Raw genomic sequence first — 72,089 nt, forward strand, 5'->3', positions numbered from 1 at the left:
GTATGCCTCCCTTTCATAATGTGGAAATGTTGCTTTAAAAAATTTCATGCTTTTGTTGATATACCTGATCTTATGTGATTGTTTAAAATTGTAATCACTTTGAATGTATTCTGAAAAGTTAGGAGAAAAAAAGGATCTCCAATGCTTCTTATATATATATATATATATATATATATATACATTTAAATAATAATTATATGGTAACTAATTGCTTTTACTTCTTAGGTCTGTGATATGCTTGAGGAGAATGCCTTGAGGTCGAAGAGCATGGATGGGGGAGGTGAATCATGGGTTGTTGCTTCATGGTTGCGAGATCATCTCCTTTTGCCTAGGGAAAGAAAGGATCCTCAGTTATGGAAAAAGTATGTTTTGCATGCCTATGCTCTTTGATCCGATAAGCTGTTGCCTTTTCTTTCATAATTGGTTAGAAAGTTAGACGTAAACCATGATTCGGTTTTATGTTCATAGATTGAAGTTTGAATTGCAAAGAGATTTTAGTCGAGTAATCTGTAAGGTTCTAAGAGATAACCCGCATCCTCTAAGTTGATATCAACAGATTCAACCCTCAACTGCTTTTCAGGTTGAGGAATTGCTACAAGATGATTCACGAGTAGATCGCTACCCCAAGCTTGTTAAGGGTGAATCAAAAGTTGTGTGTGAATGGCAAGGTTTGAAATCTTATTTGTGTGTTTTACTTCAACTAGGGAGCTTGAATTTTTCCAAAACTCGGTCGTACTGTCATTTTTAGTATTTAACTATTAAGGAGCTTCTTGAGAACCATTATCCTATGTTTTGATGTTCAACTTGATGCTAGCGTGGTGTTAGAGAGAATTGTACTAGCATCTAGTGTGACTTTTCCAATCTTGATGAGTCCCGCTTAATTGCTTTGCAGTTGAAGGTTCTTTGAGCTCTGTAGGGAAGAGAAAGAGGGAGGAGGGAGTCGAAATGAAATCAGGTCAAACATTGAAGGCTGGTACGCTTTGTACATATTATCTATGCATCATTGATGTATGCTTCAATGTTGTCTTTTCAGTTTTGATTTCATACTTGTCTAATATGCACACACAACCAAAATCTTGATGCAGAACCTAAAGCCCTGATCTTTTGACATGGGGATTTTCTTGGAAATGGTTATATATAACAGCCTCGTCTTAATGTCTTATGTCCCAAAACAAGCTTAGAGCCTAGCAGAGCAGATGACTTTTATGAGGTTCACTGTAGCTTAAGTAAAGGTTTTATCAGAATAATCGAAGATCCAAAGAGCAAGTTTCCACCTTTTGATTGTTGATCTACAGCCATTGGAGATTGTTTTGGAGGTTAAGCCTTAATAGATAACCCCTTGTCCGCACCATACATTATACAGCATAGAATAGAACAGCTATATGCTCATCTGTTGCATTAACAAATAGGCATCCAAATTAAGGGATGGTAGGAGTAGTCGTTTCCCCTGAAAATATTAAATCATCATATATTTTAGATATTTTCTTTGTACTTTAAATTGATAATCAGTTTTCTGTCTCCTTAGAATTTTAGAAGAAGTTCATCTCCTCTAACATAAATTCCTATATCCGCCACGGATTGAATGGCTACTTTATGATCTACCTTTATCAATTTTACATATTCGAATAGGTAGATAAGAACATGTGAAAGTTGCAGTATATTTTATTTTAATTTGTATATGAACTGATATTAAAATTATCACATCTTTCTATTAGAATGATTTGTAGAAATGTGTTGTTTGTAAGGTCATTGAAGGCTTGAGAAACATTGAATTTCTCTCCAATTCAACATAAAAAAGCAACCATATGATGCTGCAATTATTAGAGCAATTAGGTTTATTACTAATGTTGTTTTTATTCTACCATATTAAGTGTCGAATACTTTTGGTGCAAGTTAGTTTTAAATTTCTTAATTTAAATTATTTTAAGTTCGAGTCAATTAAATCACTCGAGAACAAGACTTAACTATTTTAGAGAAAATCATTAAAGTTTTGATTTTAAAGATTTGAACCATTTGAAAAGTTATAACTTTTGATCGAATCTAGTAGAATTAAATTTATATTTTGATTGATGAGTTAAATTTTCAGATTTCTTTTTATTAATCTTGGATGATTATAAGATAGTATATGTTCGAAAGATTTTAAAATATTTAACAATGAACGCTCAAACACTCTTATAAACGTCGTGTTTAAACCTGAGACCTCTAGGGATAATAACTATATTTTTTTTCAGAATTAAAACTTTCAAATAAAATTTAACCATTTTTTAGATTAGCTTAAATGCACCATTACCCCCATAAATACTATTTTTACCGAGTTGTCTCCTAAAATATTTTTTGAGATGTTCTATCCCATGAAATTTAAATCATTACTTCGTTTACTCAAAAATGTTAACTCCGTTCAATTTTTTTTATGATCAATTAAAGCATGAAACATCACCTCTTAATCTTTATTTTCTTTATCTGAATAAATAAAAATTAATAAAATAAAATAAAAAATAATATACCACCTCTCTTCCCACCTCCATCGTAACATCACCATTTCTTTCCCCCCCCCCAGCACCTCTGTTTTCCCTTTCTGTATTTTCATCCATCTATCTCCAGTTTCCTTTACCTTCTTCATCACTCTTTCGACTCCATTAATGTAATATGTCTTATAAATCTCTCTGTTTTTTTTTTTAAAATTTCAAAGCTAAGTTTTTGAGATGAGATCAATGATTATGAATGCAAAAATAGTGGCGAATCCAAGCAGGGGTTGGTGATGAAACATAGAAGATGGGGAGTGGGCATGATTGGGAGATTGATAAGGGTAACGAGCTTGATTTTGGGTTCCAAAAACAGCAATGGAAGCCATTTCTGGTGAAGCTTCCATATCACAAAGACCTCACAATAAGATTCCTAGTCCTCAACGACGTTAAGAACATGTTCGATCATTTGCTTCAATGGCAGACCAATCATCTTCTAGTTAACCTTCTCTAACGTTTTTTTACTGTCTCATTCTCCTTCTTTGATGAACGCTTCTTTGACATCTTGAGACTGGTTTTCCCTTTTCCTTTCCCACACTTTTGTGGACGACATCAAAGTCATCCAATCAAAGAATTCAAAGAAACGAATAGCGTTTTTTTATTATCTAAATACCTCTTTTTTTCGACATCAATGCCGCTTCAGTTATTTTCCAAATCTTCAGATGAAACTTTGAGTATTTGGTGAATGGAAAGATTGTAGCAATAACCAGTGGCTGGAAAGAAAGGTGTTAGGGTTAGGGAAACGAAGACGGAGGGGTGGAGAAAGAGGGCATTTTGACATTGATTATTTATTTTTTAATTGATTTTTGTTTATTCTAAAAAAATTAGTTAACTCTTGTTTTCATATGTAATGAAATAAGGGGAGGTACGACAGTAGGTTACCCCAACATCAGGTTTGAGAGCAGCTTTCGTGGGAGACCTCCGAATTATGAAATGTCCTCCGTGGAACTCGATCCTACGACCTCCGAATTTTGTATATTCTTATATAATTAAATAAAAATTAAATGGTTACGTGGCATGTTTTAATTGGTTATCGATTAGTTTTTTTTCTATCAAAATTAACGTTTTAATTTAAATGAGATAACGATTTAAATTTTAAAAAATAAAATATTTCGAAAAATATTTTAAGAACAAACTCTAAACAAATGATATATTTTTAAAGACAATGGTGCATTTAGGCAGTTTTAGATTATTATTGATTAAATCCATATGCTCATTTTCAACTTTTGATCTAACAAATGTAAAACAAGCAGTTCTACGAAAACACACTTTATTCACTGTGAAGCCGACGTCTTTATATTCTCTCCGTGAAATACTTTCCCACTAAATTTGCATTCCAGATCTACACACCCATATTCTACCAAAAGAGCTTTGCTTCAGCTCTTTCTTCTTCTGGGTATTTTCTTTTTCGTACATCAAAGTTCTTAGCTTCTTATGTTGCTCATGTTACTACTTTTAGCTGCCCTTTCTTCTATATTGTTTGTCATCATGAGATCTATTCAATGTCGTTTTGTACTTATTGGGGCTTCAAGATGTGACATTTCTACTTCAGTTTAGTGTTGATGGATCTCTCTTTTTCAGTTTGTTTTTATGTTTAATTTGCTGAGACATGTCATATAAAATTCAACTTTTAGTTGATATCACAGGTTTGTAGTGTACACATCACCGAACTTTTTGTAAGCTTTTGATGTTCTAAATCTTGATTGTTCCCAGTAGAACAGTTGGTGTAAGAACAGACCAGAGCAATGGTTTAGTCTAAGAGTATTGAAAAAAAAAACCTATTAATTTGAATCGACAAGTTTTTGATAATAATCGATTAATTCTATTTACACAAGTTAAATTTTATAAACAGTTTCTCAAACATTTTGATACTTAGCTCTAACTATACGTGTATATGTATATGTAGGGAAAATCATTATGTTTTAACTTCTCCCCATCTGTGTGCTTTAAGGAATTTGTCACTGCAATCATGGTATCAAAGAACAATCCATCAGGCAGCCGAACACGAGGTCCGCTATCTATTTTTTTGTTATTAGTTTGTGCTATTTCTTTTACATTCTGGGAGAGGTCATAGAAGTGGTTTCGACAAAGGAGATATCATAGCGTTGGAGGTGACCAAGCCGACGGACTGCAATATTGTCACACCCTAAAATTAGGTTTAAAATTCTCTTAAAAATTTCTCGAGAACTAAATTGAATTTTGATTAAACTTAGGGACCAAAGTGAAATTTTGATTAAATTTTGGATCCAAATTCAGAAAGCAATTAAAGATGGAGGACCTATGACATGATTTTCCATTTTCTTTTTTAGGTATATATAACCCAAAATAAGGAAAAATTAATTAATTTTTTTCTCTCTTTAATATTTTCCTCTTTTAGAAAAAAATATTTGATCGCCGTTTGGTCACATATCGTTGCTCTATTTTTGACACCTCTTACACCATCGTGTTCCTTGCGCCGTCCCGAGTCCACTAGTGTCATTCTTATCTCTATTGTCGCTGGTGTATGAGGGGGTGAGGAGTATCAAGTTTCTGACATTTCAAAATCGAGTTCTCCTCCGTTCACTGTTGTTAACCTAGTTTGGTAAGTGTCTCAAAACCCTTAAAGCACACTTAGGAATTTTTTTGGATTTTGTTCGACCTTGTAAAGCCCTGCATATGCCCCCACGCGCTGCCCCTGCGCTGGGGAAAGTCCACCGCCTGGTGGACTGCTTGGAAATGGGCTGACCCGATCCGTTAACTCGTGTCCGACTCGACCTAGACTAACCGTTGACTATTGACCGTTGATCGTTGACTTTGACCAAAAAGTTAAAATTTTTGAAAAGTCATATTTTATGTTTTTTCGACGTCCTGAGTCCGATTCCGAAGTCCGTTTTACCAAGTTTTGACCTGAAAGCCCCAAACCGAGCTCGTTAACCCCAAAAATGCTTAGTATTTTTATCATTTTTGGTTATTTATTTGAGATTTGGTTATGGAATTGATCCAAGTTTCCCATTCGTCAGACCCGCTCGATCCACATTCTATGAGAGTTACCCGTAAGTTTTCGTAAATTATTTAAATAAAGGTTAATATTATTCATATTAGGATTCCGATATGGATTTTTCATTCGTAGAATCTAGCGCTGCCACCGAAAAACTCGAGAGGCTTCCTATCAGACTACTCAGATCAATACAGGTGTGTTTCCTGTTGGTGTTACAATACTGTTTTCAATTATTTGTCTAAACTGTTTGAGATTTCTGATAATACCGAATATTTTTACGACACAATACATGATTTTCTTAACACAATTTATTTGATATCTAATTTACTGTATATTTCTGATATGATCTTGGATTACTGTATTTCGTATCTGATTTTTTGAAAATGAAATATTTTCATGTTTTAATGGATTACACTACTATTTTTATTCAACTACATACATGTTATTTCTGTCATTGGGGGTTTTATTGGAGGAAGTATCTCAGGTTTAGTCTATGACTTGTAAGACCTTACCGCTTTCTGCAGACTCATTGGCTTTGTGCTCAGGGTAAGTCCTTACCGCAAGTTCCTCGGCTTTGTGCTCAGGGTAAGTCCTTACTACAGGCTCCTCTGCTTTGTGCACATGATAAGACCTTACTACAGACTCCTCTTCTTTATGCACAGGGTAAGTCCTTACTAGGTGTACAGGTGGGTGTAAGATTCCGGGGAACCTATACATTCTGGTGATCGAACGGGGTAGTGTTCATGTTTTTAAAACATGTTTGATAAATCTATTTTATTGAAATATTTTATATGTATGTTTTTATACACCGTAAACAGCACACCGAGCTTTTTAGCTCATTCTGTAAATTTTAACATTTTCATATAATAGCAGACTTGGTATTAGAAGGACCGACTTCTCCTAATTTTGTACCACTATATATTTCTATATATCTTTCTGTTATATTTTGGTGACATGTGTTTTGCAACCGTCTTGATATATCTGTATTATCAGTATTTTGCTCCGCAAATGTTTTATACAATTTTCTGACATATGTATACATATATGTTTATCATATGAATCTTTTTTATGGATTTTAACGTTGTTTTAAATATAAAAACATTATGAATACGATATGTGACCGCCTAGATTTGGGCCTAACGTCTAGGCCGGGTCTAAGGGGTTATACTTGGTGGTATCAGAGCTTTCGGTTTTAAACACTCAGACTGTGGATGAGTCCAAAAATCTGGATTTTCAAGATATTTTTCAAAAGTCATGTCACTTTATTTTATGAGTTTTAAATATATTCAAAATACCTGATGCTAGTCTGATTTATGTTCAAAATCTTTTTGTAGAGCCTTATAGATTTACTCGATGAGTGCAACTAGAGGTCGTATGCCAAGCCATGATCGTGGTCAATGGCGAGTGACTCGACCTTCTATTAAGATAAATGATCCCATGTCACCTCGAGATCTTTTTGTCTCGCATATAGATCCGTATATTTCTAGAGATGACTCGGTTACTCCAGCGAAAGACCCTCCCGTCACTGAGGACGAGGACACTGATATGGATGAGGATGTCATTAATAGAGTTGTCTTTCGCATGTTCAGGAGAGCTGCTAGAGTCTCTGGTAATATGTTTGCGGTCGATAATTCAAAGTTTTTTGTAGCTACTGGAGTAGTTCCCTTTCTGAGGGTCTTATTATCCCTGTTGAGAATACTGAGGATTCGGTGATAGTTCAAATCTCTTATCAGTCCATAGAGTAGATCATATTTTTAGAGAGTTTCTTATAGAGATCCATAGGGAGATCTTTCTGGCCGACCTGATGGAGTTATATTTGGAGGAGTTTGAATTGATTCTTGGCATTGATTCGTTGAGAAAGCATCACGTTAATCTCGATTGTGAGACCAAGAGAGATGTTCTGAAGACCGGATAATCGAAGATTGGGATCGGGGAATGTCGTGGATTCCTGACGAATGTTGTTTCGACATTGGTAGCTGAGGATAATCAGAAGGGTTCCGATGCGTTTCTTGCTTATATTCTGGACACTAAGAGTTCTCGATCTGATATTGAAGGCATCTGGATTGTTAAGGAATTTCCTGATGTTTTTCCTGAAGAGTTGCCTGGATTTCTGCTGGATAGAGAAGTTGAGTTTGAGATTGAAGTCTATTCCGGTTCTACCCCGGTTTCGATGGCTCCTTAACGGATGGTCCCAAAGGAGCTTAAGGAACTGAAAATCCAACTCTAGGAGTTGTTGGATAGAGGATTTATTCGACCTAGTGTATCACCGTGAGGAGCCCCAATTCTCTTTGTCAAGAAGAAAGATGGGGCATTGAGACTCTGTATTGATTATAGAAATTTGAACAAGCTCACGGTTAAAAAAAAATATCCTCTACCCATGATCGATGATCTATTTGACCAATTTCAAAGGGCTTCTATCTTTTCGAAGATAGACTTGAGGTCTGGTTATTACCAACTCAAGGTGAAAGATTCTGATGTCCCAAAAACTACTTTCTATACTTGATATGGGCATTGCAAGTTTTTAGTGATGTCATTTGGGTTAACTAATGCCCCTGCTGCTTTTATGGATCTGATGGATCGGGTGTTTTGACCTTACTTGGACCAGTTTGTAGTTGTGTTCATCGATGACATACTAATGTATTCTCGAACTGAAGCAGAACATGATGAGCATTTAAGGATTGTTCTGCAGACTCTAAGGGAAAAAAATTTATACGCCAAGTTGAGCAAGTGTGAATTCTGGCTCAACGAAGTGACTTTTCTTGGACATATCGTTTCTGCTGAGGGTATCTGGGTGGATCCGAGTAAAGTGGAGGCTATTCTGAACTGGAAGCAACCTAAGAACGTCTCTGAGATCTATAGTTTCTTGTGCTTAGCTGGTTACTATCATCGTTTCATTGAGGGGTTCTTCATTATTGCAGTTTCTCTAACGAAACTATTGAGGAAAGATGTTCCATTTGTCTGGTCTGAGAACCAACAAGCTAGCTTTGAGAAACTAAAGACTGTTCTGAATCAAGCCCTAATACTGATTCAACTTGAGTCTGGGAAATTTTTTTCTATCTACAGTGATGCTTCTCACTCTGGATTAGGATATGTTTTAATGCAAGATGGGAATATTGTCGCTTATACGTCACGTCAGTTAAAGCCGCATGACCGCAACTATCCCACTCATGATCTAGAGTTAGCTGCTATAGTTTTTTCTTTGAAGATCTGGAGACACAATCTCTACGGAGAAAAGTCTTATATCTATACCAATCATAAGAGTCTAAAGTATCTGTTTACTCAGAAAGAATTGAATTTGAGACAACATCACTGGTTGAGCTTCTAAAGGACTATGATTGTGAGATAGAGTATCATCCAAGGAAGGCTAATGTTGTGGCCAACGCCTTGAGCCGTAAGTCGATATCTGATCTGAGAGCCTTGTTCGCAGCTTGAGTTTATTTGATGACGAAAGTCTGTTAGTAGAGTTGTAAGTTAAACCCACTTTGGCCGAATAGATTAATGAAACATCCTCAATACCGGGTTAGTGACTAAATTATAAAGTTTTGAAATTTGGTGATTAAAGTAGAATAATTAGATAGTTCAAGGACTCATATGAAAAATGTTGTGTAGGATCAAATTGAAAAGAATGAGGAATATAAGGATAAAATGGTCATATGCAATGAAATTTAAGTTTGGTTATATATATTAGCCACACGTGGAAGTGAAGGAAGAAAAACACAAGGTTTCTAGAGTTCTCTTCTCCTCTCTTCTTCTTTGTACGTGAAGGTTCGAAACAAAGGTGAGATTTCTCATGAGCTGATTATTTACTGAAATTTAAGTTTGGTTTTGATCATTAGATGCTAATTAAGCTTAAGGAAAACTTAATTTGTTTTAAAGCAATAAGATGAAGGGTATAAGAATAATTAAAGATTAGGAGTTCTTGAATGGTATTTTGAAATAGAGATCATAGTTACAATTGGAAGTTGAATTTGACTTGTCACCAACTTGATTAAGAAATATGAAGTGTTAGAATTAGTTTTAAAACATGTTGATATTTGAGTATGATTTTTGAAGGCCATATAAAGGATATGATTTTGAGTTTATAAAAGTGATTATTGAGTAGTAAGGAGTGTAGGTATATGTATGCAAGTTAGGGATGTTAAAGGAGGTGAAAAATGAAGTGTTGAGCTGAAAAAGAAGTGATTTTCATGCTCAAAATGTAATTTCTAGGTTGTGTGCATCGGTACACATTCAATGGGTACCGATGCACTCTCAACGAAATAAAAACATCGAATGCAATAAGTGCATTGATGCATAGGGAGTACATCGATAAACCCCCTTAAGATGAAAACATTGAATGCAATTTGTGTACCGATGCATAGGTAGTGCATCGATACACACGTTAAGGGATGCATCGATACACTATAGAGTGCATCGATACCTACCTTCATTAAGAGATAAAAATAGCCTTTCTTTTAGTCTAAGAAGTGATAGATTAGAATATATCAATTAATATATTGATATGTATCAATGTATTACTGTGTAGATATAGAACATAATTCTGTTCCGAAATAATTGAAGGATTAGGATCGAGTCAAAGCAAGCAAGGCTAAGGTGAGTGCATATCCTAGATGGAATTGTATTGAGATAAGACTTGCGCTAAGTCTATCTCTTATAGTTGAACTTATGATTTCATATTCATGTACATGCATACTTATATAGGTATTAATGTTATAGCGATTCCATGCATGCTATTATAAGAGAATCAATCCATGTATGTGAAATAATGAAAGCGATCATATGTGTGCATATGAATTGACTTATGTGTTTACATGGACAGTGATAGAAGAGATAAGTATGAGAAATATATTTATAATTAAGCCCATGTTATTTAATATGAGAGTTGTAGGTATAATTGGTATGCCAAGAGTCGAGGGATTATCAGTGGTCCTTCGGGATATAGTGGTCCTTCGAGACATAGTGGTCCTTCGAGACATAGTGGTCCTTCTGGACATAGTGGTCCTTTGGGACAAATATTCAGTGCCCCTAATGGGAATTATTCAAGTTGTGGTGACAACATTCGTGCACAACCTCAATGTACTCACGTACCTCCTGTTCTCAATAATGTACATGGGCATCCAAAGATATATTGAATGAAAACTCTTATAATACGTAAATGTTTATTTGTGCATATCATGTTTATATATGTCAAAATGTGGTATTTACATGTGCATTGCAAGTGTATAATAGATTGAGAGTAGTACATGTTCATGATATTATTAGTATGTGTTCATATTATACCTCACTAAGTCTTTGACTTAACGTGTAAGTGATTTACACGTAGGTACCAAGAATCAAGAAGAGCAGAAATAGGAGTGACAAGGACAACATTACTACTAGAAGATCATAACAGAAGTAACTGATAAAGTATGTAAAAATCATGTTGGAGGGACTTCATTATTCCAATGCTGAAAAGCTCGATGGAGTGATTTCCTTGCTTAGAGGGCAAGAAAGGATTTGGTGGACCAACGTTACATTGAGAATGTCTGGTGATCAAGTAACTTGGTCCTTGTTCTTAGAAGAGTTCAAGCATAAATACATCAGAGATTAGTTTATCCGACAGATGAAGCAAGAGTTCATGAATTTGAAGCAATGGAACCGTACAGTGTATGAGTACGAATGTGAATTCAACAAGTATAGTCGCTTTACTGCCGATCTTATTCCTACAGAGAAGGATGCTTGCGAGTAGTTTGTAGAGGGATTGCATCCTCGGCTGAAAGAGATGCTAATTGTGTTGAACTTATCTTCATTTCAAGAAGTGGTGAATCATGCTAAAGCTTTGGAAAGAGCTCAGAATGAGAGGTTCGGAGATTCTCGAGCTTAGACATCGAACAGATCGGGTGCATCATCGAGTGTTGCACCAACAAAAAAGGGCAGAGATGTTGGTTCTCGACCCCAAGCGAGATCAGAGTCAGTAGCATTCTTCGCGAGGGGATCAAATCCGATGAGGGACGACAAAAACAATCAGTGGGATCCAGAGCTGGGAGATCTAATCCAAGTCAAGTCAGACAATGTTCACATTGTGGAAAGAATCACTCAGGAATATACAGAATGGTTTTGAGAGCCTGCTTTAAATGTAGGGACACCGAGCATTTTGTTTAGGATTGTCCCATGATAGCTGGTGAATTTGCTCAGCCAGAGAGATCTGCTTCTGCTACTCAGAGGGGAAGAGGTAGAGGCAAAGGAAGAAGTCAGTCAGAGTCCTCGGCTCCACAAGAGATATGCTCCACAGCTCGTGTGTATAATCTCAAAACTAGCAAGAATCGAGATGACCCAGAGATTATAACATGTATTTTTCAGTTATATGACAAGAATGATTTTGTATTGATTGATTCAGGGTCTATGTATTCTTACATTTACAATAAGTTAGTGAGAGAATTAAATATTCAGTTAGAAGCTACTAGTAGTGAGGTGATATTGACTAATCCGTTAGGGCACAATGCTCGGGTCAATATGATGTGTCAAGGGTTTCCCATACGGATTCAGAGAATTGAATTCCCTGCTAATATGATAGAACTACCTTTTGACAAATTCGAGGTAATACTGGGAATAGACTGGTTATATCGTTACTACTCTAATATCGATTATAGATTGAAAAGAGTAACGTTGAAAAGTTCAGAAGGTGTAGAAGTCATTGTATTTAGTGAAGGGTGAAATCCACTGGCAAGTGTAATCTCAGTGATGTCGGCAAAGAAGTTACTGCTACAGGGATGTCAAGGGTTCATTGCTAATGTGCTGGATGTTAGAGTTAAAGAGAAGGGGATTGAAGAAATTCCTATAGTTAGAGAGTTTCCCGATGTATTTCCTGTAGAGTTGCAAGAGTTACCTCCAGATAGAGAGGTAGAATTTCAGATTGAAGTGCCAGGAACTGCACCTATTGCCATGGCACCATACAGAATGGCTCCAAAAAAATTACAAGAATTAATGATTCAATTACAAGAATTATTGGACAAAGGGTTTGTCAGACCAAGTATTTCACCTTGGGGAGCTCCAGTTTTGTTTGTTAAGAAGAAAGATGGATCAATATGTCTTTGCATCGATTATAGGCAACTCAATAAAGTGACCATCAAGAACAAGTATCCCCTCCTTCGAATTGATTATTTGTTTGATCAATTAAAAGGAGCTACAGTGTTCTCGAAGATTGATTTACGTTCTGGTTACCATCAACTAAAGATTCAAGAGAAAGATATTCCGAAGATAGCTTTTCGAACGATATATGGACATTATGAGTTCATTGTAATGCCATTCGGAGTAACCAATGCACCTACTGCTTTTATGGATCTCATGAAAAAAATATTTCAACCCTATTTGGATCAATTCGTAGTGGTATTCATCGATGATATTTTAGTGTATTCAAAGTCAGAAGAATATCATAATTCACATTTGAAGATTGTTCTGCAGATTTTAAGAGAAAAGAAACTTTATGCTGAAATCTCTAAATATGAATTCTGGTTAAATGAAGTGACGTTCTTTGGTCATGTAATTTATGCAGAAGGAATTCGAGTATATCCTCAAAAGATTAAAGGCATTTTAGAGTGGGAAGTTCCAAAGAATATGTCAGAAGTCTGGAGTTTTCTGGGGTTAGCTGGTTATTACCGAATGTTCATTAAAAACTTTTCGATAATAGCATTACCCCTAACTAAATTATTGAGGAAAGAGATAAAATTTGTGTGGACTCCGTAGTTCAACCTGAATCTGGCAAGAACTTTGTAGTGTATAGTGATGCGTCTCATAATGGTTTGGGATGCATGTTAATGCAGGAGGGTAAAGTGGTAGCGTATGCATCGAGGTAATTAAAACCGCACTAAAAGAATTATCCAACGCACGATTTAGAGATGGCTGCAGTAGTGTTCGCTCTTAAGATCTGGCGTCACTACTTGTATTATGAACAATGCTACTTGTATACGGACCATAAGAGTTTGAAATATTTGATGAATCAGGAGTTAAATTTAAGACAGAGAAGATGGGTGGAATTTCTTAAGGATTATGATGTTGTGATTGATTTCCATCCAGGGAAAGAAAATGTGGTAGCAGATGCATTAAGCCGAAAGATGTTTGCAGCCTTACGAGCTTTGGATGCCAGATTATCGTTAAGTGGAGACGGGGTAATATGTGCGGAGTTAACTATCAAGCCATCATGGCTAGATCGAATTAAGGAATTGCAAAGTAATGATGAAATGTGTTTGAAGAAGCTATAACAAATAAAGAATGACGAAATAAAAGATTATGAGATCAAGTCTGACAGAAACTTGTATTATCAAGAAAGATTAGTGATTCCGGAAAATGATGAGTTGAAGAAAGACTTGTTAATGGAAGCTCACTGTAGTCCATTGACCATGCATCCTAGAGGAAACAAAATGTATTTATACCTCAAGAGTCGATATTGGTGGCCTGGAATGAAGAAGGATAATACAGAATTCGTATCAAAATGTTTGACGTGTCAGTAAGTCAAAACTGAGGATCAGGTTCCGTCAGGATTATTACAACCAATGTCGATTCCTCAGTAAAAATGGGAGAATGTAACAATGGATTTTGTAACGGGGTTACCTTTAACTCCGAATAAAAGAGATTCAATATGGGTGATTGTAGACAAATTGACTAAGTCAAATCATTTTATTCCAGTACGAGATGACTTTTCCATGAATAAGTATGTCGAGTTGTATATAAGGGAGATTATACGTCTACATGGCGTATCTGTTTCCATTGTTTCGGATCGAGATCCTAGATTCAACTTACAGTTTTGGAAGTCTTTACATAGAGCATTGGGAACTCGGTTGAACTTTATTACATCGTTTCATCCTCAAACCGATGGATAATCCGAGCGAACTAATTAAATCCTAGAGGTTATGTTGAGAGCTTGTATTATCCAATTCAAAGGATCATGGGAAAGATATTTTCCACTTGTTGAGTTTACTTACAACAACAATTATCAGTCAAGTATTAAAATGGCTCCATATGAAGCTTTATATGGGAGGAAGTGTCGCACACCTTTGAACTGGTATGAGCTTAAGGATCAAGAAGTTCTTGGTCGTGAATTGATTCAGGAGGTGGAAGAGAAAGTGCATGTGATCCAGAATAATCTCAAAGTTGCAGCAGACAGACAAAAATCATATGCATACCTAAAAAGAAAAGAAATTGAGTTTCAAGTCGGAGATAAAGTGTTTTTAAAAGTGTCTCTATGGAAGAAGGTTTTGAGGTTTGGCCGAAGAGAAAAATTGAGTCCTCGATTCTTTTGACCCTATGAGATTGTAAAAAGAGCGGGACCAGTGGCATATCAACTAGCCTTGCCACCAGAAATAGAGAAAATTCATGATGTATTTCATGTCTCAATGCTTCAGAAATATCGATCTGATCCCTCCCATATTGTGACACCAGAAGAGGTCGAAGTTCAACCGGATTTGACGTATGAGGAAGAACCGGTTCAATTCTTAGCTCAGGAGGATAAAAAACTAAGAAACAAGACTATTCCATTAGTTAAAGTCTTGTTGAGGAATCACAAAATAGTGGAAGCAACGTGGGAACGTGAAGAAGACATGAGGAATCAATACCCCCATCTCTTTGCGCAATGAAAATTTAAGGACGAATTTTCTTAAGGGGGAGATTTATAACATCCTCAATATAGGGTTAGTGACTAAATTATAAAGTTATAGAATTTGTTGATTAAAGTAGAATAATTGGATAGTTTAAGGACTCATATGAAAAATGCTGTGTAGAATCAAATTGAAAAAAAGAGGAATAAAAGGATAAAATGATCATTTACAAGGAAATTTAAGTTTGGTTATATATATTAGCCACACGTGGAAGTGAATGAAGAAAAACACAAGGTTTCCAGAGTTCTCTTCTCTTCTCTTCTCTTCTTGTTTGTACGTGAAGGTTCAAAACAAAGGTGAGATTTCTCATGAGCTGATTATTTGCTGAAATTTAAGTTTGGTTTTGATCATTAGATGCTAATTAAGCTTAAGGAAAGCTTAATTTGTTTTAAAACAATAAGATGAAGGGTGTAGGAAGAATTAAAGATTATGAGTTCTTGAATGGAATTTTGAAATAGAGTTCATAGTTAGAATTGGAAGTTGAATTTGACTTGTCACCAACTTGATTAAGAATATGAAGTGTTAGAATTAGATTTAGAACATGTTGATATTTGAGTATGATTTTTGAATGCCATATAAAGGATAGGATTTTGAGTTTATAGAAGTGATTATTGAGTAATAATGAGTGTAGGTATATGTATGCAAGTTAGGGATATTAAAGGAGGTGAAAAATGAAGTGTTGAGCTGAAAAGGAAGTGATTTTCATGCTCAAAATGTAATTTTTGGGCTGTGTTCTCAACAAAATAAAAACATCGAATGCAATAAGTGCATCGATGCATAGGGAGTGCATCGATACACCCCCTTAAGATGAAAACATTGAATGTAATTTGTGTACCGATGCATAGGTAGTGCATCGATACACACGTTAAGGGATGCATCGATACACTGTAGAGTGCATCGATACCTACCTTCATTAAGAGATGAAAGTAACCTTTCTTTTAGTCTAAGAAGTGATATATTAGAATATATCAATTAGTATACTGATATGTATCAATGTATTACTGTGTAGATATAGAACGTAATTCTGTTCCGAAACAATTGAAGGATTAGGATCGAGTCAAAGCAAGCAAGGCTAAGGTGAGTGCATATCCTAGATGGAATTGTATTGAGATAAGACTTGCGATGAGTCTATCTCTTATAGTTGAACTTATGATTTCATATTCATGTACATGCATACTTATATAGGTATTAATGTTATAGGGATTTCATGCATAATCCATTCATGCTTTAACATGATATTATATGAATGAATGCTATTATAAGAGAATCAATCCAGGTATGTGAAATAATGGAAGCGATCATATGTGTGCATATGAAGTGACTTATGTGTTTACATGGACAATGATAGAAGAGATAAATATGAGAAATATATTTATAATTAAGCACATGTTATTTAATATGAGAGCTGTAGGTATAATTGGCATGCCAAGAGTCGAGGGATTATCAGTGGTCCTTCGGGACATAGTGGTCCTTCGGGACATAGTGGTCCTTTGGGAAAAATATTCAGTGCCCCTAATGGGAATTTATTCGAGCTGTGGTGACAACATTGGTGCACAAACTCAATGTACTCACGTACCTCCTGTTCTCAATAATGTATATTGGCATCCAAATATATATTGAATGAAAACTCTTATAATACGTAAATGTTTATTTGTGCATATCATGTTTATGTATGTCAAAATATGGTATTTACATGTGCATTGCAAGGGTATAATGGATTGAGAGTAGTACATGTTCATGATATTATTAGTATGTGTTCATATTATGCCTCACTAAGTCTTTGACTTAACGTGTAAGTGATTTACACGTAGGTATCAAGAATCAAGAAGAGCATAAATATGAGTGGCAATGACAACATTACTACGATAAGATCATATCAGAAGTAACTGATAAAGTATGTATTTTGTCATATGTTAGTTATGAATGCTCTGATCGGTTTTGTCTTGTTTTGGTCAACTTATGTAAAATAACAATGTTATCTTAATGAAAGTTCAATATTTCTTTGGGTTTCTTTAAGAGTCAAAGTTTGAAAAGTTAATGTGACGCCTCAGACTTGTATCCGAGTTGGGTATGGATTGAGGGTGTTACAATTAAGGCAAAATGGATCCTTGATAGCTCATTACTTCCCATTATTGACCAAGTTGAGCAAAAATCGAGTTTAGATTATACTTTGGATCAAGATGGTATTTTGTGCTTTCACGGTCGTTACTACATCCCTAAAGATGATGAGTTGAGATGGACTATTCTTCAGGAGGCTTATAGTAGTCCTTATGCTATGCATCCTGGCGGAGACAAAATGTACATGAGTATCAAGGAGCGCTACTTTTGGACTGGTATGAATAAAAATATTTCAGATTTTGTGGCGAGGTGTCTGACTTGTCAGTAGGTTAAGGCAGAGCACCAATATTCGTCTGGATTGTTATAGTCAATTAATATTCCTGAGTGGAAATGAGAGCACATTACGATGGACTTCGTTACTGATCTTCTTCTGACTCATTCCAAAAAGGATTCTGTTTGGGTGATTGTTGATCGATTCACCAAGTCAACTCACTTTATCCCTGTTCGGGTTAATTATTCTTTGGACAAGCTAGCTAGATTGTACATTTCTGAGATCGTTAGACTTCATGGTGTTCCGTTGTCATCATATCTGACCGAGATCCAAGGTTCACTTCCAGGTTCTGGAAGGCTTTGCATGAGGCTCTAGGCACTCGTTTGAATTTCAGTACAACTTTTCACCCACAAATAGATGGTCAGTTTGAGCGAGTGATGCAGGTGTTAGAGGATATGTTACGGGGTTATGTGATTGATTTCCATGGTAGTTGGGAATATTTGTTGTCCTTAGCCGAGTTTGCTTACAATAATAGTTAACATACAAGTATTCGCATGGCACCGTATGAGGCTCTGTATGGACATAGATGTCGTACTCCTATCTGTTGGACAGAGTTGCATGATAGAAAGACTTTGGGTCCAGATTTAGTTCAAGAGACTGAGAAAGGAATTTGATAAACAGAAATCATACGTAGATCAGCGACGGAAGGATATTGAGTTTGAGGTTAGGGATCAAGTTTTTCTCAAGGATATCGAGTTTAAGATTTAGACGTAAGGGTAAATTGAGCCCGAGATTTATTAGGTTGTATCGTATTTTGAAGAAAGTAGGACATGTTTCTTAGCAGCTTGAGTTGCCTCCCCAGTTCAGTCGCATTCATGATGTTTTTCATGTATCCATGTTTAGGCGATACCATCCAGATCCAGGTCACATCATGTAGTTTGAGGAGGTAGAGTTGAGACCTGATTTATCCTATGAGGAGAAACCTGTTTAGATTTTAGATCGGGATGAAAGAGTTCTTCGGAATAGGCATATTATGATGGTCAAAGTTCAATGGAGTAACCGTGGACCCTTAGAAGCTACTTGGGAGATATTGGAGTCAATGAAGGCTCAATTTTCATATCTGTTTACATCAGGTAAATTTCGAGGACGAAATTTCTTTTAAAGGGGGAGAGTTGTCACACCCCAAAATAGGGAGAAAAATTCTCTTAAAATTTATCGAGGACTAAATTGAATTTTGATTAAATTTGGAGACCAAAGTGAAATTTTGATTAAATTTTGGATCCAAATTCATTAAGCAATTAAAGATAGAGGACCTATGATATGATTTTTCTATTTTGTTTTTAGGGTTTATATAACCCCAAAACCAAGAAAAAATTAATTAATTTTCTCTCTATTTTTTTAATATTTTTCTCTTTTAGAAACAAATTTTTGATCAATTTCATTAACGATCGTTGCTCCGTTTTTGAAACTTCTTGCATCATCGTGTTTCTTGCGTCGTCGAGTCCACCGATATCCTTCTTATCTCCACTGTCGTTGGCGTGTGAGGGCTGAGGAATATCAAGTTTCTAACATTTTGAAATCGAGCTCTCTGCCATTTACCATTGTGAATCGAGTTTGGTAAGTTTCTCAAAACCCCTTAAAACGCACTTAAGATTTTTTTGGAATTTTTTCGAACTTGTAAAGCCCCACACGCACCCCTACGCTGGGGAAAGTCCACTGCCTAGTGGACTGCTTGGAAATAGGCTGATCCGACCTACTCATATCCGAACCGACCCGCTGACTCGACCCTCTAACCCGTGTTTAACCCGACCTGACATGACATGACTCGGTCTGAACGTTGACCGACCGTTGACCGTTGATTTTGACCAAAAAGTCAAAATTTTTGAAAAGACATATTTTATGTTTTTTGACGTCCTGGGTCCAATTCTACTGTCCGTTTTGCAAAATTCTGACCTGAAAGCCATGAATCGAACTCGTTAACCAAAAAATGCTTAGTATTTTTAGCATTTTTGCTTATTTGTTTGAGATTTGGTTATGGGATTGATCCAAGAAGGTATTTTTATGAAGGTACTCGTGTTTCACCTGACCAAGGGTCAATTAGGTCCGGTGTTTTCTGTCTGTCAGACCCGTTCGATCTACGTTCTACAAGAGTTACCTGTGGGTTTCTGTAAATTATTTAAATAAAGGTTCATATTATTCATATTAGGATTTCGATATGGATTTTTCGATTCGTAGGATCTAGTGCTGCCGCTGATTGTGATCAACAAACTCAGTAGTAGGCTTCCCAATCAGACTACTCAGATCAATATATATGTGTTTCCTGTTGGTGTTACATTACTTTTTTCAACTATATGTCTGAACTGTTTGAGCTTTCTAATAATATTGAATATTTTTACGACACAATACCTGTTTTTTGAACACATTTTATCTGATATCTGATTTACTGTATATTTCTAATATGATCTCTAGATTATCGTATTTTCATATATGATTTCTGAAAATGAAATATTTTCATGTTTTAATGGATTAAACTACCATTTACATTCGACTACATACATGTTATTTCTGTCATTGGGGGTTTTATTTGAGGAAGTATCTCAGGCCTAGTCTATGACTTGTAAAACCTTACCTGTAACCCCCTCAACCGATGCGGGTAACCCGATCCGATCTGGAGTGTCACATTAGGGCCACCAGAGCGACCCATTGTAAAAATAGTGCAAAATTTAAAACTTTTATTAAAACATGTAACTTATAAAATGATTTATCAGTATGCAGAAATAAAACATATTTTCAGACTTGTATATAAAACAAAATACAATTACATGCCCCCTAATCACTTGTACCATACTCTGCAAGCAACGCCAGAAGAACTCCTTTATTGATGTCGAGAGATGTAGTGGTACGATTCTTTTAACCTGAAAAGGTGAGTAACATAGTGAGCTTCAGAAAGCTCAGTAATACAGAACTACCAGATGATGCTGAAGAACGTGCAAATATAGATAAACATATATTTCCTTATTGGTTAAGATATCTACATATTTTTAGGCTCAGCGGAGATCCTACTGATATTTCAGGTAGTAACGAACAATGAGCTTTTAGTTCAGATGGAAATATTTCAGATGTCTAGGTTCAGGAGATTAGAATAGGTTATCTAGTGTGTTCCCGTAAAACCAGTAAAAAGATACACATCTTTTTACACACACACACACACACACAACACAACACATATATATATATATATATATATATATACGCCCATCATTTCACAATCTGTTTGTATAGGTTCCCCGGAACCATACACCCCGCACAACCAGTAAGGCCCTGAGCACACAGTCGAGAAGCCTACATATATACTTTCTCCAACAATAAACCCGCCATATAAAACATTTCTCCGTCAGTAAACTGAGATATCATAAATCAAAATAGAATTCAGATCAGATATCAGAACAGAATCCAGATCAGAAATCAGAACAGAATTCAGGTAATGTATCATAACAGAATTCAAGTCGGAAATCAGATAAAATATTTATGTGATTAGGGAACACACCAGAGTTTAGAGATATTATTCAGAGATTGCCCATAGTGGTTTAGTTGATAAGGGAGAACGAAGATTCAAAACCTTTACAATCTAAGTCGATTGATTAGATTATCGAACAACTCCAGATGAATAACTCCCATAACTAATGTTTGTCGATGGTCAATTCATTGTCCTTCCAGGTATTTACTTTTTAATACCAAAATTCTTATCCATAGATCATCTTCGAAATCATCACTGAATAGATCATCTTCGGATTCATCACTGAATATCTTAAGGAAACTAACAGAAAATGCTCTTTATTTCATTTCCACGCTTCCACGATATCATGAAATCCTGACGCTTGATTTGTAGTTCATGACCCATAAGAACATTACATTATGTATGTTCATTAACGGTTCCATACTTATCCAAATCACTTATTTAATCCTTAGTCATTGAGGTTACTTGTTTCATTTAACATCAAGTATATTTCAGAAACAAAATATATATTGTAGTTCAGAACGATATACAATTCTAGTACTGAGATCTAGAGTTGAGCTGAATACTTCCAAAATTATCAACGAGCCAAACTTGAGAAGACAGACACACATTCAAGTAATATCTATGCCGTTCAGATACTGACATATCATTAAGGTTGCTCGGCTCACTTAAGTTGTATTCCATAACTTTTAAGGGTAGTACAACACCCATATTTATTACCATTTCCTTAAATAACCCAAGATATTTATTTAGTCTAGATCATAAGGGCATTTTGGTCATTTTGGTGCTTAATGTTTTTCTATTCATTTCAAAGCTCGAGGATATCCAATCATTCCTGAACTTGGTGATATTCTTGGTCATTTGCATTCTAAGGGTATTCTGGTTATTTTACAGATCCAGTGTATTACAATCATTTCCTTCCGTCCGATCTTATTATCAAATTCAAACTTATCATTTATTTCAGTCATTTCGAACAATTCTGTCAAAAGAGCACCATCGATAAATTATTCTTCATGTATTTACTCATAACTTGGAGATTTACTGATTATCAAAAATTTTCTGTATAAACGCTTACTTAACGATCAAACTAGTAATTCATCGATTTAAGCATGACTTCTTAAGTACTTTTCCATTCAGGGTTAATTCGGGCTACTTTTCCCTCTCAAGGGTAATTTCATAATTTCTTAACCATATAATTTCGATATTAAAATTCTTAACAAAGATAATTATAATTCAGAGATTCTAGGGTTTATCTCTTTTCTGGATAATCTTTAAACTTTAAAATATTTCTTATCAAACTTCTAGTATCTTGTACAAGCCATCTTGGATTTAGAAATCGGTTTTCCATATTTCCTAAGAAAAACTAGTATTCTCCATAACAGTAGTTTCATCAGATCAATATGTATTTACAACTTCTTATCCAACTTCCAGGGTCAATTCTGATCTTTTTACAACATAAGGGTATTTTTGTAATTTTACCTAGTCAAAGTATTCATATAATTTATCATCCAAATACCTTTGATAAGATAAATTATAATTCACATAATGAGGACTGATTCCTTTATCACTCAATCACATAACTTGTAATTCAATAGAGTCTTAACTAATTTATCACTTAAACCGTATTCGGTTCGAATCCTTCCATAATCAAACAGGCATAATAGACCAATCATATATATGTCCATCCATTTATCCATTATCAACAAAGCATAAAGAGGTAGTAATATATTACCTCGATTTTCATCATGTCATACTAATCGACCATTTAAATTCCATTCGAACGTCCTCGATCCTTAATTCAACTTCCAATAATTCCTCAGATACATATCAACAGAAATTACATAAAAAATGAAACTTAATTCCGAAGAACGGATCGAATCTATTGATAAATCAGTCAAAAACAACTTACCGGGTTCGAATTTGGAGAAACAGACCCCAAAAACAGATTCGAGACGTCAAAAACATAAAATATGACTTTTTGACAATTTTGACTTTTTCAGTCAAAGTCAAAGTCAACGGGATTGACTGGAAATTTCGAGGCTTTCGGGTCTGAATTTCGAAAAACGGACTGTGGAATCGGACTCAGGACGTCGAAAAACGTCAGAATAAGTATACCCGGTCAAAATCAAAGGTCGTTCAACGCCCGGTCAACAGTGGTCAACGCCAGTCAACATTCAACACAGGTTAACGGTCAACAGTCGACCGTTTTACACAAATATCACCTAATAGAATTTAATTATAAAATTAGCCACATTCTAAAAATATTTACAAAATTAACACCCCCTACGTGCAATGGCGTCGCGTGCGGCGCGTGAACAGTGATACGGTGTAGGAAAATTCTCGGAAAAATTCCAAATAATTATTTTAAGGCATTTTGAGACACTTACCGAGCTCGGTTCAAAATTTTGAACGGCGGAGAGCTCGATTCCAAAACATCAAAAACTTTGATTTTCTCACCCTTTTTACTGAAATATTTTATCTGTATGTTTTTATACACCGTAAGGAGCACACTGAGTTTTTTTATCTCATTCCGTAAATTTTAACATTTTCAGATAATAGCAGACTAGGCTAACAGACTTGGCATCAGGAGGACCAACTTCTCCTAATTTTGTACCACTGTATATTTCTATATACCTTACTGTTATATTTTGGTGACATGTGTTTTGTTACCGTCTTGATATATATGTATTACCAGTATTTTGTTTCATAAGTGTTTTATACAATTTTTGACATATGTATACATATATGTTTATCATATGAATCTTTCTTATGGATTTTAACGTTGTTTTAAATATGAAAAAAAAAAATTGAATACGATATGTGACCGCCTAGATTTGGGCCTAACGTCCAAAGCCGAGTCTAGGGGTTACAAATATCTTCACCAACTTAAACTTCGAGACCCATCACAATGATGTTGAGATTATTGAGACTTAAAAACCAAAAGCCCTTTTCCAAGACAAGATCGAGCCATGAAGTTTCCTAGGGAAAACATGATTTATCATGAAAGACATTGCCCTCCCGAAGAAGAAAAACTACATTGTCTCATTCCAGCACCCAAAGGATATATGACACCATTTGAATGGCCAAAGACTCGTGACTATGTCCATTATGCTAATGTCCCTCACAAAAATCTCACAGTAGAGAAGACTGTCCAGAATTGGGTACAGTTCAAAGGAAATGTGTTCAAATTTCCAGGTGGAGGAACTATGTTCCCTCAAGGTGCAGATGCATATATTGATGAGCTTGGTTCAATCATTCTGATTGCAGATGATTCGTTAGAACGACATTGGACACCTGTTGTGGAGTACATTGATTTTTCATGACTTTTATCCAACTTACATGAGAATTTATTGCGTTGTTATTCATTTTCTTTATTTTGGGGGCAGGGTTCAGGGTTGAATGCGTGTTTAGTAATTCTCGATGTAGTTTACTTCTTAGCCATCTCATTCTTCGTTTTTCCTTCTTTATTTTTTGTAGTCGTAGGATATACCTTAGTGAGATATTTAATAGCCTCTTTTTTGGTGTGTATGCTTCTGTGTGGAATAGATTTGTTAAGGAAATTGAGATCATATAACTTATGTTTTAGTCATCACATGTACTCGATATTCTTAGATGTCTCTCTTGTTGAGCTCAGTATGCCTATTGTCCCTCTCTATCGTATTATTAGCTGAAAGATTTGTCATTTTTTTTTATCGAAATTCCTCATCAAAACATCCAGTCTGGCTCTGGAATTCTAATTCAGTATGTCTACTCATGATAATAGAACCAATCATAATGTAGGTCGCAAGTTGGGGTGCATATGTGCTGAAGAGAAACGTTCTGGCTATGTCTTTTACACCTCGGGACAATCATGAAGCACAGGTACAGTTTGCACTGGAGTGAGGTGTGCCTTATGTTATCGGTGTCCTTGGATCTATAAATCTTCCATATCCATCTAGAGCATTTGATATGGCTCAGTGTTCGCGATGCCTAATACCTTGGACTGCAAATGGTAAGCGGTGACGAACATGTTTTATGCGAAATCATGTGGTACTTCGTTCTCTATCACCACGATTTTCTGATTAAGCTTTGTTGTTAGAGATCGGTATGAAATGATCTAACACAATATTGAACTTCAACACTACCTGGATATTTATGGGATGCACGTGTTTATTCAGATGAGATGCACTTGATGGAAGTTGATAGAGTCCTGAGGCCTGGTGGGTACTAAGTATTGTCTGGCCCTCCAATTATCTGTAAGACCTATTATAAAACTTGAAAGCCGTCTAAGGAAGATCTCAATGCCGAGAAAAGAAAGATTGAAGAGTTAGTTGAACTTCTTTGCTGGGAGAAAAAGTAAGAGAAGGGAGATATTGCTATTTGGAGAAAAAAGTTGACGACAAATCCTACCGCAGAAAGTTTGCCAATATATGTAAATCAAGGGATGCAGATGATGTTTGGTGAGTTTACCTGTGTGTCAATTTCATTTATTTAAATTGCCATTTTCTTTCTAGTGTTGATTAAATAGTAAATAAGAGCTTTTGTATTTCATTATTGGTTTAAAAGTATCAAGTAACATACCAAGTTATGCTTCTTTTGGGTGCATATCAACTATAGGGGCCCGAGTTTTGGTACTTTTGACATTTCATTTCCACTCCTAGATCTTTTATTTCTAAAGCTCTTCTTGTTGTTTTGTCATTGTAATTCTTTCCTTCTGGCACGTTCTAGGTACAAGAAAATGGAGACGTGCATAACACCGTATCCTAAGGTAAGTAGAGCAAACAAAGTGGCGGGAGGGGAGTTGGAGAAGTTCCCAGCTAGGCTTTTTTCTGTCCCTCCTCGGATAGCCAAAGGGTTTGTTGAGGGTGTCTCATCTAAATCTTACCAAGAGGACAATAAGCTTTGGAAGAAGCATGTGAATGCTTACAAAAGGATAAATAAATTGATTGGTACTACAAGATACAGAAAAGTAATGGACATGAATGCAGGCCTAGGAGGATTTACAGTAGCACTCTAATCACCAAAATCTTAGGTGATGAATATCGTGCCCACAATTGCTAAAAACACTATAAATGCCATCTATGAGAGATGTCTAATTGGAATATATCATGACTGGTATGTCTCTCAGTTGATCTCCTATATCCTGTGATTAATCTACATAAGAGTATTGATTTCCTTTTCTCTTTCATCAAAATGCTATATTGTCGTATATAGTAGAGTAGAAGGTTTACTATAAATAGTTCATTTTGTGTTGTGGTAAGCAACCAGTTGAAAGCAGACAATCGAAAAGTCTATACATTCTTAGTAAAAATATGTTTTTCAGACTTATTTTGTAACGGTGTATCTATAAATGTTAATATACACACGAATTGGTACTGGTATCACAGACGCGAAGCTCTGAGGCAGTGTTAGATAAAGGAAGTTAAACTTTACAACTGTAGAGCTAGTGACATTTCGAGAGTATTGGAAGTCGTTACTGATATCACATTTCTTAGAGACCCCGTTTCATGTAATACAACTCATAAATTGATAATGAAGCCCCATGAGCTTCATTATTGACATCTTGATTCTATTTTGTTATAGGTGTGAAGGTTTCTCTACATACCCAAGAACATATGACTTTATTCATGCCAATGGTGTATTTAGCTTGTATGAAAACAAGTAAGTAACTTAATTTTCCATGTTCATTTAGGAATCAAAAGTAATCAAGAGTGCTTAATTTATACATAAATGATTATATACGTAGGTGTAAATTCGAAGACATCCTTCTGGAAATGGATCGCATTTTGCAGCCTGAAGGAGCTGTTATCTTCAGAGATGATGTTGATGTTATAAACAATGTGTCATAATCATTTTTTTTAAAAACAATTAAATATTATTTTAAAAATAGTTATGACTTTTTATTTAGAAAAATTGGTGATTTTAAATTATTTTGAAATAAATTGAAAGGGAGTCGCCTTCGACCTTTGAGTTAAGTAGGTCAAATACATAAAAACGTCTTTTAAAACAATTTTAAGAAAAATCGTTTTTTTAAGACAAAATTCGGTCTGCGTTATCAAAGATTCATTTTAACGGGTTCGAGATTCGATTACGTGTGGAGAATGATTAGCACCCCACAACACCCAAAATTGGTACTCGGTCGCTTACACATTGTCATAGCAGTGGAAATTGTGAATCGAATATAATGTTAAAAATAATCCATTTATTAAAGCTTAATTAATTTGCTCCAAATTGATTAATTAGGGAACATTCCTTAATTCGAGAAGAAATCACGAGATTTGCACATCCTCCAATGGGAAGACTATATCGTCTATTTCTTCTTTATACAAGAAATATTTCCCCTTGATTTAAAAAAAAACAAATCGAATATAAATCAAGTTGACATTTTGCATAAAATAAAATAAATCGCTATGTATAGAAACATGCATTGCATTGTTCAACTTAAAATAAAAATGAATTAATAATTAGCAAAATAAAATTGATTTATTTCAAGTTCGCATTTTGTTCGAATGTATCGGATCACACTACTTCGACCAAGTGGTGCTTTACATGCCCATTCTACAAATAAATATTCTTAGAAATATTCGAGTAAAATATAAAATAAAATTTAGTTAATAAATAAGCATTCATAATAACTAACAGATACATACATAAATATGTAAGGTTAAAAATTAACATCATATATACTTATGCATGCATATTAGGGACATAAGTAATAATTTAAAAACATGATGAATTAGAATACAAAATAATAAAAATTAAACAAACCAGATTAATATATGAATACAAAACAATTTAACATAATTTACATGTGCAAAAATACATATATAGATCCAATGAAAATGAAAAACAAATATTACATACAATAATTTCAGGGATTAAAACTAATCGAAGCATAACAACAAGGCCCTAATGGGTAATAAACCCCCAAACTTTAAACACTAAACGATAAATACTGACCGAAATGAATACAAAGCTAAACATAGGACTAAAAGCATCAGGGTCGTGGCTAGGTTGTTGGAGGCCCTGTGCAAATTCTTATAAAGGGGCCCTTAGATCTCGAACTTGCATTGTTTTTACAACTACATTTTGATCAAAAAGAAGGGGAAAATTTACAGTTGTATTACAATGAGCAGGCCCATTTGCATTGTTTTTCCTAAAAATAATTTTGCTTGTTAACAAGATTCGAACTTAGGATCAACAAAGTCATGGGCCTAATGATCTAACCACTGCTCTATACCTATTTTTCTGCTTCTTAATGGCAACAACTGATAGATATACTCTATTTTGGGGCTCCTGTTTTTTGAGGCCCTGCGCCGTCTCGCACTTAGCGTGGGCTCAGCCATGCCCCTGAAAAGCATGAATAGAGTTATTTCCACATATAACAGAGTTATGGACTAACATGAAATGTAATATGAATTAGCAAGCATACAAGAGCATTTATCCTAAAGTCAATGGTAAGCAAACAGTTGCCAAAATGAAAAGAATAACGAGTCTCATACCTAAACTCATATATCAATAAAAAATGGAATGATAACAAGGCAATGACTAAAATATAAATACTAAAAAATGAGTGGCTCAAAATAAAATGATCTAGAATTGTGTTCAGTGATCGAAATGAAAGAATGATGAAATTTAAAACTCAAAACATGAATTCGAAACTTGCATTAGTGACTAAAATGGAACCTTTACAAACATCATTACCAGATTCAAACATTAACAAAATGGAATAACATATAAGATGGTGACTGAAATATAAACATTGAAATATGAGTGCTCAAAATAAAATAATATAAAGATTCATTCCATGGAAAATAGCGAAATTACAAGGATGAAGGGACCAAATCTGCTAATATCCCAAACACAAAAGCACGTTGAACCTCCCCCTATTAAACAATGTCGCATTGTTGGTCGAATATAAGGCCAAAGAATAGGCCAAAATTCAACCACTCCCCAGCCACCGTAGATCGGTAGCCACATGGAGTAAAATGCCTCTAGAAACCCCCCTTTTTACTCCTTTATCCTAAAACCCCAAAGACCACTCGAACTCTCCTCTTGAAACCTAAAAAAAACTCACGAAACACCCCATTTCAAAAGGCTAAAAGTGTTTTACCTTCGATATGGTGGCTTGCTTTGGTCTCGACGAAAGCCCCGACGGTGGTTGCTCGAAAAGGTAAAAACCTCTCTAGTTTCTTGATATTTTTTTCTCTGTTTTTCTAGTTTTTTCGAATGCTCCCATTTTATCTTTTTTGAATGCCCCTTTGTTTTTTCTCTTTTATCCCTGATTTTCTCTCCTTCCCCCCTGATGTTTTCTGTCCATTCTTTTTTTTTATGTTGTTCTCTGTCCTTTATTTGTGGTTGCTTCTCAGTGATAATGAATGGCTAGGTAGAGGATGTGGTCAGAGTTGGTAGAGGAGTATGGTGGTTTGGCTAAATCAGCATGAGCTCTCCGAATTTTCTGGAGAATTGGTTTGATTCACTGTTTATCTTTTATTTTTGATTTGGTTGATTGATTGTTTATGATTTGAAATCGGTGCAGATGATGCTGGTAGCTCGGGCGTGCTTGGCGGGGGAACGAACGGTGGAGTCCTCGTGGCTCGGGAGTGCTTGACGGGGGAACGAACGGTGGAGTCCTCGCGCCAATGGGGAGTTGAAAAGTTGCTGGCGGTGACTGCTTTTTTAAAACCCTAATTGTCTGGGTTGAGAACGGGTATGGATCTTGGGCCGGGTTTGGGTCAGACCTTGGGCCTGGTACTAGGTCACCGGGTTAGGTTTTGTACTGGACTTTGTTCTCGTGGGCTGTTGGGTTGTATTGGCCTTCGAGTTGAGGGCATGTAAAATGTAAATAACATTTATTAATAATAGTAATAATAAGAGAAAATAACCTCAGTGACCAAAAATCCCATATAATATACGATTTTAACCAACTTTTTCCGGATTTGCCAAAATGACCAACAAAATCGCAATGCGATCGCTAATTCGCAACGCGATCTCCATTATCGCAAATTCGCGTTGCATTTTCGCAATGCGATAGTTGAAAATTGCGTTGCAATGGTCTACAGTATCGTTGCGATTTTTCCAATTCGCAATGCAAATAAGTAAATCGCAACGCGAATTGGGAAAATCGCAATGCGAATAAGTAAATCGCAACGCGAATTGGGAAAATCGCAATGCGATACTGACTATCGCAATGCGATAATAAAAAATCGCAACGAGATACTTACTTTCGCAACGCGATACTGACTTTCGCAACGCGATAATACATAATCGCAATGCGATTTTCAAAGCGCCATTAGTATCCTGGCCAAGTATTTTATTTTTAAATTCCAAACATGAATATTAATATATTGGAACACTGAACTGTCCACAGTATATCCCATAATCGCAACTCATAACCTAAAACCTAAAATCACAACTCAGTCCATCTCCATCTCTCACTCTCTCACCATCTCCGATGAAATCCGTCCCCATCTCCGGCGAAATCCGTCTATCTCCATCTCTCAGAGCCACCCTCACAATCAGAAATGGAAAATCAACCAAATCAACCAACGAGGGTTAGTTTTTTTTAATTATTTCTTTTGAAATTTTGCATTATTATTAGGTTTTTCATATTGAAATTGATGATAAGTTTACTGGTAATTTCAATAATAGATTAACCATTTCACTTAGATTGCTTATTAAATCAACCAAGAATCGCAACGCGAAATGCAAATCGCAACGCGATTAGTTTCGCGTTGCGATTCGTTGCGATAGTCATTTTCGTGTTGCGATTTTCATTTTCAGAAACTATTCTTCTTCTGCAAATTGAAACTTGAATGAATTGCATTACTTCAACCAAAAAAAAACAAAGACAATACGAATTCACAGTGTTGCATATTTAAGTTGAAAATAAACTACTACTATTTATGTTTATTATTGTTTTTGGTATATCTTCACAGTGTAGTTTTGGTATATCTAATTTAGTATGTTTATTGTTTTTGTAGAACTTTTATTCGGCTCAATTGACCTTGAGAAATAAAGTCAGTCTGTCCAAAAAATTGCGTCGAAGCTTTCACCTGCACAAAGAAAAATGTTTGAGGATACATGCTTCGGGCCATGGCTGAAAGTACAACATCCCGGTGGAGATGCGATGTTGACACACCGTTCTTCAAACCATGACTAGCGATCTACCAGAGACTATACAACGTCGTGATGAAGAGATATGGTTTGATTTTCCACCGGCGTATACGTGTTTGGGCAGGAGGAGTTTGCTTAATCACCGTCTACGCTTCGGACACGATGATGTAGGTCGGTACACTAGACACATACCCGCCCATCATGGCTATCTGGGTTTTCCTGAGCTGGAGAGGCGAGTCTACACGTAGAAGACCTGACAAGATTTTGAATAATAAAGATGGTTTACTCGGATGGATGACGTCGACGTTGTCCGAGTATGCCTTCTAATTCTTTTGCATGCGGCTTTTAGGCGGAGAGGCCAGACAACCTATTCAAATGATCTATCGTGATGAAGAGATATGGTTTGATTTTCCACCGGCGTATACGTGTTTTGGGCAGGAGGAGTTTTGCTTAATCACCGGTCTACGCTTCGGACACGATGATGTAGGTCGGTACACTAGACATTACCCGCCCATCATGGCTATCGGGTTTTTCCTGAGCTGGAGAGGCCGAGTCTACACGTAGAAGACCTGACAAGATTTTTGAATAATAAAGATGGTTTTACTCGGATGGATGACGTCGACGTTGTCCGAGTATGCCTTCTAATTCTTTTGCATGCCGGCTTTTTAGGCGGAGAGGCCAGACAACCTATTCCAAATGATCTAATCAAATTGGTAGAAGACCTAAATGCGTGGAACCGGTTTCCGTGGGGCTCGTATTTATGGAAAGCTACATGGAATAAGTTATCGTCTGCCTTGGATGATCGAAAAAGTTTGCATGGCGATGGTTCCAAATACACTTTGACAGGCTTTATTTGGGCCTTTAAGGTAAGAATTTTTATATTATGTTTCCAAAATTATAAGTAATTATTTAACAATTACTAATGTTTGTTATTATATTGTTTGTAGATTTGGATATTTGAGGCCTTTCCCGCCATGAAGATATGCAATAAAAACTTCAAATAATATTCCCAGGGCTATTTCCTGGAAGAGGAAACGGACCTTGCAATGGGAAGATTTACTACGGTATACGACAATAAATAATGTAAGTTAACATAAATACCACCATATGTTTATAAACAAGTTATTACTAGTACACGTTTAACTTTGTTTGAGCTTTTATATTGTTAGGAGGCCAACACTCCTCTACAGAGGCTGAAACCCACGGAAGCTGAGCTTGCCACTGATTGGTGGCAAGCTAGTAAGCGTTTTTTTGATGGAACGGTTGATGAGCAGTCTCCACTTTGGGAGCCATCACCTCGCCCAGAGCTATCACCTCACCCAGAGCCATCATCTGATCGACCCGGCTATACACCTCCACAACGACAGCCATCACCTATTCTGTCACATCATCGAGCCTCTTCTCCACCATCACCGCAAGATAGGCGACCGACAAAGATACCACGACGTTTATTATCTCCCTGTTCTCCACCTCCACCTCAACGGGATGAGTCAGGGGAGTTACGTGATGAGGTCAATGCCTTGCGTGAGGAGGTAGGTACTTTACGCAAAGACGATGGTGCATGGCGTGTTGAGGTGTCTACATTACGCGGTGAGGTAGCCGCTCTACGTGAGATGGTAGCATCGTTGCAGAATGAGGTTCATACTCTACGCAACGAGGTAAGTTTAAGATTTTTCATACTCGTAATTCATTCAGTTGCTGCCAATACTGCTAAACTGTTTTTGTTAGTATTTGTTTTTGGTTTTGTTTTTGTCTTTTGGTTGAAGTAATGCAATCCATTCAAGTTTCAATTTTTCAGAAGAAGAATAGTTTACTTTCGCAACACGAAAATGACTATCGCAACGCGGAAATGGCTATCGCAATGCGAAATGAAAATCGCAACGACAAAATCGCAATGCGAAATGAAATCGCAACGACAAAATCGTAACGCGAAATGAAAATCGCAATGCGATTTGTGTTTCGCGTTGCGATTTTGTCGTTGCGATTTCATTTCGCATTGCAATTTTGTCGTTGCGATTTTCATTTCGCATTACGATAGCCATTTCCGCGTTGTGATAGTCATTTCGCGTTGCGATTTAAGTTTCGTGTTGCGAAAGTAAACTATTCTTCTTCTGGAATGTTATATGTTGTCCTTTTAAATGTTTATATAAGTGCTTACTTCTGGAATGTTATCTGAGCATTTTGTGAACTATGATAGAATAATGATTTGGGTGAATACAATGCTAGTTTGAAACATATTTGTCTTTGTTTAATATCATGTCTGTTTATTTACTGATTTATGTATTAATTTTTTTAGCGGCCCGATAAGGTGGATGCTTTACGTCGGGTTTTCCTTGCACGACGGAGTTCACGCATCAGACGGTGTGGACGTGCTATTACGTCTCCGTTCACCCCAATGGTGTGAAGACTCCGCAAGAAGAAGCCCGACTCACCGGTCATCCCTCAAGAGTCCCCTCCAATCGTTCAAGATGCCCCTGTTCTCCCTCAAGATTCCCCCCCACCGTTCAAGAGGCCACTGTCATCGTTGAAGAGGTCCCTCCCACCATTCCAGAGCCCGATTCACATGGGGTAATATATCGAAGAAGTAGAAACCCCCACCGGTTTCCGGACATGATGGATGAGAGTTGGCTCTCGTATGAGTTACCGGCTAGTACCCTTCCGATATCTGAAGTGGAGAGGAGACAACTACCGGAAAAAATTGTGGATAATACCCTTTGGGCTAAGATCGCAGTTGATTTTTATCTACATGAGCGGAGCCAAGGGTGTTACACTGACATCAGCAAACTCAACGATGAAATGTTTGTTGCTTGATCGGTCTTGGTGGGGGGTGTGCTATTAGGGGTTGAAGACAGTGGCTATTTGGATGGGGAGGTAAGTCTTATATTTGTCTTATATATGATTTTGATTAATTTGTTTAAAAATTAATGTAATTCACTAATATATGTATTTTTTGTAAAACAGCATATCGATGTGTGGGTGTCACGTCTACTAATAATAAGGAAGCTTAGGAAAAATAAAAAAAAATTCGCTATATACAATAATGCCGACGGCTTTTCACGCAGTTCACTTGAAGAATCAACGAGATGAATCATTTTTGTTGGGCAATGGACAAGCTAAACTTTATCCTGCATGGTGGGAGGTCGATAAGGTTAGTGTTTATTTTTAAAATTTTTTAAAGGTGTTCATAAATAAGTGCGCAAATAAATGAATTATTACTTATGATCGCAGGTGTTTATCCCTGTTTTGGAACGTCGTCATTGGCTTCTCGTCCAACTTCAGCTCCCATCCCTGAAGATAATAGTGTCTGACAGCATGATCAATTACATATCACTGTCTGATTTGAGAGATATTTTCAAGGGATGGAGCTCTCATTTGGCTAAATTCTTGGATGGGATTAAGTATTGGGATTCTGGACACAAGAAGCCAAAGAAGTTCAATGTCACAGTTGTCAGAGACGAGACCGCGCCACAGCAATCGCCGGGAGCCAGAGGGGATTGTGGTCCTCTCGTATGCCTTTGCTTGGCGCGTTAATCCTCGTTAAATACCTAGAATTCAATAATAATTGTTAAAAGTTTATGCATGTTAATCCTCGTTGCCTTTTTCATTTCGCATTGCGATTCTATCGTTGCGATTTGCATTTCGCATTGCGATGGTCAAATGATTGCCTTTCGCAACGCGATTCTGACTTTCGCAACGAGATAAGAATCGCAATGCGAGTTTCAAAGTTCGCAACAGGTTTTAGTTTCGCAAGCCAAATTTTTTGTATATATATACGCAGCAACAACTCATAACCTAAATCCCTAAATCGCAACATTCCATCTCCATCTATCACTCTCTCCGGCGACATCCGTTCCAATATCCAACGATCCTTCCCCATCCGGCAACAGGTCTTAGTTTCGCATCTCGTTTGTTTAGTTACAACCATGAAATCATCTAATGTTGATCATGTTTGGATAGATTTGTTTTGGAGGGTCATGGGAGAATGTTCATGGTGTTTTACAATATATGCCTTTACCCATGAATCTTAACTAAAACTGTCATTAAAGAAGTTAACTTATTAAACCCTAATGTTACGTGTTTCAAAGAAATTGAATTTAGAGCCCCTAAGTGGATTTAGGTTATCTTATCAGAGAAATGGTAAAGTTTATTTGTTAACCGACAATGAAGATGTTGAACGATTCATTGCTTACATTAATGTTTCAAGTGATGATGTACATTGTATGTTGTTGAACCTAGAAGTAGTATTGTTGGGTCAGCAGCGGGTAGTAATCAACTAAGTGAGTCTCAAAACCCACAGCCTTTCTCTAATCCAAATCCAAATCAACTTTCAGCACCAAATTCCGGTTTTCGTATTGACCAATTAGACGATGATGAGCCAAGAGAAAAAATTGTGAGTACTAGTCAGTATTCGAAATTTGATCTTGGTCAATACCCGGACTTTGATATTTGTCAATACACGGATTTTGATGATGTTTCAGAAGAAGAAACAGACCCTGCGTGTATGATTTTGATATTGGTCAATACCCGAATTTTGATGATGAAACACCGTTGACGAGGAAGATGTTGTTGATGATAATGAGGAGGAAGTTACGACTGTGAATGAACATGTTGACATCCATTCTGTAATTCATATAATCCTGAAGAAGAAAAAGAAGAAGAAAAAGTCCCGAAGAAAGAAAAATGCCACGGGAGTATAACTGGAATATGCCAGAATTACTTCAGTTACCGGAAGAAGAGTTGGCAAAGAAAGCAGTTGATGTTACACAAAAGTTATTCGTATCAAGAAAGATGATTGTTTTGATACAAAGGAAGACTTGAAGATAGCTTTGTATACGAAATGTGTGGAAGATGCTATCAACTAAAAGTTAACAAATCAAGCAAAGATCGTTTCGAAACAGGTGTACGATTGACAAAAACTGTACGTGGCGTATGATTGCAAAGAGGATAAAAGATTGCGCAATGTTTCAAGTTAGGACTTTATTGATAAACATACATGTTCAAGAACCCAAGTTTTTCCTCACCATAGACATGCAAACAAAAAGGTGTTGGGTGGTTTTCTGGCTGAGTTAATGTTTTTGAATGGCAGGGTATATCGGGGACATGAAATTATGACTGACATGAATGCTCGGTTCAAGATTAGTATATCATATTCTCAAGCTTGGAGAGCCAAATGTTATGCTTGGAATTGTTGAGGGGGTCGCCAGAAGCATCGTTTGCCCAACTGCCGGCTTATTGTCACAATTTAAAGCTGAAAAATGGGTCGTAACTCATATCAAAACAGATAGAGATGGACACTTTGAGTGCTGTTTATCGCCATTGGTGCTGCGGTTAGTAAATCAATATAATTTGTTGACTCATTTCTGTTAGTTACATGCATTTCACATTTAAATGATTATATTTTTGTGTATTATTTTGTAGATTCGTTCGTTTATTACTTGCATGCGCCCAGTTATTATAGTTGACGGAGCATTTGAAAGGTCGATACCTTGGAGTAAACTTATTAGCAGTAGCCATGGATGCTAACAATGGGATATTGCCAATAGCTTACGGGGTTGGCAAATCTGAAACCTCTGATTCATGGACATGGTTTATGGGGTATCTTAGGGATTGCATAGGTCCTATTAGCAATCTGAAATATCCGATAGGGCAAACTCAATTGACAACGCTGTTAGAAGGTGTTTCCCAGATGCTTTTCATGGACTTTGTGGTGTTCATTTGTATAGAAATCTAAAATCAAGGTCTGCTGGTATAAAAAAGCACAAATGGACATACTGGAAGGCTGTAAAGGCTTATCGGAAGTGGATTTCAATAAGCATATAAACTGTTTAAGACGTGTTTTGCCTCAGTGTGCTCAAACACTAGAAGATGTGGGGTTTGAAAGATGGTCAAGAGTACATCAACTTGGAGCAAGATATGGTTTCATGACGTCTAATAGTGCAGAATCAATTAACGCTCTAAGTCGTCATTCCCGGAAATTACCCATTACTATGTTAATGGAGTTTTTTCAAGCCTCTATTCAACAGTGGTACTACAAGAAAAGAAACCATGCAGGTATTATTTCTTTGAATTCGTAACTTATCATATATTTTACTAAGTATTATTATTTAAATTTACAGGAACATTGGAACATCGTGTTACACCATGGACTGAAAAAAAGATAACGAAACGTGTTGTGAAGTCAACGTCATGGAGAGTTGAACCATGTTCAAACACTTTGTTTGAAGTACTGGATAATAACTTAAATGGGCTTGTCGATCTAAATGCAAGGACGTGTAGTTATATGAAATGGCAAACATCTGGTTATCCATGTGGCCATGTTATAAAAGTTGCTCTTCATCTAAACCAAATGATTCAAGCACATACGCTATGGATTGCTACACTACAGAAGTATATCGACAGACTTATGCTGAGATTGTCTACCCTATTTCACATCCTTGAGTGGGACATACCAGATGACTTACAAACAGTTTTGCCACCAGCCATGGAGAAGGCTACCTGGCCGACCAAAAGTCATGATCGTATACCGTCTAAGGGTGAAGAGAAGAGAGAATGACATGTAGTCGGTGCAAGGAAAGTGGTCATACAAGGTTGACATGTGGATCACCAGTGCCATCACAATCATCTTTTCCTCTACCAAAATATGGATCATCATCAAAATCCAAAGCTCATATGGTGTCAAGAAAAAGGCAATCAAAATCGCAATCATCTTTAAAATCCCAATCACAACTGGCTTCACCTTTTGGGACTGTTAACTTAGGTGATTTTTAATGCAAACGTTGTATTATGTAGATTTGTGTGAACTTTTAACATTTTCAGTTAGGCATGTATTAGTAACTTGAGTTTGAAAATTGCTATGATCTGTTCCAGTTGTTATCACTTAATAGGCAATCATCTTAATGTCCATCGCAACGCGGAAATTACTATCGCAATCGAAATGAAAATCGCAACGAGAGAATCGCAATGCGAAATGAAAATCGCAACGCTAATTTTGCAATGCGAAATGAAAATCGCAACGAGGGAATCGTAATGCGAAATGAAAATCGCAACGCGAATTTAATTTCGCGTTGCGATTTTCATTTTCGCGTTGCGATTTTCATTTCGCATTGCGATAGTACTTTTTGCCTTCAACATAATGCAGATTGAAATCAACAAAATCAACCATTACATTTCAATCAATTAAACAAACACAAATAAGAATTATGTTAACATCAATTAAACAAATCAACTTTTACAAATCACCTTTTAAAATCACCTTTTACAAATCAATTAAACAATCAAAAAATAAGCAATAATTATTAGAGAAATAACACTTCTACTATTGAATCAACTTTTGCAGCCATACATCATTTTCACGCAGCTCACTTCTGAGATTAACCTGCATAAACCAAACATTTGCTCAAACAACACTTTCTACACATCTAAAACCTACAAACAGCAAATTATTGAATTCTAGGTACTTAACCAAACATTTTCAAACCACAAGCCTATAAACATACCAATTGTTTATGGACATTTTTATAACGCGGATGCAGGTAGGCAGCGTCTCGTATATCGATCTAGCCATATAATGTCGAAACCACAAGCCTACTGCAGCTCTATCTATATCGGTGGGGGGTAGATACTTTATACTTCCTGTGATCAAACGGTCCAACGCCAAGCATACGAGAGGACCACAATCCCCTCTGGGTCCTTTCGTTTGTTGTGGTGCTGTCTCGTCTCTGCTAACTGTAATATGAGCTTCTTTGGCTTCTTGTTTCCAGAACGAGTCCAATAATTTATCGCATCCAAGTATTTAGCCAAATAAGAGCTCCATCCCTTAATAATATCTCTTAAATCAGCCAATGATATGTAATTTATCATGATGTCATATACTATTGCCTTAAGGGATGGGATCTGAAGCTCGACGAGAAGCCAATGGTTACGTTCCAAAACAGGGATAAACACCTGCAATCATAAGTAATAATTCATTCATTTGCGCACTTATTTATGAATACCTTTAAACTCAATCTAAAATAAACACTAACCTTATCGACCTCCCACCATGCAGGATAAAGTTTAGCTTGTCCATGCCCAACGCAAATGATTCATCTCGTTGATTCAAGTGAACGGCGTTAAAAGACGTCGGCATAATTGTATACGTGTATTTCTTTATTTTCCTTAAGTTTCCTAATTATTAGAAGACGTGACACCCACGCATCGATATGCTGTTTTACAAAAAAAGACATATATTAGTAACTTACATAAATTTACAAAAAAAATAATCAAATGAAAATATAAGAAAAAATATAAGACTTACCCCTCCATCGAAATAGCCATTGTCTTGACCCCTAATAATACGCCCCACCAAGACCGATCAAGCAACAAATAGATATCATCATTGAGCTTGCATATGTCAGTGAAACACCCCTGGCTTCGCTCATGTAGATAAAAATCAATTGCGGTCTTAGCCCAAAGGGTGTTATCCAGAATTGTGTCCGGTAGTTGTTCCTCTCCTCTTCAGATACGGTATGGTACTGGCCGGTAACATACGAGAGCCAACTTGAATCCATCATGTCCGGCACGTCAGAGGGTTTCTCAAGAATCCTACATATGACGCCATGTGAATCGGGCTCTTGAATGGTGGGAGGGACTCTTCAACGATGACAGTGGCCTCTTGAACGGTGGGAGGGGACTCTTGAGGAATGATAGGGGCCTCTTCAACGATAGGAGTGGACTCTTGAGGGATGATAGGCGTCGGGCTTCTTCTGCGGTGTCTTCGCACTATTGGGGTATACGGAGCTTAATAGCACGTGCACGCCGTCTGATGCGTGAACTCGTCGTGCAAGAAAAACCCGACGTAAATCATCCACCTTATCGGTCCGCTAAATAAAAAATACAAATATCAGTAAATAAACAGACATGATATTTAAACAGTGAAACAAAGATAAATATATTTCAAACTTTCAACCAAAAGACAAAACAAAGACAAATACTAATTCACAGTGTTAAAGTAAAAAGTTTAGCAGTTTTGGCAGCAACCGAATAAATTTACTAAGCAATCTAAGTGAAATGGTTAATTTAAGTGAAATTACGAGTAAATTTATCATCAAGTTAAATATGGAAAATCTTAAACTTACCTCGTTGGTAGAGTATGAACCTCATTCTGCAACGATACTACCATCTCACGTAGAGCGGCAACCTCACCACGTAAAGTAGACACCTCACACGCCATGCACCATCGTTATCGCGTAGAGTACCGATCTCTCACGCAAGGCATTGACCTCATCACGTAACTCCTTGACTCATCCCGTGGAGGTGGAGAACAGGGAGATAGAAGTCGTGGCATCTTTGTCGGTCGCCTATCATGAGGTGATGGTGGAGAAGAGACTCGATGATGTGACGTGATAGGTGATGGCTCTCGTTGTAGAGGTGTATAGTCGGGTCGATCAGGTGATGGCTCTGGGTGAGGTGATGGCTCTCGAAGTGGAGGAAGTGGAGGCTGCTCATCATTCGTCCATCAAAAAAACGTGACTAGCTTGCCACCAATCAGTGGCAAGCTCAGCCTCCGTGGGGTGTCAGTTCATTAATGGAGTGTTGGCCTCCTAAAAATATAAAAACTAAAACAAAGTTAAACGTCTACTATTAATAACTTGTTTATATATGATAGTATTTGTGTTAACTTACATTATTTATTGTCGCATATGGTATTAAGTCTTCCCAATCCAAATACGTTTCTCTTCCAGGAAATAGCCCTAGGAATCATCTGAGGATTTTAATGCATATGTCCGCATGCTGAGGAAAGCCTCGAATATCCAAATCTACAAACAATATAATAACAAACATTAGTAATTGTTAAATAATTAATTATAATTTTGAAAACTTATAGAAATTTTACCTTAAAGGCAACAAAGCCTGACAAAGTGTATTTCGACCCATCGCCCGCAAACTTTTGCGGTCATCAAAGGTAGACGACAACTAGTCCAGGTAGCTTTCCATATATACGAACCCCACGGAAACAGATTCCATGCATTTAGGTCCTCTACCAATAATATTAGCTCCTGAGGAATAGGTTGTCTGGCCTCTCTGCCTAAAAAGCCGGCATACAAAAGTAGTAGATGGCATACTCGGACAACATCGACGTCATTCATCCGAGTAAAACCATCTTTCTATTAAACAATTTCTTCATGTCGTCGACGTGTAAGTTCGGTTCTCTATTGACTCATCAGGAAAAAACCTGGATAACCATGATGGCGGGTGATATGACGAGTACCGGCCTACTCATCGTGTCCGAATCGTAGACCAGTGATTAAGCAGAACTCCTTCCACCCAAAACATGTATACGCCGGTGGAAAATGAAACCATTCTCTTCCTCACCACGTTGTATACTGTCGGGTAGACGCTAGTCATGGTCTGAAGCCACAAAGGGTCAAACTAGCATCTCCACCCGGATGCTGTACTCTCAGCCATGGCCGAAGCAGGTTTCTTCAAACAATTTTTTTGTGCAGGTTAAAGCTTCGAAGCAATTGTAGTGGCTAGGCTAACTTTATTCCTTAATGTCAATGAAGCCGAAATTTTACAAAAAAAACAATAAACATACCAAGTTAGATATACCAAAAATTACACTGTCAAGATATACCAAAAACAAACAATAAAAAAAAGTAGTTTATTCTTGAAACTAAAATTTGCAATACTGTTTTTGTCTTTTGGTTGAAATGAAAATCGCAACGAGATAATGAGAATCGCAATGCGAAATGACTATCGCAACGAGAGAATCGCAACGCGAAATGACTATCGCGACCAGACAATCGCAACGCGAAATGAAAAGCGCAACCGCGAAATAAAAAATCGCAACGCGAAATATGAAAATCGCAACGCCAATGCGATTTGGTTTCGCGTTGCGATTTTTTATTTCGCGTTGCGATTCTCGTTGCGATAGTTATTTGCGTTGCGATTTTCATTCTCGAAACTATTCTTCTTCTGCATTACTTCAACCAAAAGACAAAGCAAAGACAAATACTAACTTCACAGGCTAAACAATTTAGCAGTATTGGCAGCAATCGAATGAATTTAATAAGAAATCTAAGTGAAATGGTTAATTATTATTGAAATTACCAGTAAACTTATCATCAATCTCAATATGAAAAACCTAAAATAATGCAAAATTTCAAAATAAAAAAAAAAAAAAACTAACCCTCGGAGGTTGATTTTCCATTTCTAAATGATTGTGAGGGATTTTGACTGTGAATGGTTTGTGAGGGATTTCGCCGGCGATGGGGACGGAAATCTTCGGAGATGGGGATGGATTTGCCGTAGAGAGTGAGAGATGGAGATGGGACTAAGTGTTGTGTTTTTGGGTTGAGGTTATGAGTTGCGATACTGTGGACGGTTCAGTTTCCGATTATTAAGAAAAAATTCGTGTTTGGAATTTGAAAAAAAAAATACGCGTTAATACGAATGGCGCTATGTAAATTGCGTTGCAAAAGTCAGAATCGCGTTGCGAAAGTCAGTATCTCATTGCGATTTTGTATTATCGCATTGCGATAGTCAGTATCGCATTGCGATTTTCCCAATTCGCGTTGCGATTTACTTATTCGCATTGCGAATTGGGAAAATCGCAACGACATTGTATACCATCGCAACGCGATTTCCAACTATCGCAACGCGAAATGCAACGCGAATTTGCGATAATGGAGATCGCGTTGCGAATTAGCGATCGCATTGTGATTTTGTTGGTCATTTTGGAAAATGCGGAAAAAGTTGGTTAAAATCGTATATTATATGAGATTTTTGGTCACTGAGGTTATTTTCTCTAATAATAATAACAATAATAATAATAATAATTAAAAATTAATAACGAGAACCCGGACAAAAACGGGTGTCTACACAAGGTTAGCAAGATTGGTAAGGGCATGAGATGGGACATCAAGATGGTGGATCATAAGATGGTCCTCTTGTGCCAGAGAAGATACTAGTTGCAGTTAAATAATATTGGGTCGGTAGCCGAGGTAACAGCACCACCAACGGTGAACAAACTGTTTCAACAGATTATTTATTGAGGTAAATCCCAAAGCACAAGTAAGATGCTAGTTGTTGACAAAGTTGCTCAAGGCATAATTTTTTTACATTGTTATCCGTGCTGTAAGAGCATATACACCATTATTTCAGAGAGTATTTTTTGACGTAATTCTGGACAAAAATAGAGTAACATAGTTTGTCTAACTGCCCAAATGCTTGTGTAATGATACACCAACTCTCAAGTCTGGCTATGACACATCTCGAACTTACCATATTGCTATAGCCTTTAAATCATTCATCTTGGATAACATTTTTTCTCTTGCTCATTAATCTATATTTCATGCTTCAAGGCACTCTTGAACTGCATGTATTTCACATCATGTTAGTGCTTAAACGAGAATTGTCGAAAGCACAACATTAAAGAACCTCATGTCAGTGAAAAGAGTCTTTCAGTATGGAGCTATCCAAAACAGGACATGTTTCGTTTACATAAATACAGTTGTTGTCGTAACCGGTTTTCGTCCGGGCACGAAATATTTATTTGGCGGGAAAATTTATATGAATAAATGATTTTTGAAAAATAATTTGGGAGTGGCACCCCTACAACGCCCAAAATTGGTACTTTTTAATTATAAATTGTCTCTATTATTAAAATTTTAAAAAATTCAAAAATATATTTAATTTATAATCCTATTATTTCAAAATTATATAAAAAAATATTTATTTATTTAAAAATATCAGAAAGGAACTTCTAGGTGCCTTAAGACAGTTCTTTTCTTGATATTGAAATATTAATTTAAATAATATTGTTTAATTTTAAAATACCAGAATAGGACATCCAGTGTATTAAGACTGTCCTTTTCTTCGATATTAAAAATAAATATTAAAAATTTTAATTACTATTTATATATATATTTATGAATACATAAAAACTATTTAAAAATATAAAAAATAAAAACAATAAAAATACAACTAGAACGATATATTAAAATCAGTAAAATAAATGAAAAATTTAAAATAATGACTAAATTATAGTAAAAATAAAATTAAAAACCTAATTCATCAAAATATTAGGGATTAAAATGCTATTTCTTTATTTTATTATTTAGTGACTAAAATAAAATCTAAAATTCGGATATTATAATAAAATAAATTAAAAAATATAAACTAGGATTAAAAAATTAATTATTGAAATTAAGGGATTAATTCTGTTATTTATCCTAAATATATTATTTTAATATAAAGGACTAAAATAAATAAAATTAAATTTCGAGATCAAATTAAAAGTATTATAAATTCAATTCAGTGACTAAAATATAAAGTTTACAAGTTAGAAGGACGTACGAGTTTAATTATCTAATTACGCGTATAGTCCTTCCCGAAACGACGTCGTTCGGGAGGGCCTATATAAGGTCCAAAACGGCTGGCCCGAAGGGCCAGCTTCATTTCTCCTCTCTCTCTCTCTGAGAGAAAAAATTTTCTCTCGATTCTCTCTAAAAATAGAGAGAAGCCAGACGGCCGGCCTCCGTCTGCCGGTGTTCGTCCGCGCCAACCACCGCCGCCGGCCACGTCTTCGGTGGCCGGAATAATTTTTTTTACATTGAAACGTAGATCACGTCCTAATGACGGTTCCGATGATTTTTTCCTTTAAACGGGCTCCGATCGGAGCAAATCTAAAAAATATACCTTCGGTTTCGAAGGTTTTGGTGAGATCCGGGTCGGCTTCCTCGGTAAGTTTCTCTTCTTCCTTTTCTTTTTTCTGGTTCTTTGCTGAGAGTTGGTAGTAGTTTTTCTGTGTATTTTTCTCTCTTTCTCTGTTCTGTTCTCTCTGTCTCTTTTTTTTTCTTTTTTTCAGGTTCGGGTGGTGGCTTTATAGCCACCCCGTGTGGTCATCGGACGGTCCGAAGAGTGGGTTTTGGTGAGTCACCGGACTACCAGTGGTGACTCACCCCTTGGGAAATACGTGTGCGGCTACGGCCGACCATTCTGTGCCTTCGGTTGGGAGTGGCAGCGGTGGAGGCAGAGGCGGCTGGAGGCAGAGGCCGGCTGGAGGCAGAGGCGGCTAGGGATTAGGGTTAGGAAACCCTAACTAAAACCCTAAATGTTTAGGGTTTCGGTTTGGGTTTTGGGGGTTTAAATGGGCTTGTATTAATATTATTTTATATGTATTTAATATATTTAATAATAATAATAATAATGATAATAATAATATAATATATATAATAATCAATTAATATGGGTAAAAAATTAGTATCTTCAGATGCCCTTTGCTCATTGTGTTAACAAGAATAGGGCAAAGATGAAAAGATAATAAAATTTTTTATCCATTTGGCTTCACTTGATCATAATGGAGATATTGAATAAATTATTCTCTTCTTCAGATGAGTTCTTCCATTATGAACTTTCTGCTGGGGATGATGTTGACCTCTTTCTTTTGTGATAGAGTCATTCAAAAGGTTGAATAAGCTTTTGATGAGTTCTTCTCATTATGAACTTTTTCTAGAAAGGCTGATGCTAATCTATCTCCTTTGTGATAGAATTATGCAAAAGTTGAACAAATTCTTCTTATTATGAACTTCTTCTTCCTTCTTCAGATGAGTTTCTCATTATGAACTTCTCTGGAAAAACTGCTCCATCAAGTGATGGATTTGAGCAAAAGGTTGAAAAATTCTTCTTATTATGAACTTCTTCCTTCTTTAGATGACGAGTTCTTCTCATTATGACTCTACCTGGCAATGTTGATCCATCAAATGATGAATTCAAACAAAAAGTTGAACAAGTTCTTCTCATTATGAACTTCTTCTTCCTTCTTCAGATGAGTTCTTCTCATTATGAACTTTCTCTGGAAAAGATGATCCATCAATTGACGAATTCATGTAAAAGGTTGAACAAGTTTTTCTCATTAGAATTCTTCTTCCTTCTTCAGTGAGATCTCATTATGAACTTTTTCTGGAAAATCTGATCCATCAAATGATGGATTTGAGCAAAAGGTTGAACAAGCTCTTCTCATTATGAACTTTTTCCTTCCTTCAGATGAGTTTTTCATATAGAACTTTCTGGAATGTTGATCATCAAATGATGGATTTGAATCTTTGCTAAAATCTTTGAAATTCCTGTTAAAATTTCAACAAGAATAAAAATGAATGAAAATGCATCTATTTTTGCAAATGCCTAAATATGATGCATGAATGTTAAGTTGTTTGATTTCAGATCGGTGAATTGAGTATTTCTTCAATTGTAAAAAACCAATAGACCTTTCTTCTTCAAAACAAAGAATCTATCATCTTTGACAAATGAGATGTAGATATAATGTCACAAACCTTGAGAATAAAACTCAATAGTATAGGCTCTTGAAAAGCTTGCATTCAGGCAACATGTTGATTCTGATAACAATTCATCTGATTATGAAGTGACCTTTCAAGATGATTTCACAGATATCGATAGTTCTTCTAATACCAAGAAATCTTGAATTCTGATTCTGATGAAGAGAATAAACTGTTATACTTGACAAAATGGGATTCTCAAAGGCTAAGCTTCAATAGCCATGTAGAGACGTGGTCCAGATTCATCAATTGCAGAATTGGCAAATTTTATATGTGCTGCTCACATGACTAATGTTACTGACACATTTCTTCCGGTACAAGATGGGAAGCCATTATGCAATGATCCCAGTTATAAGCAAAGACGAAACTTGTGCTATGATTTTTTTAAAGGAATAAGCAAGAGAAGCTTGAAAAGAAACTTCTTAATGAAGACGATCATGCAGTTCATCTTTTAATTCCAATGATTGGTTTGTAGTTCTTACCAAACCAGATCAATAACTCAAAGAACAACTTCCAGAAGATGCTATTGAGTCTCCTTATTTCTACTATGAGCAAATTCATCTTCTAAATTCAATGATTGGTTCTGCCAACCAGATCAGATAACTCAAAGAACACTTCCAGAAGATGCTATTGGCAAATTCATCTTCCAAATTCAATGATTGGTTCTGCCAAACCAGATCAGATAACTCAAAGAACACTTCCAGAAGATGCTATTGAGTCTCCTTATTTTTACTATGAGTAAATCTCAAATTCAAATGATTGGTTCTGCCAACCAGATAGATAACTCAAAGAACACTTCCAGAAGTATTGGCAAATTCATCTTCCAAATTCAATGATTAGTTCTACCAAACCAGATCAGATAACTCAAAGAACACTTCCAGAAGATGCTATTGGCAAATTCATCTTATTCCAGTTAAGGTTTGGACTGGGATATCACAGTACTTATTAGATGTAAAGCCATAATTTGTAGATTCGAAACATTTCATGCTACTACACTGACAAGGGTTATATTCATAATTCTGCCAATTAAGAAAGATTTTCTCTTTATTTGCTTTCTCCATGTGCTGAGCTTTTCCATGACAAGAAATGATGGCCTTCCTGGGATCAAGAACAAAGTTGAACTGTTTATAAACATGTACAGGACGTGCCAAATTGACAGAAAGGATCTGTAAGGCTCTTGAAGCTTATGACAATGAGCCCCTTCGAGTGTCCAGAAGTATGTTCTTGATGAGTGCTGAAAATGGAATCTAGTATGGGTTGGAAGGAATAAAGTTGCTTCACTTGTTCTCTTTATTTGCTTCTCCATGTGCTGATGCTTTTCCATTGACAAAGAAATGATGGCCTTCCTGGGATTTATAACATGTACAGGAGCCAAATTGACAGAAAGGATCTGTAAGGCTCTGAAGCTTATGACAATGAGCCACCTTCGAGTGTCCAGAAGTATGTTCTTGATGAGTGCTGAAAATGGAATCTAGTATGGGTTGGAAGGAATAAAGTTGCTTCACTTGAAACCTGATGAGGTGGAAATGCTTCTAGGTTTCTTTAAAAAACCATACACAAGATCTGTATAGAGATATGTTTCCCATGATCAATGTCTTGTTTCTTTTTGCTGAATCAGTGCTGCAAAGATCGCCTTCTACTGTCTTAGTATATCTTTGAAACAGAGGTGCAAGAACTGAATGGTGATCAGTTAGAGCAATTGATGATAGATTTGGCGGATTCGACCTTGTTGTCGTAGCATCCCGTGTAACAATCTTAATGTTCATGGCTTTAAGATGATGATGATTTTTTATTTCGTATTCCATGTTTTTAAAAATATTAACATAAAGTGATATTCAGAAATCTTTAAATTATTTCAACATTATGTTAATTCATAGAAGAATAAATTGAATTTTCAAAAATAAATTGAATCTCAAATAAAATGAACTTGAAATAGATAGAATTGTATTCAAAGTTATGAAAACATAAGAATGATAAAATTCAAATGTCTCAACAAATTATTAGCATAAGTATTTCTAAATTAATCAAGTTGACACAATTTAGAGAAAGATAAGCTTTTGTCTGGAAGATCTCAAACGTTGTCAAAATGCTTGTATATGTGAAGTTTCTCCCAAACTGTCAAAATCTTAAGAGGGTTCAATTGCCAGATGCCTAATATCAACCTGCATTTGAGCTGCCTTTTCAAGTTTTCAACTCAAATCCTTCCTTTGGTTACAAGATGCCCTTTGCGGGTTTTCACCTTGACCCTCCTTTTTTCTTTTTTCTCTTTTTTTTTTCTTCAAGCATAATATTTCTTGACAGAATCTGAATTTATTGGATTTCTCAGAATTTTTCCATCCATTTCTGCCAAGATCAATGCTCCTCCGAAAAGGCCTTTTTCACAACGTATGGCCCTTCCCAATTAGGCATCCATTTCCCACGGAAATCTTTATGTATAGGCAATATCTTTTTTAGTACTAGATCACCCTCTTGGAATTCTCTTGGATGTACTTTTTTGTCATGAGACTTCATCATCCGTTTCTGATACATCTGTCCATGGCAAATAGCTTTCAATCTTTTCTCCTCAATAAGGTTCAATTGATCAAATCTAGCTTGGATCCATTCAGATTCATCCAATTTTATTTCTCTCAATATTCGAAGCGATGGAATCTCAACTTCAATTGGTAAAACTGCTTCCATTCCGTAGACTAAAGAAAAAGGCGTTGACCCAGTAGATGTTCGAACAGTAGTTCGATATGCATATAGAGCAAAAGGTAACTTTTCGTGCCAATCTTTGTAAGTTTCAGTGGTCTTTGTAATGATTCTCTTGATGTTCTTATTTGCTGCTTCAACTGCCCCATTCATCTTTGGACGATATGCCACTGAGTTTGCATGTTTGATCTTAAACTGCGCACAAAGTTCGGTCATCATTTTGTTGTTCAGGTTCAGAGCATTATCTGTAATGATCCTTTCTGGTAGGCCATACCGGCAAACTATCTCTTTCTTTATGAATTTGCAGACTGTGGACCTTTTAATATTGGTATATGAAGCAGCTTCAACCCATTTGGTAAAATAATCAATTGCCACCAGAATGAAACAATGTCCATTCGATGCTTTTGGTGTGATTGCACCAATGACATCTATTCCCCACATAGAAAATGGCCAGGGTACTGTCATTACATGTAAAGGAGATGGGGGTACATGAATCTTGTCTGCATATATCTGGCATTTATGTCATTTCCTTGCTTAATCAATGCAATCTGTGTACATGGTAGCCCAATAGTATCCATATCTCATTATTTTTCTGGCCATAGAAAGACCATTTGCATGTGTTCCACATATTCCACTGTGTACTTCTTCAATGACGTTTCGAGCTTCGCTGGTATTTAAACATCTCAATAGCATTTGATTATTGCTTCTTCTATACATAATCTCTCCATCAAGAAAATATCCAGCAGCCATTCTTCTCAAGGTTCTTTTATCAATTTCTGATGCATTTGGTGGATAACTTTGATTTTTTATATATTGCAGAATATCATGATACCATGGTTTACCATCTACCTCTTCTTCCACACTATAACAATGTGCAGGAATTTCATATACTTGCATTTTGATTGGCATCATATCAACTTTCTTAGTTGCCTGAAACATAGCAGCTAATGTAGCCAAAGCATCTGCCTTTTGATTTTCTTCTCGAGGGAGATAATTGAAGGTAACTCTCTCAAATTCTTTCACTAATTCGAGGGTAAAATTTCGATATTCCAATAATTTGGGATCTTTTGTTTCCCATTCTCCTCGCAATTGATACACCACTAAAGATGAATCTCCATATATCTTGAGACATTTGATTTTTCTTTCTATAGCTGCTTTCAATCCCATGGCACAAGCTTCGTATTCTGCCATATTATTGGTGCAAAAGAACTCCAGTCTACTTGTAAAGGGATAATAAACATTTTCGGAGAAATTAACACTGCCCCGATTCCTCGTCCCAAAGCATTAGATGCTCCGTCAAAGTAAAGCTTCCAAGTTGCAAATACATCATTTGTTTTGACTTCTTCATTCATGGATATGCACAACAAATCTTCATCGGGAAAATTGAAGTTCAAAGGCTGATAATCATTTGATACACGACTGGCCAGAAAATCAGCTATTACACTTCCTTTTATTGCTTTTTGGTTGACATATACAATATCAAACTCAGATAATAACATCTGCCATCTAGCCATTCTACCTGTCAAAGCTGGTGATTCCATTAAGAATTTCAAAGGATCAAGTTTTGATATCAACCAAGTAGTATGGTATAGCATATATTGTCTGAGTCTTCGAGTAGCCCACACCAAAGCACAACATAATTTTTGTATTGGTGGATATCGAATTTCACAATCGGTAAATTTCTTGCTCAGATAATAAATAACTTTTTCTTTTCTTCCAGATTCATCATGTTGTCCTAGTACACATCCCATCGAATTTTCGAAGACCGTCAAGTAGAGAATTAATGGTCTATCAGGCATTGGTGATACTAAAATTGGGGCATTGGATAATATTTCTTAATAATATCAAAGTTTCTTGACATTCTTCATTCCAGACTTCAGGATTGTTCTTTCGAAGTAATTTGAACACTGGATCACATTTGTCAGTTAATTGAGAAATGAACTGAGATATATAATTTAATCTTCCCAAGAAGCCTCGAACTTCTTTTTTTGTATTGGGTGGTAGAAGATCTTGAATTGCTTTTACTTTATCTGGATCAATCTCGATTCCTTTTTTGCTGACCACAAATCCCAAAAGTTTCCCGGAAGTTACCCCAAAAGTACATTTAGCGGGGTTGAGCTTTAATTGATACTTCCTCAATCTCTGGAAAAGCTTTCTCAGATTTTTAATATGTTCTTCTTCAGTTCGGGATTTGGCAATCATGGCATCCACGTATACTTCAATCTCTTTGTGCATCATGTCATGAAACAAAGTTACCATGGCTCTTTGATATGTTGCCCCTGCATTTTTCAATCCAAATGGCATCACTTTATAACAGAATGTGCCCCACATGGTTATAAATGTTGTTTTTTCCATGTCTTCAGGATTCATTTTTATCTGATTATATCCTGAAAATCCATCCATAAATGAAAACCATGCGTGCCCTGCAGTATTGTCTACCAATGTGTCTATGTGGGGTAAGGGAAAACTATCTTTCGGACTAGCTTTGTTGAGATCTCTGTAATCCACACACATTCGAACTTTCCTATTTTTCTTTGATACGGGAACAATGTTGGCTACCCATTCTGGGTATTTAGATGCCTGTAGGAAACCTGCATTGATCTGTTTCATCACTTCTTCTTTGATTTGCAACAACATTTCAGGCCTCATTCGTCTGAGCTTTTGTTGGACCGGTTTATATTCTGGATTGATTGGAAGCTTGTGTATCACTATATCTGTGCTTAAACCAGGCATATCTTGATAAGACCAGGTAAAGATATCTTTGAACTCTTGAAGGAGATTTATCAATTCTTGTTTTATCTGGATTGTCAGGATAGTACCAATTTTCACCTCTTTTATTTCTTCATCTGTTCCCAAATTCACAGTCTCAACCTCTTCTTTGTGGGGTATAATTTGTTTGTCTTCTTTTTCTACCAATCTTAATAGTTCAGTAGGAACATCACATTCCAGTTCATTCTCACACCCATTGATTTCTTCCAGACATATAGGCTGCTCTAAATTTATCACTGGATTAAATTTAGGAATAAACATGCTATTAACACGGTGACACCTGTAAATTTAAGTCGGATATATTTCCGAAAGAATATAGTAAATTTATGAAATAAATAAATGTAAAAATGTAAGAAAATGTAAAGAATGATTGCCATCTGAAATTTTAAAGAAAATTTCTTATATTTAACATAATTTCTTTTACAAGATAACAAAAAGTTTTCATATTTTTGAGCTAAACATAAAGATTAGTTCTGAATATTACTCTGCGTTAATATTAAAAACTATAGGAAGATCTTCAGTGGTCCAATTATTGAGTGTTTCTCCAGGAAAACATGGGCGAATCCTATCCAAGTATTTGCCAGTTTTGTTGTCATTCATGATCATGTTGATAAATAATCCATTCATAGCTTCTTCAACTATGTCTTGATCTTTCGTCAACTTTTCTTCTTTAAAGGCTTCAACAAGCTGCTGTTCTACATTAATTGTTCCCCCTGATCTGAATGTGGTCTTCAACAGTGGAAAAAACATGTGTTCCCAAATGATTTCTTTCCCTTTCAACCTTGCCTTTCTGTCTTCACATCTTCTTTTCATCTCTTTGTTCTTTTGCTGAAAATTGGGCTTAAACCCAAGCCCAAAACGATCTTTCTTCCTCTTTATTCTGACAGGAACTGAAATCCCTTGAAGATTCTTTCCTAACCCTTTCCCAGCTTTAGCTCCGATGCCTAAAGTTTGTTGTACCGTCATCTTGGTGCAATCAGACAATCTGGGATATGGAATTTTGCTTCCTTCTGCAATAAAGGTTGCATTTACAAATTCAAGAACACAGAAAGAGCATTCAAGTGCATCATCATTGGTGTCGATATATGGAACATCGCTTGTTACAGATGCAATGATTTCTTCTTCAGCACCTACGCATATTAGTTGTCCATCAACAACAAATTTCAATTTCTGATGTAATGAAGAAGGAACGGCTCCTACTGAATGAATCCATGGCCTCCCTAATAGACAATTATATGTAGGGTGGATGTCCATCACCACAAAGTCAATATTATACACGACTGGACCAATTAACAACGGTATTTCCATTTTCCCAAGCACTTCTTTTTGAGTACCATCAAATGCTCGTACTACATTCTGATAACTCTTCATGTGTGATTGATCCAGAGGCATTCTTTGAAGTGTGACTAGAGGCATTAAGTTGAGAGCGGACCCATTGTCAATCAATACTCCTGGCAACACATGACCATGACAATGTGTCGTGATGTTCAAAGCTTTTACTGACCCCATTCCGCCTTCTGGTATTTCATCATCCGTGAACGTTATGTAATTGTCAGCGGCTATATGTCCCACAATTCTGTCAAGTTTATTGAGGGATATATCTTCAGGGATGAATGTTTGATTGAGAATTTTCATCAAAGCATTTCTATGTGCTTCGGAATTCATTAATAGATCAAGAATAGAAATTCTCGCTTGTTGTTTGTGTAGTTGTTCAACCACACTATACTCACTATGTTTCAGGAATTTCAAAAATTCTTGAGCTTGTTTTTCTGTCACAGGCTCATTAAATGCTGGAGGGGATTCATCATCAAATACCTTCTGAGGTATTGCCATGGCTTTTCCTTTTGCTTTCACTTGTTCTGAAGCATTGGATGTTTCGGGAGAGTAACATCTCCCACTTCTTGTAAAGAAACCGACTTCGCTTACTGCTTCAGACTTCGATGTCGTACCCAAACTCTGTTTTTTCTCTTCTGTTTTTTCTAGAGAAACAGATCCTCCTACCATTGAAACATTGGTAGCATAATTCCAAGGTACCCTGCGGGTATCTTTGTATGGGAATGGTAGAGGAGTGGTGATAACTACTTTCGGCTTTATTGGTGCAGGAATCACCGTAGATGATTTCACATTAATGATCACAGGATCATTTATTCTTTGACTAGGTTTAGAATCCTCTGATGAGCAAATATCATCTTCTTTTTTTTCTGGTTCTTCTTCAAAGAATTCTATTTCTCTGTTGTTCATCAATTTTTGCACCAAATCCTTAAACTCCGGACATAGTTGAATTTTATGCCCTTTTTCCTGATGATATTCACAATAATTCTTGCCTTCATTCTGCTTTGGCCTGAATTATTGTGGAATTATACCGGCTAAAGAGAGTTGTTGGAATACCCAAACAAACGGAGATTTAATTTCAGAAATGTCAATTTTTGCTTTCTTTTTGTTCTCTTCTTGAATTGCATTCACGTTTTTATCTCCATGATTTGGCAATGGATGATTTGATGCAGATGGTGTATTGAATTCCAACTTCCCAGTGTTGATCAAATTTTGAACCACCCTTTTGAATGCCAAACAGTTTTCAATAGAATGACCCGTGATTCCTTCATGATAAACACAGTGTGCTTTTGTATCATACCAAGGAGGGAATGGTGGTTGCATGGGAACCAAAGGATAAGGCCGTATGACATCTGCTTTCAACAGTGAATCATAGATCTCAGCATATGGTACTGGTAAAGGTGTAAAAGACAACCTTTCATTTTCCTTTCGAGATCCTTTGGACTATGCTCGATTAGTGTTTGTTTCCTCTTTCTTAACCCTTGGCTGGGTTATTGTAACACTTTTCGATGAATCTTTGCTGTAAGAATTTGCATTGTTGACTTCATTCTCCTTTTTACTGTACGTAGGTCTTTTGGAACTAGACCCTTCATTTGATTCAATTTTGCCACTTTTCAAGACATTTTCAATGAGTTCTCCAGAAATGACCAAATCTGCAAAATTTCTGGTTGCATTCCCCATTAGATGATTTAAATAAGGAGCCTTCAATGTATGAACAAATATTACTGTGGCTTCTTTTTCTGACAAAGGTGGTTGAACTTGGGCCGCCGTGTCATGCCATCTCTGGGCATACTGTCTGAATGTTTCATTATTCTTTTTCTCCAAATTTTGGAGAGTCCATCTATCAGGAACCATGTCTGTTACGTGGCGATACTGCTCTAAGAATGCTTTAGCCAAATCTTTCCAAGATCTAATGTTGGCTTTGGTCAATTGAGTATACCATTTTAAAGCAGGTCCTGTCAAACTATCCTGAAAGCAGTGAATTAACAATTTCTCGTCTTTTACATATCCTGCCATTCTGCGACAAAACATAGTAATGTGGGATGAAGGGCATGTAGTACCGTCATATTTATCAAATTCAGGAGCTTTGAACTTGATGGGGAGGATTAGGTCTGGAACCAAACTCAATTCACTAGCATCAAACCCATAGAATGATTCAGTTATTTCCATGGATTTCATTCGTTCTTCTAAGCTCTTGATCTGTCTGGTCAGTTCTTCATTTACTTTTTGTTTCTCATTCAGCTCATTCAAATCTAGGATCAAATGATCAGTATTAAGATCCCTTATTTTCACATCTGATATAAGCGGATTTTTGCTTGAAGATGCAGGATCCACTTGTTGATTTTCATGTGGTTTGGCTTCTTGTAATGCAGATGTACGAGCATTGATTTGTATAGGTGTAGTACCAGAGTGATAAATTGGTTCTGGTGGAAAACCTAGAGGATATATGGGTTCTTGGTCGAAAGATACAGGATTTTCATGCATTTTTCCACTGATAGCCTGCCTTTTAAACATATCCTCTATTTTCTGCATCATACTGTCTTGTGAATTTGCAATATTGGCTTCAATTTTCTCCAGCTTCATTCTCATTTCTGCTTGCTCTTTATTATGCTGTTCCTCAATACGTTGTATTTTATCTTCCATAATTCTCTTAGTAGCTTGTCTAGTACCGTAGTGATGTTGTATTTCTCTTTTGGCCAGAATAACTGCGATTGAAAAATCTTTTGATATTATTTTTTCCAAATTTTAATTAATGAATTTTATCTTAATAAATAAAATAATAAATAAAGAAAATTATGAAATGAATGATGAATGTATGCAAAATGTATGTATGCAAAAAACATTGATCCCAAAAAGTTAACTGTCATAGAACAACTTTCATCGGCATACAAAAGTTTCTTTATAATAGTTCATAACTACAGATAAGGCGTAGCTTTCCTATTAAGCTCTATAATTTCTTTAATTAACCATGACACCTTCTTTCCGCACTTAGAAACTGGATCAACGTGATGCTCAATTATTTTGGCTTCAACAGCTAATTCCCCAACATATCTAGTAACTTCGCTCATTTGTACCATGGCCTCGAACACCATATTACTTCTTTCTTCACTTCTTTCAACATAGAAATCAGTTGACTTTTGCCATTGTTCATTCGTTCCTTCAAGAGTTTGCTCTAACTCAGTGATTCTGACTTGACAATAGTGCAGAATTTTTTCAAGATCTCTAATGCGTCTTCGCAGTGAAGCACTTTCCTCATTACTTTCTTTGAGGTCATTAGGTCCTAAACGAACCTTTTCTTGAAACAATGATTCTTCAAGTTGCAAAATGTAAGCGTTAAACTCTGAGTTTTTATTTCTAGACTGATCCAGATCTTCTTCAAGTTTTGTTCGTGCTTCTTGCGTTCTTTGATTAAGCTTCTGGATTTGAACATCCTTGTTTCTGCATCTTTGCATCCAATTGCTAGCCACTTCCTACTCTACCTCAAGTCTGGTGTTGAAATTTTTTCTTTCCAGCTCCCATTTTTCTTTTTCAATATTGGATTCTTCCATCTTTTGGCCTCTGACTTCAAGTTCGGCAATCAACTGGTTCATTTCTGATTCAAATCCCTTGAACATGATATTTTTCTCACCTTCAAATTTATCAAAGATATCATTCTTCATCTCTTCTAAATCTTTGGCTCGATCCCTTTCTCTTCGCATTTCATTCATGATCTCCCGGTGTTCAGCCTTGTGTTTTATAATTCGCTCTCTTCTGTCGACCTCAAAATCTTCCATTTTTTGCTTTCCTTTCTCAAGGCTTTTGAGTAGACGACTATTCTTTCCTTTCAGATCTTCAACTCGTCTTTTCTCGATTTTCAATTCTCTGGTCATCTGTATTGTTGCTTGGCTTGATCCTGATGTTTTCCGAGATTTATATAACTCCTGGTAATTTTTCTGTAATGCTCTGAATTCATCATCAACTTTTTCTTTATCTTTTTTCAACATTGCACATTGTGATGAATGAAAGTCAACATCAACCCCCAACATAGCTTTATCTTGTCTCATTTGCTCTAATTCTTTCGACCAGCCTTCTCTTTCTGCTTCAAACTCAGCTCTCAGGATTTCAATTTCTGATGGAACCACCTTAATGCGATCTTCCATAGAGATATCCTCTTTTTGATCTGGTAGAGGAATATTTTCATTTTTCCTGGCAGATCTCCATTCTTCATAATCAGGAGTTAGCATTTCTTTTGCTGCTTTAGCTCGGATACAAAAAGTTATTTTCCAAGCTGTAACGGCTTCCATGATATTTCTTTTATAATTTTTGCTGTGGAATGCGAACTCAGATGAATGTAATCCAACAGTGACAGGTACAAATTGACGACCTTAATACTGTCTTATGACCAGAAGTGGTGCATATCCAATTCCTCCCCATAATCCGAGCAGCATTATCCAGTTGTAATCTCCACATTTGTAAATGAATTCCCTTTGTATTTGCCACGGGGCTCGCCAAACAATGTCATTGCTTTGCAGATTTCGAAAGGCATTAATCCACATATCTTTCTTAATTTCTTTCGGCCATTCCTGCTCCAGAAATTCTTTTAATGGTGAGTAATCCGTATTAAAACGTCGGTATGAAACCTTTTCTGTCCTCCAGAAATGACTACGGATCCAAACATATAACAACTGGGTACACCCTGAAAATCGTCCACCTCCTATCTTTCTACAAGCATTTAACGATCTGAAGGTCTCTGCTAGGATTGCAGAAGCAGGATTAATCTTTTTCGGTAGTTGTTCAAACAAATCTACCACTGCAGCTTCAACATATCCCAATACTTTTGGGAAGATGACCATACCATACATACCCAGAGCAAATAAATCAAATCGTACTTTAATATCTGGATGACTCTGAATCAGTTCTTTAATGTTGGTCCAAGCAATGCCTTTGCTTTCGCCTTTTTGTTTTGTACGGGATGCCACCCATTCTTCTCGTACCCCGGCAATCTTTGCTAATTTAACTCGAAAGGGTTGAGTTTTAATTGACTTTGAATAAATTCGATTCTCCAAAGCCCCTTCGATATGTAGCAAAGTTGTGTATTCTTCAATAGTAGGGACCAAGTCCTCTTTATTGAGAGTGAAGCAATTATACCCTGGATTCCAGAATTGAATTAGGGCTCTGAGTAATTCATCATCAACTTCGACATAGAGCAAATATGGGATGTCTCCGTAAATCTGATAAAACTGCAATTTTTTGTTTGAATCCCAACTTTCCCAAATGCTTTGCAAATCTTGCATATCATTTTTTTTTAGTGAAACTGGAGCATAACTGGCCAAGTCAGATACATAATCATCCTGCAGACTGTCTCCTTCTTGTCTTTGTAAGTCCTCAGCCCACTGTTTTACTTCTGAGTTTAGAATTACTTGATTTGAACACTTTTTATCCATAGATGAAGGCTTTCCAATTAGACAATTAACACAAGGATCAATGTCTTTTATCCTGTATGATGCTATGCAAACAGAAAAATAAAGAACACACAAAAAGAAAATAAATTAGTTTACATAATAAAGAAATTCAATAGTAACATTTACATAAATATTTTTTTATTTAAACATGCTTTTCTAAATTTAAAATAATTTAAATATACATGTAATTTAATCAGTAAAGAAAATAAATAAACAAGAAAGTAGAATTCATTTCTCCTGTGTGTACACCTATTTTAGACAAAATTTCGGCATGACTTCGGATCGGAAGAGTTTCTAAGGTTCTTTATATGTAGGGTTTCAGATCTAAGAATAAAGGTACCCGAATTGTCCTTGTTAGTGCCCCTTGGGTTGCTAACCCTCAATCCTAGTCCATCACAGACTAAAATGGATCGAGTTCAATTCGAGGGGATACATTTCTCTATGCCTGACACGAAGAATAAATTCTCACGAAGATATAGAGTCTATGAACCCCGAAAATTACTTGCTAGGTCTGACACGGAGAATAAATTCTCACGAAGACGTCGCTTTCACTCCCACTTAAAAGGGACAACTCAATTATAGAGCTTTATGTTATGCAATGCAAGTATTGTGTGTGAGGAGAAATGTTCAAACCTTTGACAGAAAAATAAATAATGAAATAAAATACTAGCAAATAAAACAAAACATATAAATATTATAAAAATATAAGTAAATATAAAAATTTTAAAAAGAAAGAATTAAAAATTAAATATATAAACTTTTAATTTTTAATTAATAGAGACAATTTATAATTGATTTTTAAAAGTTTAACCGGTCCCCAGCGGAGTCGCCAAGCTGTCGTAACCGGTTTTCGTCCGGGCACGAAATATTTATTTGGCGGGAAAATTTATATGAATAAATGATTTTTGAAAAATAATTTGGGAGTCGCCATCGGCCTTTTGGGTTAGGTAGGTCGAATACCTAAAAATTATTTTCTTTAAAAGAGTTTTAAGAAAACATCAATAAAAAAAATTGAACTGATCTGCGTTTTAACCAAAAATTCGTTCTTTTTAATAATAAAAAGGGATTCGTGGTCGGTTACATTTAGGGAAGGATTAGCACCCCTACAACGCCCAAAATTGGTACTTTTTAATTATAAATTGTCTCTATTATTAAAATTTTAAAAATTCAAAAATATATTTAATTTATAATCCTATTATTTCAAAATTATATAAAAAAATATTTATTTATTTAAAAATATCAGAAAGGAACTTCTAGGTGCCTTAAGACAGCTCTTTTCTTTGATATTGATAAATATTAATTTAAATAATATTGTTTAATTTTAAAATACCAGAATAGGACATCCAGTTGTATTAAGACTGTCCTTTTCTTCGATATTAAAAATAAATATTAAAAATTTTAATTACTATTTATTATATATATATTTATGAATACATAAAAATATTTAAAAATATAAACAAATAAAATTAAAACAATAAAAATACAACTAGAACGATATATTTAAAATCAATAAAATAAATGAAAACATTTAAAATAAATGACTAAATTATAGTAAAAAAAAATTAAAAACCTAATTCATCAAAATATTAGGGATTAAACATGCTATTTCTTTATTTTATTTATTTAGTGACTAAAATAAAATTATCTAAAATTCGGATATTATAATAAAATAAATTAAAAATATAAACTAGGGATTAAAAAATTAATTATTGAAATTAAGGGATTAATTCTGTTATTTATCCTAAATATATTATTTTAATATAAAGGACTAAAATAAATAAAATTAAAATTTCGAGATCAAATTAAAAGTATTATAAATTCAATTCAGTGACTAAAATATAAAGTTTACAAGTTAGATGGACTACGTACGAGGTTTAACTATTATCTAATTACGCGCATAGTCCTTCCCGAAACGACGTCGTTCGGGAAGGCCTATATAAGGTCCAAAACAGCTGGCCCGAAGGGCCAGCCTACATTTCTCCTTCTCCTCTCTCTCTCTTCTCTGAGAGAAAAAAATTTTCTCTCGCTTCTCTCTAAAAATAGAGAGAAGCCAGACGGCCGGCCTCCGTCTGCCGGTGTTCGTCCGCCGCCAACCACCGCCGCCGGCCACCGTCTTCGGTGGCCGGAATAATTTTTTTTACATTGAAACGTAGATCGGACCGTCCTAATGACGGTTCCGATGATTTTTTTCCTTTAAACGGCTCCCGATCGGAGCAAATCTAAAAAATATACCTTCGGTTTTTCGAAGGTTTTGGTGAGATCCGGTGGTCGGCTTCCTCGGTAAGTTTCTCTTCTTCCTTTTTCTTTCTTTTCTGGTTCTTTGCTGCTGAGATGTTGGTAGTAGTTTTTTTTCTGTGTATTTTTTCTCTCTTTTCTCTGTTCCTGTTCTCTCTGTCTCTTCTTTTTTTTTTTTTTTTTTTTCAGGTTCGGGTGGTGTCTTTTATAGCCACCACCGGTGTGGTCATCGGACCGGTCCGAAGAGTGGGTTTTGGTGAGTCACCGGACTACCAGTGGTGACTCACCCCTTGGGAAATACGTGTGCGGCTACGGCCGACCTTCTGGTGCCTTCGGTTGGGACGTGGCAGCGGTGGAGGCAGAGGCGGCTGGAGGCAGAGGCGGCTGGAGGCAGAGGCAGCTAGGGATTAGGGTTAGGAAACCCTAATTGAAACCCTAAATGTTTAGGGTTTCGGTTTGGGTTTTGGGCCGGTTAAATGGGCTTGTAATTTAATATTATTTATATATGTATTTAATATATTTAATAATAATAATAATAATAATAATGATAATTATAATAATAATAATAATAATAATAATAATAATCAATTAATATGGGTAAAAAATTAGTATCTTCAGTTGTCAAGGTAGGGAGCCCAACTAGTCTGAAGAAGAGTACGATTTCATATTTTTACTATCAGATACGTTTAATTGTAAATCAAGTGGGTTTAGAATTATACTCTTATTCAGATGAGTCCAGGAACGGGCTTAAAATCTTATATTAAGAGATGAACCTCTAAAATTTAGGAGGGGACCAAATTTTTTTGGGGATAATTTGAAATCTTATTATCCAAGGAAAGCAGAAAAAACTACTACAAGAAACAAAGAGTGTCCTACAAAAACAAAGAATCCTCCGAGCACTACAAAGAGATTGGTTGACTAGTTTTAACCTATCTATACATTTGCCAAGGAATTTAATTCCAACCAAATCCCCAATGGAATCCAGAATCTCCTGCCCATTTCTACTAACACCAGTAAACACTCTCTTATTCTTTTCTTGTCAGGTGAAGTAGATTGTAGCATTCCAAGCAACTTTCAAAATGTATATAACCAAAGATTTACTTCTCAGCCTCAGCAAAGCCCATTTCATCTCCTTATCCCAACTGGAAACTCGTCTAGGTAATCCACACTTGTCCAAAACAGCTCACCAAATGTTCCTTGAAAAGACATCCAAAAAAGAGATGGTCCTTGAATTCACCAGCAGCACCACATAGGCTGCAAACACCATCAGAAATAACCCCATATGAGCCCACTTTTCCCGAATGGCAAGCCTGCCGAGAATAAATAGCCAACAAACAATTGAATGCTTAGGGAACTATATCAATTTATGCCAAGGCATCTTCTCATTCATGACCCTAATCTCATCCCAAATCAACTTGGTTCTTACTGCACCCAAGTCGGTAATCCTTGAGAAGAAAGCCACTGTTGACAACCATTTTCGTCCCGACGTTTTTATTTTATTATTATTATTTAGAAATATTATTATTTTTTCATGCTTTACAAACCCAAACCATTCCCAATTACAATTCAAGGCCCGGGCCCAAATTACAAATCAGGCTACAAAACAATCCAAACCTAGAGCCCATTTACAACTTGGCCCAGCACCAAAAAATTAGGGTTCCCAAACCCTAACCCCTTTGGCAACCGCCGCCGCCACTAGAGGGAGAACCTGCTTCTGCCCATCTCCACCAACCACGTGCAAGCCATCCCTACCATGAAAGACAACCAAGTCAGCAAGCAACCCCCAAATCTACATGCAAAAATAATAATCATTCGATTTTGTAAAAAAAGAAAAGAGAAAATATGTAATATTCGATGTTATAAAATCTCGAACCGATTGTAAATAGAGGATCTCTCCCTTTTCAAAAATAATACAAAAAGGAAACATTTGAGAGTTTTTTCGGTTCTTTTCTTTTCAGTTGAATCACAATGTTTTTTTTAGCAATAATAAAGTAAAAAAAGGGAAGAAGGGGGAAAAGTTACCTTCGACAGGAGGCTTCACCGGTGTTTGGAGCCTCTATTGCCAGATCTTAACAGTGAGGAGGAGTTCATGGGCGTGGAGACCAATATATTTTGGAATGGGCTTGATCCAACGGCGGAGGCAGCTATCAGAGCCTGGGAAAGGCGAAGGGTCTCAGCTATATTTCATACCATTAGGGGCCTTTTTTCGCAATAACAAGCCCAGATATGAGACTAGGAGATCGAGGTGCATGTCCTGGTGAAATTTGGGGGCCATTGGCGATGAGGCGACCGACGACGGTAAGGGCCAAACGATCGGCGATGGGCTAGTTTTTAGAGAGAAGTGAGATTATCTCTCTAGATATCAGAAAAGAAGAAAAATGAAAGAAAATAAAAAAGGAAAAAGTTGTATTTAAATAAAACTTTAGGGGGAAAATTGTACTCAGGTCCCCTTAAGTTGTGCGTGTTTTTGCAAAATGGTCATCTGTAACGACCGAACCTATTATTTACCTTTTTTTCATGCATGCTTTATTTTTAGGGTTATTTCCAGTTTAGTCCCCTAATTTTAGCATGTTTTTGCATGTTAGTCACCTGTAGGGATCGATTATGTAGTTTACCCTTTTTTGCATGTTATATATTTTTAGGGTTATTTGCATTTTAATCAATGTATGTTTAGTTTTTTTTACAATTTAGTCATATGTAGTGACTGTTTAATTTTTTTTAAAAAGGACTTATTTAGTAATTTACCCCTTTTTATTTGAATGAATGTTTTAGGCTAGAAAAAGGATAATTAGAAAATAGTCCCTGTAGTTTCTTCATGTTTATATTTCGAATTATAATCTATTTTTTATTTAATTTAATTTGGCCATGCAATTTTAATTTATTTTAATTTTGTCCCCATGTTTTATTTTTTTATTCTTTGTAATTTTAGTACTCAATATTAAAAATGTTCATTTTTTTCATTTTTGTACTTTATTTTGTTTTAATTTAGACATGATGATTTGATTGTTTATATTTTAGTCCTATTTTCATTTTATTTTATTCTAATTATTTCATGTTGCTTGCATGGTAGTACATTTTAGTCATTAATTAATTTTGCATGATACCCTCATAAGTATCTCTTCACTCGAATCAAAATAAATTGACTAAGAGTAATATTCGTTCATTTTAATATTGTTGTAAATTGATTGTCTTAACGTATAAGAAAATTACTTTCGATAATTTTAAAATGAAAGTATATCCCATTTATTACACGAATTAAATCGAATCCTTTTTAAAATTTGGGGATTTGGAAAAAGATCATGTTCTTTTAATTAAATTCACCGAGAAAAGATTGTTAGATCGAATATAAGGTTTTGTCTCGAGGTATATAAAGAATCGAACATCCTTATTCTCATTAAAGATTGGTAAAATAAATAATTAATTATACTTGCTTGATATATGCTTTTAATTTGCTTTATTTTTGCATGTGTTTTTAATGGGTTTTCAAAATAATATCAATCGAATCGATATTGAGAATAGTGATAACTCTTCATTTTGATTGGAGTAATAAACGATTTCTTTAAGGCATGAGAGGTCATTTATTCTTGATTGGAAATAATTAGATATTATCGTTTTCACTTGAATCAATATTGAATTTTGAGACAAAATAGTGACATCTCTTTATTTCAATTAGGGAAATAAATGACTAGTTTAAGGCATGAATGGTTTTTTATTCTCAATTGAAAATAATTAGATATTATCTTTTTCTCTTTTAAAATTATTTTAGGTGTTGTTATTTTGAATTAATAATGAACTTTGGAATAGAATTTTAGTATTTCTTTATTTCGATTGGAGTAAGAATCGATTACTTTAAGGTATGAGAGGTTGATTATTCTCAATAGGAAATAATTAAATATTATTATGCTTCGTCCTAAAATTAAAAAAAAATTATTTGTAAGGGATCTTAAATTAAATTAGACTTGAATTCTTAAATTTCATTGCAAAGACAATTAATTAATCGACTAGGTACCGATTTAGGGCGCTGTGGGGATGCTAACCCTTCCCCACACGTAACCGACTCTCGAGGTATTTAAATAATCGAACATCCTTATTCTCATTAAATATTGGTAAAATAATTAATTAATTATATTTGCTGGATATATGCTTTTAATTTGCTTTATTTTTTAATGTGTTTTCCAATGGGTTTTCAAAATAATAACACTTGAATCAATATTGAGAATAGTGATATCTCTTCATTTCGATTGGAGTAATAAATACTGCTTTTAGGCATGAGAGGTCATTTATTCTCGATTGAAAATCAGTATATATTATCGTTTTCACTCAAATCAATATTGAATTTTGATATGAAATAGTGATATTTCTTCATTTCATTTGGGGTAATAAATGGTTGTTTTAAGGCATGAAAGGTTATTTAGTATCTATTGGAAATAATTAGATATTATCGTTTTCTCTCTTAAAATTATTTTTGGATGTTGTAATTTTGAATTAATAATGAACTTTGGAGTAGAATTTTAATATTTCTTTATTTGTATTGGAGTAAGAATCAATTACTATAAGGTATGAGAGGTTGATTCTTCTTGATAGGAAATAATTAAATATTATTCTGCTTCATCCTAAAATTTTAAAAAATATTATTTGTAGGGGATCTTAAATTAAATTAAACTCGAATTCTTAAATTTCATTGCAAAGACAACTAATTAATTGACTAGGTACCGTTTTAGGGCGCTGTGGGGGTGCTAATTCCTTCCCCACACGTAACCGACTCCTGAACTTAAATTTTGATAACGCATACTGCAAATTTTTTGTTTTAATTAAAATTAATGGTTTTTAAATGAAAAAGTACTTTTTGGGTGACCAATCACACCCTAACCAAAGATTGGTTGTGACTCATCGAACCACGTTTTATTATTAACAAGTCATCAGATTATTTGAAATGAGACACCCCTTTTCCCTTTCGGAAAACTGTTTCGACAGCTTGACAACTCCATTGGATATTTTTTCCCCAGAGAGTTAGGTCATTAGTCGACTAATTAATTATCTTTGCAAATGAAAATTACGAGTTCATTTTAATTTGATTTTTGATCCCTTGTGTGGTTTGAATATATTTTTTTCACTTTGATTAACCATTAAATAGTTGTACTAATTTGTTTGTTGGTGTTTTTAGAGAAAATAATTATTCAAGATTTTGAGTTTTCTATTTGGTGTTGCTGGCTTTGTTTTCTCTTTTCCTTACACACTGCACAATTGCATTTGCATAACATGAGCTAAAACTCTGCTCCATCCTATTAAAGTATGAGTGAGAAACTACTTTCGTTTGTGGTTTTCACCTCCGTATGGGATAGTGAATCACTCATGGGGCTAACACCTTATGGTCATCGTGATAGTTTTCATCTCTGTATGGACATACGGAGGTGCATCCCCTCAAATTGAACTCAATCTGAAAGCCTATAATGGGCTAGGATTGGGGGTTCGGTAGCCCAAGGGGGCACTAACAAGGACAATTCAATAACTTCTTACTTTAGAGCCAAACCTAGCATATAGTGAACTTAGAACCCGGGTAGAGCCTTACCCAGATCTTAGGGATCCCGTAAGAAGAATATATAAGGAAAAGCCTTTTTTAGCACTTTAATTTTTGTATTGTAATTTTAATTTTCGAATAAATATATGCGAACTAGAGATCATGCAGTTAGATTCATTTTTCAAACAAACATAAGAACAAGATGACATGAGGTTAGGATTGATATGTTGAACAAAGCATGGGGGTAGAAAACATGTCTGGGTTAAACTGTTATAAAAGCATGTCAGGATAGATAACATGTTGAGTAGGATCTTTTCCTTTCGTAAATATTTCTTCTATTTTTTTGTACTAACAATATCTTTTGTTTTACCTGATTTTGATATGTCTTATATTTGCATTTTAGTTTTCACATCATAACCAAACAATGTGTTAATTCATAAGTGATGGACCAAATTAGAAGGTCTTCATATCAACATAAGAGTTCTATAACTAGGTAGTCGAATCCGAAAGGGCACCGACATACAAACAAACTCAAAGATTGATCGAAGACTCATATTAAACGAACAAAGATCAAGATGGTACCAAATAGTCATATGCTAGTTGAGTAAAGAGTGAGAAGATCCTTCACGAGTTACCAAGGCTTCTTTCCTCTTGGAGAATCCCATTGGAAATGGAGGCCTGGGGATCCAATAATCACATTAGGTGATTTAAAACGAAAAAAAGGATCAACACTTTGAGAAGTCCAACAATGACTATGAAGATAATATCTGATCGTGAGAAAGGCTTAGATCGAGTAAATGAAGAAAATGAAGCTCGTTGTCTAGTGTAATGAGCACTTATGGTTTGATGAAGGTTGTTCTATGGTGGTCACTTTTGGAGTTAACACCTTGTGCATTTCATTTGAATTTGCATTCTTGTATAGCATTAGCTTATTAATTTATCTATTTTGCTATTATTGTTTTTATAATAATCATTGTCATTTTTTCTACTAACTTGTTTTTATGTTGTTTTTCTTTTTTCCTTGCATCGAATGATCATGACATAATCAAAAGGTGTTGATTTATGAGCGGTCATTAGAATAAAAGGTTTTTATGATGGATAAGGGTTTCATGATCTAGTAAACTATAACACATCTAGGGAATGGTATCTTAAGGAATCTTTGAGAATAATAGAGAACTATACGCCCAAGGACTGTGTGTCTGACAAAAAGTAAAAGGAGATAAGAGAGATAAGAGAGTAAATGTCCAAGATGATTTATAGAATAACTGCTTTGGACAAAGGAAAAGAGACTTTTGTAAAAGAAATGAAAGAGCTTGATGAAAACGATCCTGCGATGTCAAGTATATAAGGGACTACTTCAGAATAAGATAATGCTAGCCAATATGAGAAATCACACACAATAACCATTCACATCAACAAGTTGTCTGGAGACACCAAGGAAATGGTGACAACTGTAGAAATTCAGAAACTCGAGAGGTGGACCTAGTTGGTATGACGTCAATGTTCGTTGTGAATATCATGCTGGAGCTCAAGGACAATCCATTGAGAATTGCACCACCTTCAAGCATCGATTCCAACATCTTTTGGATCATGTAGTTTTATAGTTGGAAATGAAAGGTCGACCTAGTTTGGTAATTGATTTTCTTGTTAATACGAAGCCAAAAGTGTTCAAAGATAAAGGTATTAGTGGGGGCATCCAAGAGGAAGATTGTTTGCTAAAGTACAAAGATCAGGTTTTTCATTTGAGGAGTGAAAATGATAAACTGAGTACAGAGATGAAAGCTATGCATGATAGTTTTCAAAGGATCAATTAAGCCTTTAAAAATGTTGGTATAGGAAATACCCTAAAGGAGTGGACAATATGGGTCACTAAACTGAAAAACTACGTTGAACATTGGAGAAATAATTGCAAGACGCATGAAGGTCGAGCCAAGAAGTTCTCTTATGATTTACATATTGCAGAAAAAAAGACATAATACAACTGTTATTGATTTGGGAAGATGTCAAGTCAAAAATCAGATGTTGAATGTGTCCATAGCCAATATGAAAACTTTATATCAGCTCCACAAGCATAAGATTGATGTTGAGCTAGAAGCCACTAGAGCCAAGAATAAGACATTGATGAGGATTATAGATGATTATGGAGATATTGCATGAGAACTTCGTAACAACAAAGAACTTTCTTACAAGAAAAATGAACAATTTTGTTTACATCTCCAAGAATTGACACGTAAGATGGAGGAAAAAGATGAATACATGAAAGAAGCTATGATCCAAGCAAGAAATGTGGCTCACAAGTTGATTGATTTAGCTGGCTTTGCAAGAAAATTGAAGTAGATTGACAACTCAACACCTGAACATGAGTGGAAGTTAACTTGGATTTTGAAAGAGATAGAGAAATTAAGAGTTAAAGCTATTCCTTATATGTAAAATTGTTTGATGTATCAAAACCTTTATGTTCAATGAAAATTATTTTAAGATGGTCACTTTGGAATGACTCCTTTTGCATACGTGCATTTGCATCACATTTTTTTATTTAAGCATTTTATATGCACTGGTTATGAAAACATGAAAATAGTTTACGGAGGGTTATGTGATAGTAATACCAAGATCATTCATTCATAATACTTCCTCATCATCATGAAAAAACAAATGGAAATATTGGAGCAACCTCGTGATAGATCAGAAGATCAGTTGCAAGAGTAGTTGACCGGGTTATAATAAGATACAAGAAATTAAGCATCAGGTTTTCTACAAGTTGTAATAGACCAAATGATATAGGTGATGGAAACCAAGGCTGCTGATAGAGAGAAAATAACTGATAAAGGATATAAGTGTTATCAGACTAATACGTCAAGAATGATAACCTACCCTGGAGCGTACCACTCAAACCTAGGGAAGAGCCTCATTATTCATGAGTAGTTTGAAGATAAATTCGAGCAGGTTGAATGAAGAAATTGGATCTATGAAAAATGTTAATGCCTCCCAAAGAACTAGAAGTGAGAGAACTCAACTTGGTCCCTGATTTGGTCATCCCACATGAATTTAGGGTGCCTAATTTTGAGAAATATGATGGCACCAGTTGTCCCCTAATACACTTGGAAATATTTTACAGAAAGATGGAAGGGTACTGAAATGATGATAATTTGCTGATTTATTACTTCTAGGATAGTTTTGCTGGGCCAGCTGTAATATGGTATAACCGTTTGAACCGAGAACAGATCAAGAGTTGAGTCGATCTAGCTTATGCTTTTTTAGGACAATATCGATATGTCAAACGTTTAGCTCCAAAATATCAAGACATTAAAAGAATAAGGATGAAAGGCACCGAAAGCTTCAAAGAATATGCCCTAAGATGGAGAGGGGTAGCAGCACAAGTTCAGCTTCCCATGTTAGAAAAAGAAATATCACATACATTTTATAATTCTCTCTCAGATCATTTCTTCGAGTTAATGTTGGCAAACTCAACAAGGGAATTCAAGGATCTTGAGACAATTGGAGAATTAATTGAAAATTCAATCAACAAAGGAAACTTAAAAGTCACTTCCAAAAGCCCAACCGATCAAAAAGCTAAAACTGATGATGTAAATGAATGTCACGTCCAGAGCCCCCACTGTCGCAAAAGAAAAGGAGTAGCTAGTCATTCGGACCAACCAAATAAAGTTCCACGGTCGAGAAATACATTGAAGATATTCCAAACTTTTATCTCATATCTGTACCCCCATTTGATTAAAGGTCAATACCTCACACCGAGGCCAACGAAAGTGCCACCAAACTCTTCTTCACACAGCTATGATCAAGATAATGTCTATGATTTCCACTTAGGGGCATCTGGCATTCTACGGGAAATTGTAGTCCGTTGTTAAAAGAGATAAAGATACTAGTTGCAAATGGGACGTTAGCACAAGAATTGGTGGAACAATGGATAACGAACTAGAGTGGGGTAACAAAGCACAATATGTAGCATTTGATCGAGTCAAGTGACAATGTATTAGATGAAAAATATGGGGCATCATAATATTTAAGAGATCATTTCATCCATTATGGAGCTTTATTCTATTTGCATCATCTTGTTTGAATTTGTTTTTTGTCATTTCTTATCTTTTTTGTGAGGTTATTTAAATGAACTTGTGCTACTTTAAAGATGGTGAGCATTGAGTCAAATTTGCAATCTTGAAGTTCTTTGAACATCAATTGAATTAAAAACTCTTTAAATGATTAAAATTATAGATCTTTGAAAAAGTGACAAGATTGAAAATTGATAAAACAAGGACCTTGGACCTTATCCCAAAAGATACACTCGAACACCATACCCTTCTCTTGCAGGGACTAATATAGCCTTCTCCTCTCATAATGAAATGAACAAGAGGCTTGGTATTCAGGTATGCATAGGAGCAGACAACATGGGGCATCTCTTGTGTATGATATTTCAAAGCTGACTAGACTACACTTTTATTGAGGACGTTTAGTGGTGATCCTAATCTTCACAGATGAAATGGTGGAGTGGATGAATTTAGTATAGGTCAGTTGTTTTGGAACTGAACTCCAATTATAGGATTTTGTGACCATCAAGAACACATAGACTATAACACATTCTTCTCGATGAGCTTAAAAAATTCTAAAACTGAATACTCAAAGGTTAATAAATTATTATTATTATGGACTATACAATAAAGTTGAGTAATTCCACTAAAGCAATTGGTTATAGAGAAATTCAAAAGCACTGGCTTTATGAATAGATTACATTCAAATCATGACATTGCTCGGGTACTCGGTAATTTGGTGTTTACTCTACTGTGATTGTCAAGTCGAAGACTTTGTGATGAGATGATCCCTTTAGCTAGCTCGATAAAGCCAATTATAATATATATATATATATACATACAATAAATTCGAATTAAGCTAGCCAAACAATGGAAAATTAAATCAAATTTATCTAATATTGAGTTTCAGTAAAATGGACAAAGGGAGTTGAGGAACATCTGCTATAGTCGACCTCACACAAGCTCTCAGGAATTTTGTATTTAGATTGATGTCCCTGTACTACCTCTACTAAGAAAGTCTAGGAAGCTTGAATAAATGGAAGATTTCAGAGAACCGAAATAGGATTGTTCTAGAAAGTCTAGTAATTGATTATGCTAGTTGCGTCATTTTATCCGCATCCGATTAAAATACTAAGCCAAGAAAGAGGGGCATATTATCATGTTCACAGGGACCGAGAAAGAAAGGACATGTTCCATGACTGAAACCTTAGAAAATAGAAAGCCAACCTGAATCCAACCTATCAATTTTGACACTAGTCAAAGAACTATAACTTTGAAAATATTAAAAGAGTTGTTGATTCTTTTGATATTATGTGAACTCATGTTTATGATTTATTTCAATTGCAAGCCTGAAATAAGGGCCAATACTTTAAAAAATTCTTTCGTTCTTTGATTCCTAAAATAAAAGGAAAGAGAAAAACATTTTCAAACATGACAATCTCAAGTGGAAAAAGTCCTTTAAGCTGGCAAGGCTCATTCTACCTCTATTAGAGAAAAAAAAATAAAAGATGCCAGAATGATGAAGCACTTCACATTATTGAAAGCAAATAGTCCGAGAGATCAGAAGGATTGGAGGATAAAATTTGTAGTACTTCCTTGTGACGTTGTCAGAAACCCATCAAGAAGCAGATGATCACCTTATTTGAAAGGGGAACATATCCCAACGCATAGCAA

The 72,089-nt window shown here is 35.7% G+C and overlaps 1 protein-coding gene and 1 pseudogene across 2 annotated transcripts in view; both read left to right on the forward strand.

Moving 5' to 3' along the window:
• The window catches only part of LOC120145364, a 3,594-nt gene extending 2,071 nt beyond the window's left edge, over positions 1-1,523 (forward strand). Inside the window, exons 7-10 of one of the 2 annotated variants that reach the window (XM_039159220.1) lie at positions 226-366; positions 581-668; positions 893-973; positions 1,086-1,523. In XM_039159220.1, coding sequence (XP_039015151.1) covers positions 226-366; positions 581-668; positions 893-973; positions 1,086-1,108 — 333 coding nt within the window. In that variant the 3' untranslated portion in view covers positions 1,109-1,523. Of the gene's footprint in view, positions 1-225; positions 367-580; positions 669-892; positions 974-1,085 lie in introns of those variants that run through there. The other variant, XR_005518128.1, reaches the window with a different exon arrangement.
• Positions 1,524-11,649: 10,126 nt separating this feature from the next.
• On the forward strand, positions 11,650-43,109 carry LOC120144925 (annotated as a pseudogene).
• Positions 43,110-72,089: the final 28,980 nt, after the last annotated feature.

This window comes from Hibiscus syriacus, unplaced genomic scaffold (assembly GCF_006381635.1).
Source record: "Hibiscus syriacus cultivar Baekdansim isolate YM2019G1 unplaced genomic scaffold, ASM638163v2 tig00002338_pilon, whole genome shotgun sequence".
NCBI lineage: Eukaryota > Viridiplantae > Streptophyta > Magnoliopsida > Malvales > Malvaceae > Hibiscus > Hibiscus syriacus.